This window comes from Triticum urartu, chromosome 5A (genome assembly GCF_056163025.1).
Source record: "Triticum urartu cultivar PI428250 chromosome 5A, HENAU_Tu73, whole genome shotgun sequence".
In the NCBI taxonomy this organism is placed as follows: domain Eukaryota; kingdom Viridiplantae; phylum Streptophyta; class Magnoliopsida; order Poales; family Poaceae; genus Triticum; species Triticum urartu.
The window spans coordinates 567,716,581-567,788,669 of record NC_141877.1 but is presented as its reverse complement, the minus strand read 5'-3'; the positions used below and the strand labels follow the sequence as shown (position 1 = coordinate 567,788,669).

The window sequence follows — 72,089 nt, the reverse complement described above, 5'->3', positions numbered from 1 at the left end:
CGCTATTGGTTATTGACCAGAGACATGTCGCGGTCATGTCTACATTGTTCTCGAACCCATAGGGTCCGCACGCTTAACATTACAATGACAGTTTCATTATGAGTTTATATATTTTGATGTACCGAAAGTTGTTCGGAGTCCCGGATATGATCACGGACATGTAGAGGAGTCTCGAAATGGTCGATACATGAAGATTGATATATTGGAAGCCTATGTTTGGACATCGGAAGTGTTCCGGGTGAATTCGGCATTTTACCAGAGTACCGGGAGGTTACCGCAACCCCCCGGTAACCTAATGGGCCTTAATGGGCCTAGTGGAGGAAGTGGAGAGGAGGCCAAGGGGCAGCCGCGTGCCCCTTCCCCCCAGTCTGAATTGGATAAGGATGGGGGTCGGCGCCCCCCTTTCCTTTTCCCTCTCTCACCTCCCCCCAAGTCCTAGTCCAACATGGAAAGGGGGGAGTCCTACTCCCAGGAGGAGTAGGACTCCTCCTGGCGCGCCCCTTACCTGGCCGCACCTCCTCCCCCTTGCTCCTTTATATACAGGGGTAGGGGGCACCCCAGACACAACAGTTGATCATTGATCTCTTAGCCGTGTGCGGTGCCCCCCTCCACCATAGTCCTCGATAATATTATAGTGGTGCTTAGACGAAGCCCTACGACAGTAGAACATCAAGATCGTCACCACGCCGTCGTGCTGACGGAACTCTTCCTCGATATTCTGCTGGATCGGAGTCCGGGGATCGTCATCGAGCTGAATGTGTGCTAGAACTCGGAGGTGCGTAGTTTCGGTGCTTGATCGGTCGGGCCGTGAAGACGTACGAATACATCAACCGCGTTGTGCTAACGCTTCCGCTTTCGGTCTACGAGGGTACATGGACAACACTCTCCTCTCTCGTTGCTATGCATCACCGTGACCTTATGTGTGCGTAGGAAATTTTTTGAAATTACTACGTTCCCCAACAGTCTCGTCGCCATTGCCTTCTTTGGGTGTGTCCACCATGTATATATCATATGATGAGGTGGCTGTCCAGTGCCCTGTGGGCAGTGGTTCTTCTTCGTCTCCCGCATCGTCATCCATACCGTCGATGTCTTCGGAGTCGAAGTCGAGCATGTCGGTCAAATTGTCGACAGTGGCTACTAAGTGGGTGGTGGGTGGGCGGCGAATTTCTTCGTCATCCGCATCCCAATCCCGCCGAACATAGTTCGGCCAGGACTCTCCTGACAGGGAGAAAGACCTTGATGAGTTCAGTATGTCGCCAAAGGGCGAGTGCTGAAAGATATCCATGGATGTGAACTCCATGATCGGTGCCTAGTCGGATTCGATAGGCAAGGGCGCATGCGGTTCGGAGTCCGTGGCCGCGGAGGAATCCGGTAGTTCGGCGTCACGGCTCCCGTGAAGGGTAAGGTCGATATTCGGCTCGATCGCCGCTAAGAATACGGCCTCCGTGGAGGGGTCTATCCACCCATCCATGGATCGCGCTATTGGCTCCAAATTGAGGGTCGGAGCGGTTACCGGCGCGGTCTCCTTAAGACTGTCCGATGGCAGAGCTAGATCATGCTCATCGTGACCGTGCAGCGCACTCGGCAGGGGCTCGACTCCGTCGAAGATCAAGTCTCCGCGGATGTCGGTCGTGTACTTTGAACTTCCAAACCTGACCTGGTGGCCAGGGGCGTAACTCTCGATCTGCTCCAGATGGCCAAGTGAGTTGGCCCACAGTGTGAAGTCGACGAATACAAAGATCTGTCCGAGGAGAAAAGTCTCACCCTGGACCGCATCGCTATCGATGATCGAAGGAGCCATCAAGCCTAACGGCGACGACACAGAGGAACTCTCAATGAAAGCACCAATGTCGGTGTCAAAACCGGCGGATCTCGGGTAGGGGGTCCCGAATTGTGCGTCTAAGGCGGATGGTAACAGGAGGCAGGGGACACGATGTTTTACCCAGGTTTGGGCCCTCTTGATGGAGGTAAAACCCTACGTCCTGCTTGATTATTCTTGATAATATGAGTAGTAAAAGAGTTGATCTACCACGAGATCGGAGAGGCTAAACCCTAGAAGCTAGCCTATGGTATGATTGTATGTTGTCCTACGGACTAAAACCCTCCGGTTTATATAGACACCGGAAGGGGCTAGGGTTACACAAGGTCGGTTACAAAGGAGGAGATATACATATCCATATTGCCTAGCTTGCCTTCCATGCCAAGTAGAGTCCCATCCGGACACGGGACGAAGTCTTCAATCTCATATCTTCATAGTCCAACTGTCCGGCCAAAGGATATAGTCCGGCTGTCCGGAGACCCCCTAATCCAGGACTCCCTCAATTGGCAAAGGGCTCGACAATAACAAACTCATTTTTCTATTCATTTGTATTTGTATTCGGGACAAGTTTTGTATTGCATTATTTGGTTTGCTTCGGTGATTTGAATAATTATTTGTAATGTGGGTGATTGTTGTATTATGTTGGTATTGAATAATTATTTAATTTGCTTCTGTGATTTGAATAATTATTTTATAGTGTGGATGTTTGTTTTATGTTTGTGCTGTGGATTTGATATTTGCGGGCCGGTGTGATGCGGGATGCAGCGGCGCAAGAGCAGACCCCGCAAAGCAACCCGTAAAAAAGTATATTCCGTGAATATCCTTTTATACGGGTCCGTTTGGGGGGTCTGCCTCCGCGCTGGCCCGCAAAGCCCTTTTTCCGCAAACTGCAAACGTGTTTTGCGGGTCGGCGAGATGCGGGATCTGCTAGAGATGTTCTTAGGTTCGCAACTTAGAGCATCTCCAGCCGTTGCGCCCCCCAGGCGGCATTTTTTCGCCGCTTGGGGGGTTGTCGGCGAAAATTTTGGGAGGAGGTGGTGGAGGAGGTCTTGGGCGTGGTCGGGCTGCGCTGGAAGCCCATGGCCGCCTTGACTCTGCCAGCCACCATTGTAGCGGCCGTGGAAGAATACGGCATGAGATAAAAGAGAGAGAGAGAACGTGGGAGAGAGAGGACGTGCTGGGTGAGAGAAGGACATGGTGGGGCCGGTCTGGTGTGGGAAAGTCACCGACAGTGGGCCAGAAAGGCAAAGAAAATAGCTCCAGTGCCCCCAGCTGCCTCCCGGATCTTGGGTTTCGCCTGGGCTCGCCGGCTGTATTTTTTTACTAAACCGACGAAAAGTGAGGTCGTGGGTGTTGGGGAACGTAGTAATTTCAAAAAAATTCCTACACACACGCAAGATCATGGTGATGCATAGCAACGAGAGGGGAGAGTGTTGTCCACATACCCTCATAGACCGAAAGCGGAAGCGTTAGCACAACGCGGTTGATGAAGTCGTACGTTTTCACGATCCGACCGATCAAGTACCGAACGCACGACACCTTCGAGTTCTGCACACGTTCAACTCGATGATGTCCCTCGAACTACGATCCAGCCGAGTGTTGAGGGAGAGTTTCGTCAGCACGACGGCGTGGTGACGATGATGATGTTCTACCGACGCAGGGCTTCGCCTAAGCACCGCTACGATATGATTGAGGTAGATTATGGTGGAGGGGGGCACCGCACACGGCTAAGAGATCAAGAGATCAATTGTTCGTCTTTGGGGTGCCCCCTACCCCTGTATATAAAGGAGTGGAGAAGGGGGAGGGCCGGCCCTCTCTATGGTGCGCCCTAGGGGAGTCCAACTCCCACCGGGAGTAGGATTCCCCTTTTCCTAGTAGAACTAGGAACCCTTCCAAGTAGTAGGAGTAGGAGGGAAGGAAAGGGAAGGGAAAAGGAGAAGGAAGGAAGGGAAAAGTCGAGAACTATGTAGACATGACCGTGACATGTCTCCGGTCAATAACCAATAGCGGAACCTGGATGCTCATATTGGCTCCTACATATTCTACGAAGATCTTTGTCGGTCAAACCGCATAACAACATACGTTGTTCCCTTTGTCATCGATATGTTACTTGCCCGAGATTCGATCGTCGGTATCTCAATACCTAGTTCAATCTCATTACCGACAAGTCTCTTTAGTCGTTCCGTAATAAATCATCCCGCAACTAACTCATTAGTTGCAATGCTTGCAAGGCTTATAGTGATGTGCATTACCGAGTGGGCCCAGAGATACCTCTCCGACAATCGGAGTGACAAATCCTAATATCGAAATACGCCAACCCAACATGTACCTTTGGAGACACCTGTAGAGCTCCTTTATAATCACCCAGTTACGTTGTGACGTTTGGTAGCACACAAAGTGTTCCTCCGGTAAACGGGAGTTGCATAATCTCATAGTCATAGGAACATGTATAAGTCATGAAGAAAGCAATAGCAAAAAACTAAATGATCAAGTGCTATGCTAACGGAATGGGTCAAGTCAATCACATCATTCTCCTAATGATGTGATCCCATTAATCAAATGACAACTCATGTCTATGGCTAGGAAACATAACCATCTTTGATCAACAAGCTAGTCAAGTAGAGGCATACTAGTGACACTTTGTTTGTCTATGTATTCACACATGTATTATGTTTCCGGTTAATACAATTCTAGCATGAATAATAAACATTTATCATGATATAAGGAAATAAATAATAACTCTATTATTGCCTCTAGGGCATATTTCCTTCAGTCTTTCACTTACACTAGAGTCAATAATCTAGTTCACATCGCTATGTGATTAATACCCAAAGAGTACTAAGGTGTGATCATGTTTTGCTTGTGAGGGAAGTTTAGTCAACGGGTCTGCTACATTCAGATCCATATGTATTTTGCAAATTTCTATGTCAACAATGCTCTGCACGGAGCTACTCTAGCTAATTGCTCCCACTTTCAATATGCATCCAGATTGAGACTTTGAGTCATCTGGATCAGTGTCAAAACTTGCATCGATGTAATCCTTTACGACGAACCTTTTCTCACCTCCATAATCGAGGAACATATCCTTATTCCACTAAGGATAATTTTGACCAATGTCCAGTGATCTACTCCTAGATCACTATTGTACTCCCTTGCCAAACTCAGGGCAGGGTATACAATAGGTCTGGTACACAGCATGGCATACTTTATAGAACCTATGGCTGAGGCATAGGGAATGACTTTCATTCTCTCTCTATCTTCTGCTGTGGTCGGGTTTTGAGTCTTACTCAACTTCACACCTTGTAACACAGGAAGAACTCCTTCTTTGACTGTTCCATTTTGAACAACTTCAAAATCTTGTCAAGTTATGTACTCATTGAAAAACTTATCAAGCGTCTTCATCTATCTCTATAGATCTTGATGCTCAATATGTAAGCAGCTTCACCGAGGTCTTTCTTTGAAAAACTCCTTTCAAACATTCCTTTATGCTTTGCAGAATAATTCTACATTATCTTGATTCAACAATATGTCATTCACATATACTTATCAGAAATGCTGTAGTGCTCCCACTCACTTTCTTGTAAATACAGGCTTCACCGCAAGTCTGTATAAAATATATGCTTTGATCAACTTATCAAAGCGTATATTCCAACTCCGAGATGCTTGCACCAGTCCATTGATGGATCGCTGGAGCTTGCATATTTTGTTAGTACCTTTAGGATTGACAAAACCTTCTGGTTGCATCATATACAACTCTTCTTTAATAAATCCATTAAGGAATGCCGTTTTGTTTATCCATTTGCCAGATTTCATAAAATGCGGCAATTGCTAACATGATTCGGACAGACTTAAGCATAGATACGAGTGAGAAACTCTCATTATAGTCAACACCTTGAACTTGTCGAAAACCTTTTTGCGACAATTCTAGCTTTGTAGATAGTAACACTACTATTAGCGTCCGTCTTCCTCTTGAAGATCCATTTAATCTCAATGGCTTGCCGATCAATGGGCAAGTCAATCAAAGTCCATACTTATTTCTCATACATGGATCTCATCTCAGATTTCATGGCCTCAAGCCATTTCGCGGAATCTGGGCTCATCATCGCTTCCTCATAGTTCGTAGGCTCGTCATGGTCAAGTAACATGACCTCCAGAACAGGATTGCCGTACCATTCTGGTGCGGATCTCACTCTGGTTTACCTACGAGGTTCGGTAGCAACTTGATCTGAAGTTACATGATCATCATCATTAGCTTCCTCACTAATTGGTGTAGTAGTCACAGGAACATATTTCTGTGATGAACTACTTTCCAATAAGGGAGCAGGTACAGTTACCTCATCAAGTTCTACTTTCCTCCCACTCACTTCTTTTGAGAGAAACTCTGTCGGTGTCAAAACCGGCGGATCTCGGGTAGTGGGTCCCGAATTGTGCGTCTAGGCCGGATGGTAATAGGAGGCAGGGAACACGATGTTTTACCCAGGTTCGGGCCCTCTTGATGGAGGTAAAACCCTACGTCCTTCTTGATTAATATTGATGATATGGGTAGTACAAGAGTAGATCTACCACGAGATCAAGGAGGCTAAACCCTAGAAGCTAGCCTATGGTATGATTGTTGTATATGGAGTTGATTGCCTATGGACTACAACCCTCCGGTTTATATAGACACCGGATAGGGTTAGGGTTACATAGAGTCGGTTACAATGGTAGGAGATCTTGAATATCCGCATCGCCAAGCTTGCCTTCCATGCCAAGGAAAGTCCCATCCGGACACGGGACGAAGTCTTCAATCTTGTATCTTCATAGTCCAGGAGTCCGGCTGAAGGTATAGTCTGATTACCCGAACACCCCCTAATCTAGGACTCCCTCAGTAGCCCCTGAACCAGGCTTCAATGATGACGAGTCCGGCACGCAAATTGTCTTCGGCATTGCAAGGCGGGTTCCTCCTCCAAGTCCTTCGTAGAAGATTTTAAACACCAAGAGTAGTGTCCGGTTCTGCAAAATAAGCTTCCACATATTGCCATAGAGAGAATAATATTAACACAAATCAAATCTGCTGACGTATTCCGCAGTGCGTCATCACACTATAGTCAAGTCCTTCACTCGAATCGTTTTCACTTTTCCACCTCAGCGTGTTTTGTGAGGTGGTTTCCTTGGCACGTCTTGTCAAAGCAGAGATCGTGTACCCCCCTTTTACGGGATTCTCATCAATACGGACGTGGGTAACCCAACCATGCCCGTTAGTATGTTTTCTCGATTAAAGGCGAGTCCCAAACGGTTACGGGGAGGGCTCCTGGTATTCAACCTCTTATAAAGAGACCAGGGCCTTACTCCTTTTCTCCAATCCCAAAACAAGTTCGCCCGTCGCCTCGAGTTCCAACACCCTAGGCTCCAGATTCCGGGCGCCTCAGACCTTTGACAATGTCCGGTTCCGACCTTCAAGGCCGATGGATGCCCTCCTCCGTCACGGAGGAGGACGTGCTAAAGTTGAGAGAGGCTAAGTTCTTGACCGCCGAAATTTTGCACAGGTTGCCTGCTCAAGGGCAGGATATCCCCAGTCCCCAGCCCGGTGAGAGTGTAGTGTTCGTGTCTCACTTCCTTCGGGGGTTAGGCTTCCCGATGGATCCCTTGGTGAGGGGACTACTGTTTTATTACGGGCTGGAATTTCACGACTTAGCTCCGGAGTCCATCCTCCATATCTCCTTGTTTATCGTTGTATGCGAAGCGTTCCTCCGTGTTACCCCTCACTTCGGATTATGGCTCAAGACTTTCAAAGTGGAGCCGAAGATGATCAAGGGACGGCACGCAGAGTGCGGAGGCGCTGTTATAAGCAAAAATGCTGATGCTCCATGGCCCGAGGGCTCTTTTAAAGAGGAGCTAGGCTTGTGGCAACGAGAGTGGTTTTATATCACCACTCCCCGGAGCACCAAGTGGGTGGCGCTTCCTGCCTTTCGCTCGGGTCCCCCACCACGGCTAGCGTCATGGGTCAACAGAGGGTTAGATTGGGGTTTGCCCAAAGACGTGCCCTTGTTACAGGGCCGCATTAAGGATCTCTTGGAAGGAGACCTCAGCCTGGTCAAGGTGACGCAGGTCATGCTGATTCACCGAATATTACCCGGCAAACGTCGCTCCCTTCGCCTGTGGGAGTTTAATCCAGAGGGACCACGAGCTCTCCAGAATTTCATGGGCGCAACGCCCGCGGAGATGTATAAACTGTTCTTCAGATCACGAGAGATGTGTCCGGATTTAACCGAGGACGCAGGCCTAAGCTGCAATCGCCCGGATACTCAAGTAAGCAACCTTGTGCCCGGACCTTCTATCCGTATAATTGTCATAAACTTGCCCCTAAAAGAGTCGTCCTTTTAAACAGGAGTGGATAGCGACGGCAAAGCTGATCAGGTGTCCGGCTCCCCTTCCCGAAACCAGGCCGGATCCCGTGCTAGTCAGGATGCTGGAGATAATGCCTTTGGAGGGAAGCAAGGGGGAGGACAAGGAAACTATGGCCTCCTCGAAGGAGGCTGCTCCGAAGGGAGGAACCGACAATTCCTCTACTAAGGGGAAGAAGAGAGACGCCTCTGACGACCCAGAAACCATGGCCTCGAAGCGGGGGAAAAAATCCTCGTCAGAGGGTCCGACGCCGGGGAGTTCCTCGGCCAGACTACGCCCTCAAGGGGATCAGCCCTCCAGTGAGCCATAAGTAGAGAAAGATTTTCCTTTTGAGGGATGAGGGAAATCCTTGATTTAGATCTGAGAAGATTAACCGAATTTTTACCTTGTAGCTCGGACCTCAGCCCTTCTCAGCAGAGCTCGTCTTCGGGGGATCTCCTTCCGGAGATGATGGAGAGCGGGACGCCTCCCCCTGCCGTGCCGCCTAGCGAGGCGGGTGACCCTGAGGTGTCGTCGCGGAGGGTTTCTCCGAATCCGGCAGGGGCGGAAGATAGCTATGTGGCCCCCCGAGGTTCTCCGCGTCCGGCCTTCGAAAGAGGTCGTGGGACAAGTCCGGCACCGTCTGGTGCTCGGTCGGAGGAGCTAAAGATTCTGCTGGGGCGAGCTTCTATCTCGGAGGAGCACCGTGCATTGATGGGCACGGTGATTGAAAGGATCTCATCCACAGAGAGCGGATTGCATGAGGCCGTCAAAAGTTTACTAACGGGTTTTGAGGTACATTAGATAATGTACACTTTTGTCAGTTGCGCATGAATAAGATGCGCCTTGTGTAGATAGTAGCCCCTGAGACTCTGCGCGTCGTCAAGAAATGACGGCACGCGGAGGATCATAATCCCAGGTCTAAGATGTCGCCTTTGAATGTAGGCGGCGGGATGTCCGGAATCGAGCCGAACTGATGATTTTGCCGAACTAAAGCGGCAACTGGGCGTGGCAAATGCCGACATTGCGCTTGTCAACAAGCGGCTTGATGAGGCTCAAGGTATGTAATTCCTCGGGCGGCATCAGGTAAGAAGAGTTTTATGCCAGTGTCTTACGATGTGTGTGCTTGACGTAGATGGTGCGTCCGCCGTTGAGAGTCTTAGGGCAGAACTTGCCCGAGCTAAAGAACAAGCCAGAGAAAGTGATGCGGCTGCCAAGAAAGCCCTTGAAGAGCTGAGAGCCGAACAGGCTGCTCATTGCCGAAGCAAGGAAGAGATGGCCGAGATGGCCGAAAAGTTAAAGAGTGCTGCAGACCGTTGCAGACTTCTTGAGAAAGAAGACCAGGCGAAACAGACGGACTTAGAGAAGGCCGTTGCCAATGCCAAGGATGCGCGCTCTACGATGAGAGCTGCAAAGGAGGAGCTGCGTCAGGCCGAACAGATTGCGGCTGGAAAGCCCATTATGCTGCGAAGGAAATTTTGCGATCCGAAGTTTGCTCCGTTGGACCGGATGTGGAGCGTGGAGGATACCTATCTGGATTTGGCAGCGAGTGCTGCTAATGCGACCGAACACTTTCGAGATCAGAAAGATCGCGAAGTGGAAAAGCTTTTCTGGTCGTAGTTTCACAATCCAGAGCGTCCGCTGGCAGTGGACGATCGTTTGGCTCAATGGGCCGAACTGAATAGGTTGTCCGGACTCGCCATGAAGTACGTCATGGGTCATCTGTGGCCGGGGAGATCGGAGCCGAAGAGTTATTTCAGCTTGGTGCAGCAATTCCTTGACGCGGTGCCGCGTATTAATGCAATGAAGAGGTCAGCATGCATAGAGGGCGCAAGGATGGCTCTTGCCCGTGTCAAGACATACTGGGCAGAGATGGAGACCACCATTGTTGCGTCCCGAGATTCAGACAAAAGCCGAGTACCCTCCGAGCACTATTTTTAGGAAGTCCTTGAAGGCGCTCGTGTAATAGAGACGCAGTGCTCGAAAGATGCTATGTTATGATAGCATATGTAATTATAAAGTAATATTTTGATAAACTGTAGTGGCCTTTTTATACTTGTGCCTTCAAGTATTGGGAACACCTCCTGTGCGGCCGTTTTAAGATATATATATACAAAATCTGAAAGATGGCAGTCGTTGGCTTCAGCCCCCACGCACATAGTGCGGGGGTGCTCGCAGAAGACGCATTTTCACACTTAACCCAACGTCTTGGTCCTACAAAGGAGGTGATAGCGCAGCGGGCCAGGCAACCGGACTATAATGCTTTAACACTTTCACTTAGCCATAGGAGCTTGACAGTGAGACTATTTAGGTAGCCCCTTGGTGGCGACTGCGCTCGCCCGAGTTCGGGGCGCGTATGTGCCTGACCGGGAAGCGGCCCTTCGTTAAAGCGGAGGAATCCGATAGATTCCGATAGGTCATCGAGTGGCTGACCAGTCTCACGCTACATCATGACAGTCAGTTTTCGGCTTTCTCTACTGAGGTGCTCGCCCGGCCGAACCGGGGCACAATCACAGTAGTTCTCCTGGTGCTACCTTAGCCGATAGAGTGGAACGTAAGGTAGCCTAACTCAGGAGCCGGGCAACCCAACATTTGACCAAAGACATGATTCGGAGCCGATGCAAATAATGCCAAAACTCGCGACGCCGAACACTCCCTAAGGTGTTCGGTCTTTATGAGTGCGGGTGAAATAACACTCTTTATTAAAAAAGCCCCTAGTGTCCAGGTACGTGCAAAAATTCTGACGTGGCCACATGCCAAGACGCCAGCCTCCTCCTTGGTTATATCAGAAAAAACCAGGGGATGTGTAGCAACAAGAGACAGTAAAAAGGGTTTACGCAGGGTCTTAATCTAAAAAGAATCCTTTAGGATGGGTCCCTACTACATGTCTGCGCCTGTGTCTCCGTTGTGCCGTATCCTGGACGGGCGCCGCACGACGTTCATCTTTACGGGCGCCGCACGTTTCGTTATGTGAAGTGAGTTCACTATTTTTACTTCTTGTGGGAAGTTCTTTTGTTTCCTGGTGCTCTGCTTTTGGGGTTCGTCCTCGTCTTCGCTTGGTGTGTCGAGCCCCTTGTGTTCGGCATTGAGTCTGCCGGATTATTTGAAAACCCAACAGTCTCTGTGGGTATGGTTAGCAGGTTTCCCGGGAGTACTGTGTATCTGACATATCCTGTCCAGGATTTTATTTAGGTTGGATGGATCGTCCCTGTTATCCTGTGGGGGCGATTTTGCCTGATTTTGTCGTGAGCCTTTGAATCCGGCATTGACTGCTGTGCTCTTCGGACTTTTGTCCTTGGTCCAGCGACAGTCCTTGTTGCGTTGCGGTTTTCCGTTTCCATCCCTAGTTTCGGATGTACTTGGGTCGCTGGGGCTGCACCTTGCCAACCAGCTGTCCTCCCCTGCACAAAAGCGGGTCATGAGGCTTGTTAGTGCGGCCATTGTTCTTGGCTTTTCTTGGCCGAGGTGTCTGGCGAGCCATTCGTCTCGGACGTTATGCCTGAAAGCTGCTAAGGCTTCGGCGTCCGGACAGTCGACTATCTGATTCTTTTTAGTGAGGAATCTATTCCAGAACTGCCGAGCTGATTCTCCGGGTTGTTGAGTTCTGTGACTAAGATCGTCTGCATCCGGAGGGCGGACATAGGTCCCTTGAAAGTTTGCCCGGAAAGCATCCTCGAGCTCTTCCCAGCTTCCAATTGTGTTTTCGGGATGGCTTTTAAGCCAATGCCGGGCTGGCCCTTTAAGCTTAAGGGGTAAATATTTTATGGCGTGGAGATCGTCTCCTCTAGCCATGTGTATGTGGAGGATATAATCCTCGATCCAGACTCTAGGGTCTGTTGTTCCATCATATGCCTCTATGTTTACGGTTTTGAATCCCTCTGGAAATTCATAGTCCAGGACCTCATCGGTGAAACATAGGGGGTGTGCGGCGCCCCTGTATTTGGGTGTGCCGAATTCTGATGATGGCTTCATAGAGTTGCTTACGAGAGCTTGCTTTCTTGGCCCATAAATGGACCTGACTGGGCCATGATGCGAATCATTAAGTGGGTCGCATGCCGATTTAGGTGCGGTGCCGCTTGCCGCTTTATGGGGTCGTCTATCCGACCGTGTGGCTTTCTCATTTTTTGAATGCGAGGGCTCTAGGGCCTCTTCGTCGAATTCAGGCAGTAGCTTTCTTTTCGGATAGCTTTTAGTGCGGCGACTGTCGCCGTATTTATCTGCGGTACTGATTACTTTGCTCCATCTAATCTGGAGTGCATCTTCCGCTATTTTTAGCTTCCGCTTTTGCATTTTTAGGCTGCGTGCAGTTGCAACGAGCCTCTCGTGGAGATTCTTCTGCTCCATAGGTTTATCCGGCGTGAGGTCGTCCGGAATGCCGTTTTTGCCGGAGGAGGGGTGTTCGGTTTCTCTATCCGTGTTGCCCTGTTCGGACGGTTGCTCTAAGGCCTGCTCGTCGTCTACCGGCTCGTCCTGCTCTATGGCTGGGTTTTTGTCGAGGTGGGGCTTGGATCGGCGTTTACGCCGACGCTTTGATTGCTTTTCGGGGGGTTGATCTCCCGTCCCATCCCTTTTTCCTCGTTGTCGCTTCCTTTAGGGGTATCCACCATGTACACATCGTGGGATGAGGTGGCTGTCCAATGCCCTATGGGCGTTGGTTCGTCGGTATCTCCTGCATCGTCATCCATGCTGTCGATGTCTCCGGAGTCGAAGTTGAGCACGTCGTTTAAATTGTCGATAGTGGCTACCAAGTGGGTGGTGGGTGGGCTTTGAATTTCCTCATCGTCCGCATCCCACCCTCGCTGATCGTAGTCCGGCCAGGGCTCTCCTGATAAAGAGAGAGACTTAAGGGAATTCAGGATGTCGCCAAAAGGCGAATGTTGAAAGATGTCTGCGGAGGTGAACTCCATTATCGGCACGCAATCGGATTCGATCGGCAGGGGCGCGGGGGGTTCGGAGTTTGGAAAGGAGTCTGGATCCTCGGAGTCACGGATCATGCAGAGTGCGGGGCTAGCGTTCGGCTCGATCACCTTTGAGATCGAAGCTCCCGAGGTGACGTCCAACCGCTCATCCTCGATTGACGCAATAGGCTCCGAGTTAGGGGTCAGAACCGATGCGTGTGCGGCCTCCAGGACACTGTCCGGAGGCAGAGCTAGATCATGCCCCTCGAAATAGTGCGGCGCGCTTGGCCGTGGCTCGAACCCGTCGAAGATCAAGTCTCCGCGGATGTCAGCCGTGTAGTTTAAGCTTCCAAACCTGACTTGATGGCTAGGGGCGTAGCTTTCGATCTGCTCCAGGTGGCCGAGCGAATTGGCCCGTAGAGCGAATCCACCGAAGACGAAGATCTGTCCAGGGAGAAAAGTCTCGCTCTGGACCGTATCGTTGTTGATGATCAAAGGAGCCATCGGGCCTAAAGGCGACGACACAGAGGAACTCTCAATGAAAGCACCAATGTCGGTGTCAAAACCGGCGGATCTCGGGTAGTGGGTCCCGAACTGTGCGTCTAGGCCGGATGGTAACAGGAGGCAGGGAACACGATGTTTTACCCAGGTTCGGGCCCTCTTGATGGAGGTAAAACCCTACGTCCTGCTTGATTAATATTGATGATATGGGTAGTACAAGAGTAGATCTACCACGAGATCAAGGAGGCTAAACCCTAGAAGCTAGCCTATGGTATGATTGTTGTATATGGAGTTGATTGCCTACGGACTACAACCCTCCGGTTTATATAGACACCGGATAGGGTTAGGGTTACATAGAGTCGGTTACAATGGTAGGAGATCTTGAATATCCGCATCGCCAAGCTTGCCTTCCACGCCAAGTCCCATCCGGACACAGGACGAAGTCTTCAATCTTGTATCTTCATAGTCCAGGAGTCCGGCTGAAGGTATAGTCCGGTTACCCGAACACCCCCTAATCCAGGACTCCCTCAAACTCCTTCTCTAGAAAGGATCCATTCTTAGCAACGAATATCTTGCCTTCGGATCTGTGATAGAACGTGTACCCAATATTTTCTTTTGGGTATCCTATGAAGATGCACTTCTCCGATTTGGGTTTGAGCTTACCAGGTTGAAACTTTTTCGCATAAGCATTGCAACCTCAAACTTTAAGAAACGACAGCTTAGGTTTCTTTCCAAACCATAGTTCATACGGTGTCGTCTCAACGGACTTAGATGGTGCCCTATTTAACGTGAATGCAGCTGTCTCTAATGCATAACCCCAAAACGATAGTGGTAGATCGGTAAGAGACATCATAGATCGCACCATATCTAATAAAGTACGGTTATGACGTTCGGACACACTATTACACTATGGTGTTCCAAGTGGCGTGAGTAGTGAAACTATTTCACATTGTTTTAACTGAAGGCCAAACTCTTAACTCAAATATTTTACCTCTGCGATCATATCGTAGAAACTTTTATTTTCTTGTTACGATGATTCACCACTTCACTCTGAAATTCTTTGAACTTTTCAAATGTTTCAGACTTGTGTTTCATTAAGTAGATATACCCATATCTGATCAAATCATCTGTCAAGGTCAGAAAATAACGATACTTGCCGTGAGCCTTAACACTCATCGGACCGCATACATCAGTATGTATTATTTCCAATAAGTCAGTTGCTTGCTCCATTGTTCCGGAGAATGGAGTCTTAGTCATCTTGCCCATGAGGCATGCTTCGCAAGCATCAAGTGATTCATAATCAAGTGATTCCAAAAGTCCATCAGCATGGAGTTTCTTCATGCGCTTTACACCAATATGACCTAAACGGCAGTGCCACAAATAAGTTGCACTATCATTATTAACTTTGCATCTTTTGGTTTCAATATTATGAATATGTGTATCACTACGATCGAGATCCAGTGAACCATTTTCATTGGGTGTGTAACCATATACAGTTTTATTCATGTAAACAGAACAACAATTTATTCTCTTACTTAAATGAATAACCGTATTGCAATAAACATGATCAAATCATATTCATGCTCAACGCAAACACCAAATAACACTTATTTAGGTTCAACACTAATCCCGAATGTATAGGGAGTGTGCGATGATGATCATATCAATCTTGGAACCACTTCCAACACACATCGTCACTTCACCCTTAACTAGTCTCTGTTCATTCTGCAACTCCCGTTTCGAGTTATTACTCTTAGCAACTGAACCAGTATCAAATACTGAGGGGTTGCTACGAACACTAGTAAAATACACATCAATAATCTGTATATCAAATATACCTTTGTTCACTTTGCCATCCTTCTTATCCGCCAAATACTTGGGGCAGTTCCGCTTCTAGTGACCAGTCCCTTTGCAGTAGAAGCACTCAGTCTTAGACTTAGGTCCAGACTTGGGCTTCTTCACTTGAGCAGCAACTTGCTTGTCGTTCTTCTTGAAGTTCCCTTTCTTCCCTTTGCCCTTTTTGAAACTAGTGGTCTTTGTCAACCATCAACACTTGATGCTTTTCTTGATTTCTACCTTCGTCGATTTCAGCATCACAAAGAGCTTGGGAATTACTTTTGTCATCCCTTGCATATTATAGTTCATCAATAAGTTCTAGTAACTTGGTGATAGTGACTAGAGAACTTTGTCAATTACTCTCTTATCTGGAAGATTAACTCCCACTTGATTCAAGCAATTGTAGTACTCAGACAATCTGAGCACATGCTCACTGGTTGAGCTATTCTCCTCCATCTTGTAGGCAAAGTACTGTCAGAGGTCTCATACCTCTCGACACGGGCATGAGTATGAAATACCAATTTCAACTCTTGGAACATCTTATATGCTCCATGGCATTCAAAACGTCTTTGAAGCCCTGATTCTAAGCCGTTAAGCATGGTGCACTAAACTATCAAGTAGTCATCATATTGAGTTAGCCAAACGTTCATAACGTCTGCATCTGCTCTTGCAATAGGTCAGTCACCTAGCGGTGCATCAAGGACATAATTCTTCTGTGCAGCAATGAGGATAAACCTCAGATCACGGACCCAGTCCACATCATTGCTACTATCATCTTTCAACTTAGTTTTCTCTAGGAACATATCTAAAATAAAACAGTGGAGCTAAACGCGAGCTATTGATCTACAACATAGATATGCTAATACTACCAGGACTAAGTTCATGATAAATTTAAGTTCAATTAATCATATTACTTAAGAACTTCCACTTAGAAAGACATCCCTCTAATCTTCTAAGTGATCGCGTGATCCAAATCAACTAAACCATAACCGATCATCACGTGAAATGGAGTGGTTTTCAATGGTGAACATCACTATGTTGATCATATCTACTATATGATTCACGCTCGACCTTTTGGTCTCAGTGTTCCGAGGCCATATCTGCATATGCTAGGCTCGTCAAGTTTAACCTGAGTATTCTGCGTGTGCAAAACTGGCTTGCACCCGTTGTAGATGGACGTAGAGCTTATCACACCCGATCATCACGTGGTGTCTGGGCACGACGAACTTTGGCAACGGTGCATACTCAGGGAGAACACTTTTTATCTTGAAATTTACTGAGAGATCATCTTATAAAGCTACTGTCGAACTAAGCAAAATAAGATGCATAAAAGATAAACATCACATGCAATCAAAATATGTGACATGATATGGTCACTCTTGTGCCTTTGATCTCCATCTCCAAAGCATCGTCATGATTTCCATCGTCACCGGCATGACACCATGATCTCCATCATCTTGATCTATATCAATGTATCGTCACATGGTCGTCTCGCCAACTATTGCTTTTGCAACTATTGCTATCGCATAGCGATAAAGTAAAGCAATTATTTGGCGCTTGCATCTTATGCAATAGAGAGATAACCATAAGGCTTTTGCCAGTTGCCGATAACTTCAACAAAACATGATCATCTCATACAACAACTTATATCTCATCACGGCTTAACCATATCACATCACAACATGCCCTGCAAAAACAAGTTAGACGTCCTCTACTTTGTTGTTGCAAGTTTTACGTGGCTGCTACGGGCTGAGCAAGAACCGTTCTTACCTACGCATCAAAACCACAATGATAGTTTGTCAAGTTGGTGCTGTTTTAACCTTTGCAAGGACCGGGTATAGCCACACTCGGTTCAACTAAAGTTGGAGAAACTGACACCCGCCAGCCACCTGTGTGCAAAGCACGTCGGTAGAACCAGTCTCGCGTAAGCGTACGCGTAATATCGGTCTGGGCCGCTTCATCCAACAATACCGCTGAACCAAAGTATGACATGCTGGTAAGCAGTATGACTTATATCGCCCACAACTCACTTGTGTTCTACTCGTGCATATGACATCTACGCATAAAACCTGGCTCGGATGCCACGGTTGGGGAACGTAGTAATTTCAAAAAAATTCCTACGCACACGCAAGATCATGGTGATGCATAGCAACGAGAGGGGAGAGTGTTGTCCACGTACCCTCGTAGACCGAAAGCGGAAGCGTTAGCACAACGCGGTTGATGTAGTCGTACGTCTTCACGATCCAACCGATCAAGTACCGAACGCACGGCACCTCCGAGTTCTGCACACGTTCAACTCGATGACGTCCCTCGAACTCTGATTCAGCCGAGTGTTGAGGGAGAGTTTCGTCAGCATGACGGCATGGTGACGATGATGATGTTCTACCGACGCAGGGCTTCGCCTAAGCACCGCTACGATATGATTGAGGTAGATTATGGTGGAGGGAGGCACCGCACACGGCTAAGAGATCAAGAGATCAATTGTTCGTCTTTGGGGTGCCCCCTGCCCCCGTATATAAAGGAGTGGAGGAGGGGGAGGGCCGACCCTCTCTATGGCGCGCCCTAGGGGAGTCCTACTCCCACCGGGAGTAGGATTCCCCTTTTCCTAGTAGAACTAGGAACCCTTCCAAGTAGTAGGAGTAGGAGGGAAGGAAAGGGAAGGGAAAAGGAGAAGGAAGGAAGGGGGTGTCCCCCCTCCCTAGTTCAATTCGGACCAGCCCATGGGGACGGGTGCGGCCACCCTTTGAGGCCTTTCTCTCCTTTCCCGTATGGCCCATTAAGGCCCAATACGAATTCCCGTAACTCCCCGGTACTCCCGAAAATACCCGAATCACTCGGAACCTTTCCGATGTCCGAATATAGTCGTCCAATATATCGATCTTTACGTCTCGACCATTTCGAGACTCCTCATCATGTACCGATCTTATCCAGGACTCCGAACTCCTTCGGTACATCAAAACACATAAACTCATAATATAACCATCATCGAACTTTAAGCGTGCGGACCCTACGGGTTCGAGAACTATGTAGATATGACCGTGACACGTCTCCGGTCAATAACCAATAGCGGAACCTGGATGCTCATATTGGCTCCTACATATTCTACGAAGATCTTTATCGGTCAAACCGCATAACAACATACGTTGTTTCCTTTGTCATCGATATGTTACTTGCCCGAGATTCGATCGTCGGTATCTCAATACCTAGTTCAATCTCGTTACTGGCAAGTCTCTTTACTCGTTCCGTAATACATCATCCCGTAACTAACTCATTAGTTGCAATGCTTGCAAGGCTTATAGTGATGTGCATTACCGAGTGGGCCCAGAGATACCTCTCCGACAATCGGAGTGACAAATCCTAATCTCGAAATACGCCAACCCAACATGTACCTTTGGAGACACCTGTAGAGCTCCTTTATAATCACCCAGTTACGTTGTGACGTTTGGTAGCACACAAAGTGTTCCTCCGGTAAATGGGAGTTGCATAATCTCATAGTCATAGGAACATGTATAAGTCATGAAGAAAGCAATAGCAACAAACTAAACAATCAAGTGATATGCTAACGGAATGGGTCAAGTCAATCACATCATTGTCCTAATGATGTGATCCCGTTAATCAAATGACAACTCATGTCTATGGTTAGGAAACATAACCATCTTTGATCAACAAGCTAGTCAAGTAGAGGCATACTAGTGACACTTTGTTTGTCTATGTATTCACACATGTATTATGTTTCGGTTAATACAATTCTAGCATGAATAACAAACATTTATCATGATATAAGGAAATAAACAATAACTTTATTATTGCCTCTAGGGCATATTTCCTTCAGTGGGGGCGTGGCTGGGACTTTTTTTGTCCGCTGGCGCTGAAAAAGTGCTCCTGGGGGGCTTCTTGGAGGGACGGCTGGAGATGCTTTGATATGGCATGACGACCCGCCGTGCGAGGTAAAGGGCGTGGGAGGCTGCAGAAGCGCTCACGGAAGACGCGGTGAGGCAGAGTCACACTCGCCGGTGCCGCTACAGGTGACTGACAACCCTTGGCACCGTAATCGTGTTGGGGTCCGACCACGCCGGATCCAACGTCAACCTCACATCGACCGGCGACGTGTAGGCCATGGACTCCGACTAGGAAGAGTATGGCATGGGAGACGGCAGCGCCTCGAGTTCCATGAGCATGCGTATCTCATGTCCTACTCTATCTCACTGGCGACCGGACCTTCACTCCGAAGGGCTCATCCGGACGAAGTCGGAGTCACCTGCTCAGAGAGAGGCGATGATGATGACATGGCCGACAACCTCGATGGGTTCCTCTTCTCAGCGGTGTGTGCGATCTTGTTGGTGCCAGGTCGACCGGGGTGCCCATTGATTATGCTTGTTGTAACGGTTTTCATCCGAATTTTCTTTGATTAACCGTGCAACTCTATTCTACCATTTTTAATAAATATGGCCTTAAAGGACCGTGTTTCAAAAAAAAACTTGAAGAAATTCGCTATGTCATTTGGTCCAACACTTATCGGATGTGGTGTCCATCATAGGCATTAATGTGCTGGGGCAGAGGGTACTTGGACGGTGGTTGGATCAAGGGTGAAAGGGAGGCGTAGGCAAAGTGGGGCCACGCCCGGGTGGAGTGACGTCCGGTGCTTCCGATGTTTGCTAGTCTACACCAATAGCTACTGAATTTGTTACAAGATTCATGTCAGAGACAAGCTGATAATTTATAAAATCAGGACATATGAATCTCCCGTTGTAGTAGTTACAGAGATAAAAAGCTTTTCTTAACACAGTACAGACGTAGCGCTCATATATACGCACATACATTTTTTAATTTTTAATTGTTTATTTTTTTAAACATCAGTACAAACACAAGTGCTCATATACACGCGCATACACTCATCTCATATACACGCACATACACTTATCCCTGTGAACGTAGACACGCACATCCTACTAGTATAAGCACCTCTCAGAGACTGAGCCGACATATTATCTTAAGATTTACGAAGTCACCAAAAACGCCTCGTAGTCTATGAGGAAAGAATATATGTAGCTTCTGATTGCAAGATTGTCATCGATGACATCAAACAGACATCTTATGGCGCGGTCATTAATGAAATCATAGATCATTTTAGTTTCTTTGATAGTTGCTTCTTTAGTCATGAGTTTAGGAGATCGAATATCGAGGCTTACGATTTTGCGAAGTATACTCTATCATTTGGGGTTGGCCGTCATGTTTGGTTGGGCAATCCGGACGATCTTACTTTGGTCCCTGTAAACATTATGACGAGTTAAATAAAAGCTTTACGAGATTGTCTCAAAAAAGTACGGAGGATGGCTATAAAACGAGACCTAGCTCAACAATGCAATGCATACTTTTCTCGATACTTTGGCTAAGATCAAGTATGATATCTGTTTTTATTAGTTTAATATCTAATATGTGGACCATGTGTCTCCAACAATATTAAATTTATTTTGTATGGTAGAGGGTCCATCACGGTAGCTTGCTGCCGGGGCTCTAACGTGTTGCCCCGGCGTTGCACTATTGTCTGGGCCTGGCGCACCCCAACCAAATCAATAATTATTACTTTTGGAAATTTGACGAGTTCAATATGGTTTGCAATGCAAGTCGCTCAAACATCGAAGAAAGCTAAGCTGTAGTTCATCAGTCATGCTTTGAAACCGGCAGTAATATTCAGTCTCTGGTGAAATATATGTATGCTTCTGTTCTGCAGAGTATATATTTCTAGTGTACTTCGTGCATTATTGACAGTCGTCAGATTTTCTTCTAAGGCCTCCTTTGATTCATAGGGTAAGAAAATCGTAGGAATAGGAAAGTCATAGAAAGTAAGATGACATGCATCTCAAATCCTATGAGTAGGAATAGGAAAAGAGATACCCTTTGATTCACATCATAGATTTTTTTTTCATTGAGTCCAGGCTAATGTTTATTTTCCTATAAAATATGGAGGATAGGAAGAATTTCTCCATAGAAATAGGATTTCATTCCTACAAACCAAAGGGCTCTAAAGGAATTTTTCCTAGAGAAATCCTATCCTATGAAATTCCTACAATATTCCTCTAAACTAAAGAAGGCCTAAAACTTGGTGAACAATATAGCGCTGCCACATAGTGGTATAACCAGCAAAGGTTACCAACAACAAGAAGCATCAAATTTTATTTCCTCCAATACGAATCGTGAGGCAATTCAAACTAGGATATCCTGAAAGTCGACTGCAGCAAGACAAATATAGCGGGGTACAAGCGTTCACTATTCAATCATTGGTGTGTTTTAAACCGGAGGGAACGCCACCAGCATCTTCACTTCTTCAGGCTTCAGCCTGGTGTAACGCTGGGAAATTTACACGATCCATGACCTGAAAAAGGAATATGAGAATTCTTATTAGATGGTGGATAGTTGGATGGCCGCGGTTCCTAAGTTAGTTTTATCATGTTTCTACAACATATAGGCAATAAGTAGAACATACGTATATTCAAATATGCAATGTCATTGGCACATTTCGAGTGTATTTCTAGTGAACTTCTGAAAATAATTTCCGGAGCAACATGTAAACAAGGATGTAAGGCGAAAGAATGGCTCACTGGGATCGACGGTCGTCTCCACGGCGAGGCCAGCGAAGTAGCACCACCCGCCGTACTGCTTGCTGAACCTGTTCCAGTGCGCGCTGAACACGTAGCTCGCGTGCGCGGCCACCGTGTCCGGGAGGTGGCACCCGCCGCCGGGCCGCACGGGGTCGCACAGCCCGGCCTCGTCCGCGCACGCCGTCGCCACCTGCTCCCTCACCGCCGTCTCGTTGGTCAATGCCCCGTGGCGGTCAGTCCTCGCCACGCACCACAGCTTCCCAGGGTACGGCAGGTCGTTCGTGGCCGGCGGCAGCGGAGGGTACGGCGCCACCGGCTGGCGCCCCGTCAGGTCGACCTCGTACACCGCACTGCCGTTGGGGTAGAAGAGGCCCCAGTGCCGCTCTGTGCCGGGGCCGCCCTTGACGTTCTCGTTGAAGAGCGCGAACACGAGCGCCGGCATGCGCATCCCCGGCCGCCGCGGCGTGCCGGCGCCGGACGCCAGGTGCCGCGCCACGTTGCGGTTGTACGTGGCCGCGTTCCGCACGTTGGCGCCGAACTCGTTGAGGTCGCCGGCGTTGGGCCAGCCGGTCTCGGCCAGCGCCAGCCTGACGCCGCAGTAGCCCGCGCGGCACATGGCGGCGACCACGGCGTCGAGCATGTGGTCGAGGAGGTTGGTGTACGACAGCCCCGTTCCGGGGTCGTGGTACCGGAACCCCGGCGCCGGCGACGGCTCGAGCAGCGCGTAGGTGAGCGGCACGACGGTGTGATTCGCCGACCAGGTGAAGTAGGTGTACGCGTCAAAGAAAAGGTACGAGTCCGTGCGCTCGAGGAAGGCGAGGAGCGGGCGCACGGCGACGTCGATGATGTCCGGGCGGAACACCCCGGCGGACGGCGGGAACACGTTCTGGCCGACGAGAGCGTCCATCCCGAGGGTGGTGCTGACCTTGACACGGCTGAGGCCATATCGTCGGAGCGCGCGGCGGAGGTTAGTTATCGCGGGGACGAGCCGGGACCAGCGGGACTTGGTGGTGGGGTCGGAGAGCACCTCGTTGCCGACGAAGAGGTAGCGGAGGCGGCGGTTGCGACGGAAGGGGAGGAGCGTGGAGGCGACCCACGCGTCGGCGGCGCGCTGGGAGGCGGCCAGGGAGACGATGAGCTCGTTAGGGACGGCCGGGACAAAGCCGAGGCCGGAGGACGCGGCCGCGGCCAGGAAGGTGGCGTTGGCGTCGTAGAACCTGACCGCGGCGGCGCCGGCCGAGCGGGCGAGCTCAAGCGCGATGTGCGGGGGCGGGAGGTCGTCGCCAAGCCTGCCGTAATTGACTCCCAGAAAGTGCTGCGCTGTCCCCGAGGCCGGCTCCACGGCGGCAATGGCGAGGAAGAGGAAGCTGAGCAGGACGGTGAGGGACGATGATGCCATTGCCATGGCGGAGGTGAACCCTAATGGTATGGCATGGCATAGCATAGCGGGAGACTTCTGTTTATAACGTGGATGTAGCGTAACGCAAGCACGACTTGCAGGATTCCAGCGATAAAAGAAGAGAAATTTGGTATAGTAAGATTAAATTTTGAGGAATACGATAGAGGCAGCAGGTGAAGACATCGATCTCAAGACGCCAGCGGCCATTGTCATTGTCCCACTACACACAAGCAACGACTCATGGTCGTAAAGAAAAATCAGATAAAACCCATGCGCGTTTGGATCAACAACAATGGCATTCTTTTTAATGTGACTCGTGTTTCGATGAGTTTCGATCACTGCTCGCAGTCACCGATAGTCGACTTATGGACTCTAGTGAGGGATGCAAGCGGGCATCCCGCATAAGCCCGCAAAAACAGGATTTTAGTTTAAACTAAACTAAAGCTGAACCGGGTTATATCTTGATGTAGTTTGACTACGAAGCGAGGCGGATCCAACGCCGCTCTGCATCCCTACTCTAGAGTACGCAACCATACATATGACTGCATAGTGATAGATGTAAGCTAGTGATTCCGGTGAACCTACCTTCTCCTTTGGCTCACGAGCTCGAGCGAGAGGCCATCATGATGAGATGGTCACGACGGTGACGAGAGAGAGATGACGGCGGTGGTGTGCTTCCCATAAGCACCACGCTAACCTTAGATCGGTAGGGAGTGTTAGTGAGAACTGTGGCAGCGATGAACTTTGTCAGTTGTGCCCCGGCCCCTACCTCTGTTTATGTATGCGCGGGTCACAGGGGCCCACCAACCAGAAGAGGGTTGGGCGCCATCGATCAGGGCGCGAATCTAAGGGCCTGGTGGGTCGTTGGGCCCACACAAAGGAGATCAACCTAACATTCTTCCCCCTTGATCTCAACTTTACTTTTAACCTTGTACTTTCTAGTTTATTTGTTTCATTACATATTGGTACATAAAGCATGTTTCATCGTCACAGCTTAATTGCTAATAGAATCATACAGCTACAACATACATTTTGTTCAGAAACAAATTATATTTCTTTTGAGCCTATTCAGGAATCATAAGGCTTTCCCTTAAACCCATGCCGGCTAAGTGTTCCTTGAACACATTGGGTGGTAAGCCTTTCGTTAGCGCATCCGCAAACATATCTTTTGTCCCTTATATGCTCGAGACTTATAGCTTGATCCTGGATTTTATCTTTCACAACATAATACCTTATCTCTATTGTTTTGTCAGCACTCAACTTGTTGTTGTGAGCATAGAATACTGCGGGCTAGTTGTCACAATACATCTTTAGTGGTTTGTGAATACAATCTACCACTTTCAAGTCGGTACAAATTTCTTTAGCCATATCGTCTGCCCCGTGGCTTCGAAGCATACTATAAATTCTGCAACTATCGACTGTTTGGAGCTTTTCCACGAAATAGCTCCCCCGGCGAGGGTGAATACGTATCCTGACGTGGATTTTCTATCATCTTTGTCCCCCGCAAAATCTGTGTCTGAATACCCTTTTATCTCTAAGGAATCACTTCTCCTGTATATTAGCATGTAGTCCTTCGTGCCTTGCGCATAACGCAATGCTTTATTTACCATCTTCCAGTGCTCTATGCCTAGATTCTCTTGATATCTACCGAGTACCCAGGTGATAAAAGCTAAGTCAGAGCAAGTGCACACTTGTGCATACTGTAAGCTACCAACTGCCAAAGCATATGGTACTGCTTCATTTGATCGATCTCGTATTGGTTCTTGGGACATTGAAATTTCCCAAAACTATCGCCCTTGACTATAGGAGCAGGTGTGGCTTTACTCGCATGCATATTTATACCTTTTAAGAACCTTTTCCAAATATGCTTTTTGTGATAGTCCTAAGACTCCATTGTTCCTATCTCTGTGAATTTCTATGCCCAAAACATATAATGTTTCACCAAGATCTGTTATGTCAAAATTTGAGGATAAAAACTTCTTTGTTTCTTGTAGTAGACTAACATCATTGCTAGCAAGCAGAATATCATCCGCATACAAGATTAGGAAAATATATTTCCCATTTTTAAATTTTGCATAAATGCAGTTATCCTTAATATTTTCTTTAAATCCAAAACTTTTAATCGTTTGATTAAACTTTAGATACCACTGTCTAGAGGCTTGCTTTAATCCATAAATGGATTTCTTCAGGCGGCATCCCATATTTTCCTTGCCTTCCACGATAAAACCCTTAGGTTGTTTCATGTAGACATTTTCTTTTAAATCCCCGTTGAGAAATGTCATCTTTACATCCATTTGATGTAACTCTAAATCAAAATGAGCAACTAATGCCATTATGATTCTGCAGGAATCCTTACATGAGACTGGAGAAAATGTCTCATTGTAATCTATCCCTTCTCTTTGTGTAAATTCTTTTGCCACAAGTCTTGCTTTATACTTTTTTACATTCCCTTTGGAGTCATACTTAGTTTTGTAGACCCGTTTGCACCCTACTGTTTTGGCTCCTTTAGGAATTTCCTCTAAGTCCCAAACATCTTTGGAACTCATCGATTTCATCTCGTCTTCCATTGCCTTCATCCACTTCGATGAATGAGGGCTTATCATGGCTTCTTCATATGAGGTGGGATCTTTTTCTGTATGAACTATTTCCGTGTTATAAACTTTATAATCAGTAGAAATAGCTGAGGTTTTTGTGTCTTGTAGACCTTCTAAGGGCCCGAGTTTCTGGCACATTCAGTGCCTCAACTTCTGGCACTTCTTCTAAAATTTGTTGTTGCACCTCCCTTTCATGCTCAACAACGGGTTCAGTCGGCTCCTGATGGACAGGTTCCGGGTCTACCCCTGAAAATGCGTTATATCGACTAGAGGGGGGGGTGAATAGGTGATTTTTATGAATTCTTCACTGAGGAATTTGCAGGTGAGGAAATTCCTTAGTGAAGAACTACTAGCAGCGGAATAAGTACTCAAAAGTAAACATAACAGAACACAAGCATAGTCATCATGATGAGATGAAGACAGACACAGAGTACAGAAAGCGTAAGCACATGATAACACATGATGAAGACAAACAGACTGAAGAAAATGAACTGAGGAAATTGAGAAAATCTTCAGTTAAAGTCTTCAAGCACAGATTTGAACAAGCACACAACACAGTTATGAGGAAATGAAAGAGTTGAGGAAATAGAACCAGTAAGCTTGGTGAAGACAATGATTTGGTAGACCAGTTCCAACTGATGTCTCAGTTGTACGTCTGGTTAGGGCGGCTAGGTATTTAAATCTGAGGACACACAGTCCCGGACACCCAGTCCTGAACACGCAGCTCATGACACTCAGTCATCACCGTATTCCCCTTGAGCTAAGGTCACACAGACCTCGCCTAATCACTCGTGGTAAGTCTTCAGGTGACTTCTGAACCTTCACAAACTTGGTCACTCGGCGATCCACAATTCCTCTTGGATACTCTAGACCATGACGCCTAACCGTCTGGAAGAAGCACAGTCTTCAAAGGTAACAAGTGTCGGATCCACGCAGGATCAATCTCTTCAGTGATGCTCAATCACTTGGGGTTTGTAGGTGTTTGGGTTTGGGTTTGGGTTTTCCTCACTTGATGATTTTTGCTCAAAGTCCTCGAAGGATGGGTTGCTCTCAAATGACAAGTGTCAGTTTCTCTCAGAGCAGCCAACCTGCTAGTGGTTGTAGGGGACGGCTATTTATGGCCTAGGGAGCAGCCCGGCATGATAGGACATAAATGCCCTTCAATGATAAGACCGTTAGGTGGATAGATATTTTGGGACAGCTGGCGCATGGCACAGCAACGGTCGGAATTTTGAGTGGCGAAATCCTCAGGGCTATCATGTTCCTCACTGTATAGGCAATCCACACTGGCGAATTCCTAACTCCTCAGTCAGAACAAATTCCTCAGAGACCAGAAGAACTTTGTCTCTGTCACTGAAGAATATGACTGAACTGTATGAGATTTCCAATGGCTTCACTCGAAGGGATTGGTAGGTGTAGGATTTGAGTTGAGCATCACATGGAAATTTTTTCCTTAGTATTTCCTCGACCCCCTTTAACAGTACGGTGTTTCCTATGACTGAAGAAAGAGAAAATGAAACTACGAAAACAAAAGTCTTCACGCTTCATGTTCCTCGAATGAATACCAAGCCTTCAAGGTCACACCAATTTCTTCACTTTCAAAGTCTTCAGAAATCCAAAGTCTTCAGTCGAAGAACTTCATTTTTAGGGGTCGACTTTCTCTGTAAATATCAAACTCCTCATAGACTTATAGACCCGTGTACACTCACAAACGCATTAGTCCCTTAACATATAAGTCTTCAATACACCAAAATCACTAAGGGGCACTAGATGCACTTACAATCTCCCCTTTTTGGTGATTGATGACAATATAGGTTAAGTTTTCAACGAGGATAAACATATGAAGTGTAAATACCGATATTGAGGAATTTGATTGCAAGATATAGAAGAACTCCCCCTGAATATGTGCATGGTGAGGTATTTGCTTTTGAAGCATTGCACACTTGAAGAGTAGAATCATGGAGATCTCCCCCTATATCTTGTAATTCATACACGCATTTGACATATCACAATGAAGAATTTGAAATGCATGATGAAATATGGTGACTGATGTAATTCAGCATGCGTGCATTAACATATATGAGGAATAAGCATGCAGAAAAATATATCAAAAGTATCAGAGCACCATCGGGTTTAAGTTTACAACTCGATCCAATAAAGTCTCAGAAGAACGAGAGTTGTAACTTAACAAAAAAACGCCCATATAGAAAGACCCGCTTGAAGACTAACTCAAAATTCTCCCCCTTTGTCATCAAATGACCAAAAGGATCGAATATGAGGACTAACGCCCCTGAAGAATATCAAGTTGATGAAGGAGCACCAACGTTGTTGGGGTCGTTTGTCGTGGAAGGGCCTGCCGCAGTGTCGTCCAAGTCTTCGTACTCGTCGGTATCGCGTGATGAAGAATATGAGCTGGACACCAAAGAAGGAACCTTGACCTTCTTGAATTTCTTCGGTGGAGGTGCAGACCAGTCAAAATCTTCCTTGAGACCCATTTTCTTGAGATCTTCTTCACCATACAGATGTGATAGAATGGCCCAGGTGCGACCGAAAACTGCATGGAGGTAGTAATGGTTTTTCTTCACTGCATTGTGCGTAGCAGTCATGTTGTGAAGAAATGAACCAAACTGACGCTTAACCCATTTATGATTTCGATCCACCTTCTGGTGAAGACTAAGCAGAAGCTCACGATCAGTCATCACACGAGGAGCAGTGGCTTGAGGAGTAGACTTGGGTGCATTGGCAGAGTCATGTGTGGCAGAGTCATCATTGGTGGAATAAGATGGAGCTTTGCGAAACTGTCCATCCAATGGACGAATGCCTTCATCTACAACAGCTGGTGCCTTGCCCTTTTCATCAACTGAGGAATAGGTCCGCTTGAGGACTTCAATCAGGGGCAAGTAGCTGAGGTGATTCTGAAAATCAGCTTTGTAGTTGAGTGAAGACCTTATCCTGAGGAATCTCATAATCCAAGGTGCATAAGGCTTCAGCTCAAACAGAGAAAGTGCAACATTTGCCAGAGTCCTCATGAAGAAATCGTGATAATTGACAGGAATGCCATGAACGATATTGAATACCAGATTCTTCATGATGCCAACAATTTCCTCATCAGATGAGTCGTGGCCTTTGATGGGACTCATTGTCCTCGTTAGAATGCGATAGACAGTTCTGGGCACATATAGTAATTCCTTCACGAGGAATTTGGTTCGTGGGGCCTGACCTGGCTTCAAAGGTTTCATCAGAACTTGCATGTAGTGATTTGTAAGCTCAGGTTCACTGTAAATGCAACGAGCTTCTTCAAGGGGAGGACTGAGTGGTAAGGCACGAAGCAATTCAGTAGCTGGTGCTGTGTAGTGAGTGTTCTCAGACATCCAGTCCAGCACCCATGAATTGACATCTTCAGAGTCTCCTGTGATGTGCATCGTTGCATAAAATTGAAGAATCAGTTCTTCATTCCAATCACAGATGTCAGAGCAGAAATTTAACAGTCCAGCATCGTGAAGAACACTGAGGACTGGCATGAAGCACGGCAGAGATTCCATATCCACGTGAGGAATGTGCTCATGGTGGAAGATTTTTTTTGTTGAACAGCACTGAGGAATAGAAATTGGCTTGGCTGGCTGTCCAGAAACGCCTCTTCCTAATGCGAGCAGAGTCATAAGGGTTGTAGTTTGTGAAGAATACGTGCTCGCCGAAGAAATCATCAGCCTTGAATTTTTGCTTCCTTGAGAATGGATCCTTTGGCTTGGGTAGAGGAGTGTCAGTGAGTTGCATCACGACCTCAGGAATCTCAATCACAGGTTCTTCAGGCTGAGGAGTTTCTGGTTCCTCTTCAGTGGCAGTCTGCGTCTTCAAATGTTCAGCAGCAGCAGTTTCTTCAGCACTAGTGGCTGGAATTTCTTCACGTACAGATGAAGTGGGGTGACTTTCTTCAGAGCCCATTTGAATAGTTTGTGCAGGGGACTGAGGTATTTGCTGCAATGGTGTGAACATTGGAGAGTTTGGATGCTGACTTTCCCAGAATTCATCACTCATCACTGGTGTGGAGCAGCCAACGTCCACATATTCATCTTCCATTTCTTCAACGCCAGCCTCTTCAGCAGTGAACTGAGGCAGAGGCGAGGAAATGACAGGTGTTGAAGGGATCTCATCCATTTCAATTTCTTCATCCAACTGCTCTGACGAAACAACAGAAGGAGTTTCTTCATCAGATCCGTTGGGGATCACATATTCTTCATCGAAAGGAACAAGGTCCTTTGATGGCATGGTAGAGAGAGGAACATCATCAATGGGATTTTCAAACGAGCTGGTCAAAGGCTTCATCTTCTTCGGAGCTGAAGAATCTGAAGTAGCTGATGCTTTCCTTTTCTTCACTGCTGCACGCTCTGCAGCCTTGGTTTTCTTCACATTTGATGCAGATGGAAGGATCGGAGTTGGTGTTGGCGCAGGAGGAGCAGAGGAATCTGGTTGATTTTCTTTAGGCACAACTGATGCAGTTGCCCTGATTTCTTCATATTCTTCAGGCGCACCACTAGTGGATGCCCTGGCAACTTCTTCAGCCCTAAAACTCACATTTTCTTCAGCAGCCTGATTTTCATCAGTGGTGCTTGCATGTTCTTCAGTCGGCTGAGCAGATGCTTCAGCCTGAGGACTTCTTGTTGCGTTGGGGCTGCAACATTTGAGGTGAAGTTATCCGCAAGTTTCACAAAGCGCACCTTGGCTTCAAGCCAATCAGCGCGGTATGCATCAAATTCATCACTGAGTTTCTTGATCTCAGTTTGAACAATGACAAGTTCTTCAGTTGTCATAGAGACAATGTTTTTCTTCAGATAGCGCTCTTTCTTGTACTGCGCTTTCTTGATCTGCCTGGCCTTCTCATATTTCCATTTTTCTTCTTGTATGAAGTGGGCCAGCATGTGACTTTGGCCAGGAGTCAGCTTGAAGTCAGGCATGGGAGTATTGGGGTCCTTGTGCCAAACATCAATGTATTCAAGGATCAACTTTGGATCCAAAAGTAGTGGCACATCTGTTCCCTTTGCTCTAGCGGCCCTGACTTGCCTATCTCTGATGATTTCAGCAAGTTCATCATCATCAGCTTCATCTTCTTCAGACAACACTTGGAAGGTGACCTGCTTCTTCTGAGGACTAGGGCGAGGACCTTGTCCAGCAGTGGCCTTTGTCTTCAGTAGAGAGGGTCCCGTTGAAGAAGTTGGTACAGCTGAGGAACTAGCTGAAGCTCCTGAGGCAATTGAGACACATGTGGTCCTTTGACATGTGGCGAGATGCACAGGTGCAGAGGACATTGTCGGAGCAGCTGAGGACTTGTGAGGAGCTGAGGATTTGGGAGGAACGGGAGCAACATGAGAAGTTGGCCTTGAGGGCTTTGAAGATTCTGGCCGTGAGTGCATTGCTGAGGAACTTGGCCTTGAAACCACTGAAGGTGAAGCACTTGGTTTGTGCGCAGGCTTCTTTGACATGGCCTTCTTAGGCTTGACAGAGGCCTCAGCGGCAGCAGCAGCAGCAGAGTCTTCGTTGAATTTCCTCACAGCTTCTTTGGCTTGTTTAGCCAACTTGGCTTGGCGTTTGGCCCATTCATTAGGATAATCCTCACCGCGCTTGAGGCTGGTGGGATCAGCTATTTGGCCAGGTGCCAATGGAGGTCTTGGGCTTGGAGGATTGAGTGCGAATTTCTTCATGTATTTGGGAGTGACATATCTGTACTCCCTCCACTCTCTAGCCCATCACCTCTCTATCTTTTGAATGCGCACCTTACGCTGATTTTTGTCTTCCTCAGGAGGCGTGCAGTACCCAGCATATATATCATCAGGGATCTCAAACGCTGTGTTGACCTCAGTCCTCTTTCCTCCTTTCCGTGGCTTCTTACCGTCAGCCATTTTCTTCAGTTGAGAAATTTGAACAATTGAATTCTCTAAAGAAGTATGCAACTTTTCTTCGAGGAACGCTGCAAATGAGTTAAGTTGATGAGAACCTAGTGATTCAGTAGCTGACATGAGTACCTGTGAACAGAGTATAGTTGCGAGGAATTTGGAGAGGTCATATGCGTTCTCAGAAGGTTTTATAAAGAACAAGTTTGAGGAATTTGACCAGATAAGTCTTGAAGAATTTCACTAAGCGTTCTTATTCCTAGATTCCAGAGTTGTACATATCAGAAATCCGCACAATTGAGGAATCTTGAAGAGAAATTCACAGCTTAGAGAAATGAATCAAGAACAAATGATATGATAGGTGTTTGAGTGTGTGAAGATATGAATAAAAACACCTTTGAAGATTTTGTAGATAATCATTTGAATCAACGAGGGCAGTAAAAGTAACTTTTAATTACCCTAAACGAAGAACACGACGAACTGGAGTGAGGAGATGTGAAGTTCGTCAGTGCGGATCTTCCATGCCCTAACTTGGCAGAGGAAGACAGCTATGGCGGCGGCGGAGTGAAGATTTCCGCGGTCGGCACGAGTATGGCGGTGACGAGGTCGAGGCAGTGAAGCTCTTCCTCACCGGCGACGATGAAGTAGCGGTGGCGCTAGGGTTTGAGAAGCTCGAGCTGGAGAGAGGTCGAGCGGAGTAAAAGAAGTGAGGAAGGGGAGAGGGGTATTTATAGCCATGGTAAAAACCGTTCGCCCGAAGAATTTGGACGAACGTGCCCCTAACCCTTCTCATTCGCATGACATGTGTCACCCATGTACTGAGAAGTGGAGATCGTGTTAGATCATGGGTGAGTGGGTAAGTATGTCCTGGGATGCGGAACGGTTTGAGCGGCAACGCCAAAAATTTGGATAAGATAAGTTAAAAGTTCCGTTCGCAATTTCTTCAGCTGACAAGGACACAGTGAAGATTTTGAACGAGTTTCAAATAGAACGCACATGAAGAATTTGTGAACAGATTGGGTTGTAAAGAAAAACAACGGAAACAGTGAAGACAATGCAAAGTTGAAGAATTTGAACAACTGAGGAATTTCAACTTTTGGTGGTGGCGTGACCCACCGTATAAGAATGATGATTTTAGACACCGCATACAATTATCGTAGGGTTCTGAGAATCAAATTCTTCGTTAATTTCTTCACACTTAGAGTGTTATTCTTCATTGATTGAAGAAAAAAAGTTTCTTCATGTGTTGCACATCTAAGTCATCAATTTTGTATAAGTGTTAGGATGAGTGTCCTTTTCAAAGAACATTCGAAGATTCTAGGATATTTAGCTCACACCGCAACTTGCTAAATCTCTTCTCATCTAAGGGCTTTGTGAAGATATCTGCTAGCTATTCTTCAGTCTTCACATGCTCAATAGAAATGTCGCCCTTCAACACATGATCACGAAGAAAATGATGACGAATCTGAATGTGCTTAGTCTTCGAGTGCTGAACTGAGTTGTGAGCAATTTTGATGGCACTCTCATTGTCATAAAAGAGAGGCACATTCTTCATGTTGACGCCGTAGTCCTTGAGAGTTTGCTTCATCCATAGCAATTGAGCACAGCAAGAACCAGCAGCAATATACTCAGCTTCAGCAGTAGATAGTGATACACAGTTCTGTTTCTTCGAGGACCAACAGACCAAAGATTGTCCGAGGAAATGACATGTACCAGATGTTGACTTGTGGTGCACACGATCACCAGCATAGTCAGAGTCAGAATATCCAATGAGATCAAAAGCAGAGCCCTTGGGGTACCATAATCCAAGTGTTGGTGTGTGAGCTAGATATCGAAGAATATGGTTCACAGCCTTATGGTGTGATTCCTTCGGTGTAGCTTGAAATCAGGCACACATGCAAACACTAAGCATTATATCTGGCCTAGATGCACATAAGTACAATAAAGAACCAATCATGGAGCGGTATGCCTTATGATCGAAGTCAATACCATTTTCATCAGTGCACAGATGGCCATTTGTGGGCATAGGAATTTTGACGCCTTTGCAATCTTGCATGCCGAATTTTCTCAGTACATCCTTGAGGTATTTCTCCTGAGATATGAATATGCCATTGCGTTGTTGATGAATTTGAAGACCTAAGAAGAATTTTAATTCTCTCATCATAGACATTTCATATTCTTCACTCATCATGTAGGCAAATTCATTACTATAACGTTGGTCAGTACAGCCAAAGATAATATCATCAACATATACTTGGCACACAAACAATTCACCATCATAAGATTTAGTGAAAAGAGTAGGGTCGAGTGAACCGGGTTTGAAGCCTTTCTTCATGAATAATTCCTTCAAGGTATCATACCATGCCCGTGGGGCCTGCTTGAGGCTATAGAGGGCCTTGTTGAGTCTGAAGACTTTGTCAGGATTCTTTGGATCTTCAAAACCTGGGGGTTGAGAAACATATACTTCTTCCTCAAGCTTACCATTGAGGAATGCACTTTTCACATCCATTTGATATAAAGTGATATCATGATGGTTAGCATAAGCAAGTAATATGCGAATAGCCTCAAGTCTAGCAACAGGTGCAAAAGTTTCATCAAAATCAATTCCTTCAACCTGTGTGTAGCCTTGAGCTACGAGCCGTGCCTTATTCCTCACCACAAGGCCATTTTCATCTTGCTTGTTGCGGTAGATCCACTTTGTGCCAATGATATTGTGCTTGCGAGGATCTGGACGTTTGACCAGTTCCCAGACATTGTTGAGCTCAAACTGATGTAATTCTTTTTGCATGGTCTGAATCCACTCAGGTTCCAGAAATGCTTCATCTACCTTAGTGGGCTCTGTGATAGAGACAAAAGCATAGTGCCCATAAAAGTTAGATAAATGTGAAGCTTTTGAGCGTGTGAGAGGACCTGGCGCTTTGATGTCATTGATGATCTTTTCAACTTGCACTTCTTTTGCAATGCGAGGATGAGCTGGTTGTCGTTGAGGAATTTGATCAGCATTCTCTTCAGCACCATTTTCTTCAGGTGCATTAGCTCGACGTTCTTCATGTTCTGGAATGAATTCTTCAGCAGATTCTTTAGTAGGAATGACATCCTCAGTAGCCTTGAACTTGATAGTTTCCTTAGGTGCTGGTTCATCTATCACAGTAGGTAGGTGCTCTCTTTGTGAGCCATTAGTTTCATTGAACCACACATCTAACCGATCAAGTACCGAAGGCACGGCACCTCCGAGTTCTGCACACGTTCAACTCGATGACGTCCCTTGAACTCTGATTCAGCCGAGTGTTGAGGGAGAGTTTCGTCAGCATGACGGCGTGATGACGATGATGATGTTCTACCGACGCAGGGCTTCGCCTAAGCACCGCTACGATATGATTGAGGTAGATTATGGTGGAGGGAGGCACCGCACACGGCTAAGAGATCAAGAGATCAATTGTTCGTCTTTGGGGTGCCCCCTGCCCCCGTATATAAAGGAGTGGAGGAGGGGGAGGGCCGACCCTCTCTATGGCGCGCCCTAGGGGAGTCCTACTCCCACCGGGAGTAGGATTCCCCTTTTCCTAGTAGAACTAGGAACCCTTCCAAGTAGTAGGAGTAGGAGGGAAGGAAAGGGAAGGGAAAAGGAGAAGGAAGGAAGGGGGTGTCCCCCCTCCCTAGTCCAATTCGGACCAGCCCATGGGGACGGGTGCGGCCACCCTTTGAGGCCTTTCTCTCCTTTCCCGTATGGCCCATTAAGGCCCAATACGAATTCCCGTAACTCCCCGGTACTCCCGAAAATACCCGAATCACTCGGAACCTTTCCGATGTCCGAATATAGTCGTCCAATATATCGATCTTTACGTCTCGACCATTTCGAGACTCCTCATCATGTACCGATCTTATCCAGGACTCCGAACTCCTTCGGTACATCAAAACACATAAACTCATAATATAACCATCATCGAACTTTAAGCGTGCGGACCCTACGGGTTCGAGAACTATGTAGATATGACCGTGACACGTCTCCGGTCAATAACCAATAGCGGAACCTGGATGCTCATATTGGCTCCTACATATTCTACGAAGATTTTTATCGGTCAAACCGCATAACAACATACGTTGTTTCCTTTGTCATCGATATGTTACTTGCCCGAGATTCGATCGTCGGTATCTCAATACCTAGTTCAATCTCGTTACCGGCAAGTCTCTTTACTCGTTCCGTAATACATCATCCCGTAACTAACTCATTAGTTGCAATGCTTGCAAGGCTTATAGTGATGTGCATTACCGAGTGGGCCCAGAGATACCTCTCCGACAATCGGAGTGACAAATCCTAATCTCGAAATACGCCAACCCAACATGTACCTTTGGAGACACCTGTAGAGCTCCTTTATAATCACCCAGTTACGTTGTGACGTTTGGTAGCACACAAAGTGTTCCTCCGGTAAATGGGAGTTGCATAATCTCATAGTCATAGGAACATGTATAAGTCATGAAGAAAGCAATAGCAACAAACTAAACAATCAAGTGATATGCTAACGGAATGGGTCAAGTCAATCACATCATTGTCCTAATGATGTGATCCCGTTAATCAAATGACAACTCATGTCTATGGTTAGGAAACATAACCATCTTTGATCAACAAGCTAGTCAAGTAGAGGCATACTAGTGACACTTTGTTTGTCTATGTATTCACACATGTATTATGTTTCGGTTAATACAATTCTAGCATGAATAACAAACATTTATCATGATATAAGGAAATAAACAATAACTTTATTATTGCCTCTAGGGCATATTTCCTTCAGTGGGGGCGTGGCTGGGACTTTTTTTGTCCGCTGGCGCTGAAAAAGTGCTCCTGGGGGGCTTCTTGGAGGGACGGCTGGAGATGCTTTGATATGGCATGACGACCCGCCGTGCGAGGTAAAGGGCGTGGGAGGCTGCAGAAGCGCTCACGGAAGACGCGGTGAGGCAGAGTCACACTCGCCGGTGCCGCTACAGGTGACTGACAACCCTTGGCACCGTAATCGTGTTGGGGTCCGACCACGCCGGATCCAACGTCAACCTCACATCGACCGGCGACGTGTAGGCCATGGACTCCGACTAGGAAGAGTATGGCATGGGAGACGGCAGCGCCTCGAGTTCCATGAGCATGCGTATCTCATGTCCTACTCTATCTCACTGGCGACCGGACCTTCACTCCGAAGGGCTCATCCGGACGAAGTCGGAGTCACCTGCTCAGAGAGAGGCGATGATGATGACATGGCCGACAACCTCGATGGGTTCCTCTTCTCAGCGGTGTGTGCGATCTTGTTGGTGCCAGGTCGACCGGGGTGCCCATTGATTATGCTTGTTGTAACGGTTTTCATCCGAATTTTCTTTGATTAACCGTGCAACTCTATTCTACCATTTTTAATAAATATGGCCTTAAAGGGCCGTGTTTCAAAAAAAAACTTGAAGAAATTCGCTATGTCATTTGGTCCAACACTTATCGGATGTGGTGTCCATCATAGGCATTAATGTGCTGGGGCAGAGGGTACTTGGACGGTGGTTGGATCAAGGGTGAAAGGGAGGCGTAGGCAAAGTGGGGCCACGCCCGGGTGGAGTGACGTCCGGTGCTTCCGATGTTTGCTAGTCTACACCAATAGCTACTGAATTTGTTACAAGATTCATGTCAGAGACAAGCTGATAATTTATAAAATCAGGACATATGAATCTCCCGTTGTAGTAGTTACAGAGATAAAAAGCTTTTCTTAACACAGTACAGACGTAGCGCTCATATATACGCACATACATTTTTTAATTTTTAATTGTTTATTTTTTTAAACATCAGTACAAACACAAGTGCTCATATACACGCGCATACACTCATCTCATATACACGCACATACACTTATCCCTGTGAACGTAGACACGCACATCCTACTAGTATAAGCACCTCTCAGAGACTGAGCCGACATATTATCTTAAGATTTACGAAGTCACCAAAAACGCCTCGTAGTCTATGAGGAAAGAATATATGTAGCTTCTGATTGCAAGATTGTCATCGATGACATCAAACAGACATCTTATGGCGCGGTCATTAATGAAATCATAGATCATTTTAGTTTCTTTGATAGTTGCTTCTTTAGTCATGAGTTTAGGAGATCGAATATCGAGGCTTACGATTTTGCGAAGTATACTCTATCATTTGGGGTTGGCCGTCATGTTTGGTTGGGCAATCCGGACGATCTTACTTTGGTCCCTGTAAACATTATGACGAGTTAAATAAAAGCTTTACGAGATTGTCTCAAAAAAGTACGGAGGATGGCTATAAAACGAGACCTAGCTCAACAATGCAATGCATACTTTTCTCGATACTTTGGCTAAGATCAAGTATGATATCTGTTTTTATTAGTTTAATATCTAATATGTGGACCATGTGTCTCCAACAATATTAAATTTATTTTGTATGGTAGAGGGTCCATCACGGTAGCTTGCTGCCGGGGCTCTAACGTGTTGCCCCGGCGTTGCACTATTGTCTGGGCCTGGCGCACCCCAACCAAATCAATAATTATTACTTTTGGAAATTTGACGAGTTCAATATGGTTTGCAATGCAAGTCGCTCAAACATCGAAGAAAGCTAAGCTGTAGTTCATCAGTCATGCTTTGAAACCGGCAGTAATATTCAGTCTCTGGTGAAATATATGTATGCTTCTGTTCTGCAGAGTATATATTTCTAGTGTACTTCGTGCATTATTGACAGTCGTCAGATTTTCTTCTAAGGCCTCCTTTGATTCATAGGGTAGGAAAATCGTAGGAATAGGAAAGTCATAGAAAGTAAGATGACATGCATCTCAAATCCTATGAGTAGGAATAGGAAAAGAGATACCCTTTGATTCACATCATAGATTTTTTTTTCATTGAGTCCAGGCTAATGTTTATTTTCCTATAAAATATGGAGGATAGGAAGAATTTCTCCATAGAAATAGGATTTCATTCCTACAAACCAAAGGGCTCTAAAGGAATTTTTCCTAGAGAAATCCTATCCTATGAAATTCCTACAATATTTCTCTAAACTAAAGAAGGCCTAAAACTTGGTGAACAATATAGCGCTGCCACATAGTGGTATAACCAGCAAAGGTTACCAACAACAAGAAGCATCAAATTTTATTTCCTCCAATACGAATCGTGAGGCAATTCAAACTAGGATATCCTGAAAGTCGACTGCAGCAAGACAAATATAGCGGGGTACAAGCGTTCACTATTCAATCATTGGTGTGTTTTAAACCGGAGGGAACGCCACCAGCATCTTCACTTCTTCAGGCTTCAGCCTGGTGTAACGCTGGGAAATTTACACGATCCATGACCTGAAAAAGGAATATGAGAATTCTTATTAGATGGTGGATAGTTGGATGGCCGCGGTTCCTAAGTTAGTTTTATCATGTTTCTACAACATATAGGCAATAAGTAGAACATACGTATATTCAAATATGCAATGTCATTGGCACATTTCGAGTGTATTTCTAGTGAACTTCTGAAAATAATTTCCGGAGCAACATGTAAACAAGGATGTAAGGCGAAAGAATGGCTCACTGGGATCGACGGTCGTCTCCACGGCGAGGCCAGCGAAGTAGCACCACCCGCCGTACTGCTTGCTGAACCTGTTCCAGTGCGCGCTGAACACGTAGCTCGCGTGCGCGGCCACCGTGTCCGGGAGGTGGCACCCGCCGCCGGGCCGCACGGGGTCGCACAGCCCGGCCTCGTCCGCGCACGCCGTCGCCACCTGCTCCCTCACCGCCGTCTCGTTGGTCAATGCCCCGTGGCGGTCAGTCCTCGCCACGCACCACAGCTTCCCAGGGTACGGCAGGTCGTTCGTGGCCGGCGGCAGCGGAGGGTACGGCGCCACCGGCTGGCGCCCCGTCAGGTCGACCTCGTACACCGCACTGCCGTTGGGGTAGAAGAGGCCCCAGTGCCGCTCTGTGCCGGGGCCGCCCTTGACGTTCTCGTTGAAGAGCGCGAACACGAGCGCCGGCATGCGCATCCCCGGCCGCCGCGGCGTGCCGGCGCCGGACGCCAGGTGCCGCGCCACGTTGCGGTTGTACGTGGCCGCGTTCCGCACGTTGGCGCCGAACTCGTTGAGGTCGCCGGCGTTGGGCCAGCCGGTCTCGGCCAGCGCCAGCCTGACGCCGCAGTAGCCCGCGCGGCACATGGCGGCGACCACGGCGTCGAGCATGTGGTCGAGGAGGTTGGTGTACGACAGCCCCGTTCCGGGGTCGTGGTACCGGAACCCCGGCGCCGGCGACGGCTCGAGCAGCGCGTAGGTGAGCGGCACGACGGTGTGATTCGCCGACCAGGTGAAGTAGGTGTACGCGTCAAAGAAAAGGTACGAGTCCGTGCGCTCGAGGAAGGCGAGGAGCGGGCGCACGGCGACGTCGATGATGTCCGGGCGGAACACCCCGGCGGACGGCGGGAACACGTTCTGGCCGACGAGAGCGTCCATCCCGAGGGTGGTGCTGACCTTGACACGGCTGAGGCCATATCGTCGGAGCGCGCGGCGGAGGTTAGTTATCGCGGGGACGAGCCGGGACCAGCGGGACTTGGTGGTGGGGTCGGAGAGCACCTCGTTGCCGACGAAGAGGTAGCGGAGGCGGCGGTTGCGACGGAAGGGGAGGAGCGTGGAGGCGACCCACGCGTCGGCGGCGCGCTGGGAGGCGGCCAGGGAGACGATGAGCTCGTTAGGGACGGCCGGGACAAAGCCGAGGCCGGAGGACGCGGCCGCGGCCAGGAAGGTGGCGTTGGCGTCGTAGAACCTGACCGCGGCGGCGCCGGCCGAGCGGGCGAGCTCAAGCGCGATGTGCGGGGGCGGGAGGTCGTCGCCAAGCCTGCCGTAATTGACTCCCAGAAAGTGCTGCGCTGTCCCCGAGGCCGGCTCCACGGCGGCAATGGCGAGGAAGAGGAAGCTGAGCAGGACGGTGAGGGACGATGATGCCATTGCCATGGCGGAGGTGAACCCTAATGGTATGGCATGGCATAGCATAGCGGGAGACTTCTGTTTATAACGTGGATGTAGCGTAACGCAAGCACGACTTGCAGGATTCCAGCGATAAAAGAAGAGAAATTTGGTATAGTAAGATTAAATTTTGAGGAATACGATAGAGGCAGCAGGTGAAGACATCGATCTCAAGACGCCAGCGGCCATTGTCATTGTCCCACTACACACAAGCAACGACTCATGGTCGTAAAGAAAAATCAGATAAAACCCATGCGCGTTTGGATCAACAACAATGGCATTCTTTTTAATGTGACTCGTGTTTCGATGAGTTTCGATCACTGCTCGCAGTCACCGATAGTCGACTTATGGACTCTAGTGAGGGATGCAAGCGGGCATCCCGCATAAGCCCGCAAAAACAGGATTTTAGTTTAAACTAAACTAAAGCTGAACCGGGTTATATCTTGATGTAGTTTGACTACGAAGCGAGGCGGATCCAACGCCGCTCTGCATCCCTACTCTAGAGTACGCAACCATACATATGACTGCATAGTGATAGATGTAAGCTAGTGATTCCGGTGAACCTACCTTCTCCTTTGGCTCACGAGCTCGAGCGAGAGGCCATCATGATGAGATGGTCACGACGGTGACGAGAGAGAGATGACGGCGGTGGTGTGCTTCCCATAAGCACCACGCTAACCTTAGATCGGTAGGGAGTGTTAGTGAGAACTGTGGCAGCGATGAACTTTGTCAGTTGTGCCCCGGCCCCTACCTCTGTTTATGTATGCGCGGGTCACAGGGGCCCACCAACCAGAAGAGGGTTGGGCGCCATCGATCAGGGCGCGAATCTAAGGGCCTGGTGGGTCGTTGGGCCCACACAAAGGAGATCAACCTAACATTCTTCCCCCTTGATCTCAACTTTACTTTTAACCTTGTACTTTCTAGTTTATTTGTTTCATTACATATTGGTACATAAAGCATGTTTCATCGTCACAGCTTAATTGCTAATAGAATCATACAGCTACAACATACATTTTGTTCAGAAACAAATTATATTTCTTTTGAGCCTATTCAGGAATCATAAGGCTTTCCCTTAAACCCATGCCGGCTAAGTGTTCCTTGAACACATTGGGTGGTAAGCCTTTCGTTAGCGCATCCGCAAACATATCTTTTGTCCCTTATATGCTCGAGACTTATAGCTTGATCCTGGATTTTATCTTTCACAACATAATACCTTATCTCTATTGTTTTGTCAGCACTCAACTTGTTGTTGTGAGCATAGAATACTGCGGGCTAGTTGTCACAATACATCTTTAGTGGTTTGTGAATACAATCTACCACTTTCAAGTCGGTACAAATTTCTTTAGCCATATCGTCTGCCCCGTGGCTTCGAAGCATACTATAAATTCTGCAACTATCGACTGTTTGGAGCTTTTCCACGAAATAGCTCCCCCGGCGAGGGTGAATACGTATCCTGACGTGGATTTTCTATCATCTTTGTCCCCCGCAAAATCTGTGTCTGAATACCCTTTTATCTCTAAGGAATCACTTCTCCTGTATATTAGCATGTAGTCCTTCGTGCCTTGCGCATAACGCAATGCTTTATTTACCATCTTCCAGTGCTCTATGCCTAGATTCTCTTGATATCTACCGAGTACCCAGGTGATAAAAGCTAAGTCAGAGCAAGTGCACACTTGTGCATACTGTAAGCTACCAACTGCCAAAGCATATGGTACTGCTTCATTTGATCGATCTCGTATTGGTTCTTGGGACATTGAAATTTCCCAAAACTATCGCCCTTGACTATAGGAGCAGGTGTGGCTTTACTCGCATGCATATTTATACCTTTTAAGAACCTTTTCCAAATATGCTTTTTGTGATAGTCCTAAGACTCCATTGTTCCTATCTCTGTGAATTTCTATGCCCAAAACATATAATGTTTCACCAAGATCTGTTATGTCAAAATTTGAGGATAAAAACTTCTTTGTTTCTTGTAGTAGACTAACATCATTGCTAGCAAGCAGAATATCATCCGCATACAAGATTAGGAAAATATATTTCCCATTTTTAAATTTTGCATAAATGCAGTTATCCTTAATATTTTCTTTAAATCCAAAACTTTTAATCGTTTGATTAAACTTTAGATACCACTGTCTAGAGGCTTGCTTTAATCCATAAATGGATTTCTTCAGGCGGCATCCCATATTTTCCTTGCCTTCCACGATAAAACCCTTAGGTTGTTTCATGTAGACATTTTCTTTTAAATCCCCGTTGAGAAATGTCATCTTTACATCCATTTGATGTAACTCTAAATCAAAATGAGCAACTAATGCCATTATGATTCTGCAGGAATCCTTACATGAGACTGGAGAAAATGTCTCATTGTAATCTATCCCTTCTCTTTGTGTAAATTCTTTTGCCACAAGTCTTGCTTTATACTTTTTTACATTCCCTTTGGAGTCATACTTAGTTTTGTAGACCCGTTTGCACCCTACTGTTTTGGCTCCTTTAGGAATTTCCTCTAAGTCCCAAACATCTTTGGAACTCATCGATTTCATCTCGTCTTCCATTGCCTTCATCCACTTCGATGAATGAGGGCTTATCATGGCTTCTTCATATGAGGTGGGATCTTTTTCTGTATGAACTATTTCCGTGTTATAAACTTTATAATCAGTAGAAATAGCTGAGGTTTTTGTGTCTTGTAGACCTTCTAAGGGCCCGAGTTTCTGGCACATTCAGTGCCTCAACTTCTGGCACTTCTTCTAAAATTTGTTGTTGCACCTCCCTTTCATGCTCAACAACGGGTTCAGTCGGCTCCTGATGGACAGGTTCCGGGTCTACCCCTGAAAATGCGTTATATCGACTAGAGGGGGGGGTGAATAGGTGATTTTTATGAATTCTTCACTGAGGAATTTGCAGGTGAGGAAATTCCTTAGTGAAGAACTACTAGCAGCGGAATAAGTACTCAAAAGTAAACATAACAGAACACAAGCATAGTCATCATGATGAGATGAAGACAGACACAGAGTACAGAAAGCGTAAGCACATGATAACACATGATGAAGACAAACAGACTGAAGAAAATGAACTGAGGAAATTGAGAAAATCTTCAGTCAAAGTCTTCAAGCACAGATATGAACAAGCACACAACACAGTTATGAGGAAATGAAAGAGTTGAGGAAATAGAACCAGTAAGCTTGGTGAAGACAATGATTTGGTAGACCAGTTCCAACTGATGTCTCAGTTGTACGTCTGGTTAGGGCGGCTAGGTATTTAAATCTGAGGACACACAGTCCCGGACACCCAGTCCTGAACACGCAGCTCATGACACTCAGTCATCACCGTATTCCCCTTGAGCTAAGGTCACACAGACCTCGCCTAATCACTCGTGGTAAGTCTTCAGGTGACTTCTGAACCTTCACAAACTTGGTCACTCGGCGATCCACAATTCCTCTTGGATACTCTAGACCATGACGCCTAACCGTCTGGAAGAAGCACAGTCTTCAAAGGTAACAAGCGTCGGATCCACGCAGGATCAATCTCTTCAGTGATGCTCAATCACTTGGGGTTTGTAGGTGTTTGGGTTTGGGTTTGGGTTTTCCTCACTTGATGATTTTCGCTCAAAGTCCTCGGAGGATGGGTTGCTCTCAAATGACAAGTGTCAGTTTCTCTCAGAGCAGCCAACCTGCTAGTGGTTGTAGGGGACGGCTATTTATGGCCTAGGGAGCAGCCCGGCATGATAGGACATAAATGCCTTTCAATGATAAGACCGTTAGGTGGATAGATATTTTGGGACAGCTGGCGCATGGCACAGCAACGGTCGGAATTTTGAGTGGCGAAATCCTCAGGGCTATCATGTTCCTCACTGTATAGGCAATCCACACTGGCGAATTCCTAACTCCTCAGTCAGAACAGATTCCTCAGAGACCAGAAGAACTTTGTCTCTGTCACTGAAGAATATGACTGAACTGTATGAGATTTCCAATGGCTTCACTCGAAGGGATTGGTAGGTGTAGGATTTGAGTTGAGCATCACATGGAAATTTTTTCCTTAGTATTTCCTCGACCCCCTTTAACAGTACGGTGTTTCCTATGACTGAAGAAAGAGAAAATGAAACTACGAAAACAAAAGTCTTCACGCTTCATGTTCCTCGAATGAATACCAAGCCTTCAAGGTCACACCAATTTCTTCACTTTCAAAGTCTTCAGAAATCCAAAGTCTTCAGTCGAAGAACTTCATTTTTAGGGGTCGACTTTCTCTGTAAATATCAAACTCCTCATAGACTTATAGACCCGTGTACACTCACAAACGCATTAGTCCCTTAACATATAAGTCTTCAATACACCAAAATCACTAAGGGGCACTAGATGCACTTACAATCTCCCCTTTTTGGTGATTGATGACAATATAGGTTAAGTTTTCAACGAGGATAAACATATGAAGTGTAAATACCGATATTGAGGAATTTGATTGCAAGATATAGAAGAACTCCCCCTGAATATGTGCATGGTGAGGTATTTGCTTTTGAAGCATTGCACACTTGAAGAGTAGAATCATGGAGATCTCCCCCTATATCTTGTAATTCATACACGCATTTGACATATCACAATGAAGAATTTGAAATGCATGATGAAATATGATGACTGATGTAATTCAGCATGCGTGCATTAGCATATATGAGGAATAAGCATGCAGAAAAATATATCAAAAGTATCAGAGCACCATCGGGTTTAAGTTTACAACTCGATCCAATAAAGTCTCAGAAGAACGAGAGTTGTAACTTAACAAAAAAACGCCCATATAGAAAGACCCGCTTGAAGACTAACTCAAAATTCTCCCCCTTTGTCATCAAATGACCAAAAGGATCGAATATGAGGACTAACGCCCCTGAAGAATATCAAGTTGATGAAAGAGCACCAACATTGTTGGGGTCGTTTGTCGTGGAAGGGCCTGCCGCAGTGTCGTCCAAGTCTTCGTACTCGTCGGTATCGCGTGATGAAGAATATGAGCTGGACACCAAAGAAGGAACCTTGACCTTCTTGAATTTCTTCGGTGGAGGTGCAGACCAGTCAAAATCTTCCTTGAGACCCATTTTCTTGAGATCTTCTTCACCATACAGATGTGATAGAATGGCCCAGGTGCGACCGAAAACTGCATGGAGGTAGTAATGGTTTTTCTTCACTGCATTGTGCGTAGCAGTCATGTTGTGAAGAAATGAACCAAACTGACGCTTAACCCATTTATGATTTCGATCCACCTTCTGGTGAAGACTAAGCAGAAGCTCACGATCAGTCATCACACGAGGAGCAGTGGCTTGAGGAGTAGACTTGGGTGCATTGGCAGAGTCATGTGTGGCAGAGTCATCATTGGTGGAATAAGATGGAGCTTTGCGAAACTGTCCATCCAATGGACGAATGCCTTCATCTACAACAGCTGGTGCCTTGCCCTTTTCATCAACTGAGGAATAGGTCCGCTTGAGGACTTCAATCAGGGGCAAGTAGCTGAGGTGATTCTGAAAATCAGCTTTGTAGTTGAGTGAAGACCTTATCCTGAGGAATCTCATAATCCAAGGTGCATAAGGCTTCAGCTCAAACAGAGAAAGTGCAACATTTGCCAGAGTCCTCATGAAGAAATCGTGATAATTGACAGGAATGCCATGAACGATATTGAATACCAGATTCTTCATGATGCCAACAATTTCCTCATCAGATGAGTCGTGGCCTTTGATGGGACTCATTGTCCTCGTTAGAATGCGATAGACAGTTCTGGGCACATATAGTAATTCCTTCACGAGGAATTTGGTTCGTGGGGCCTGACCTGGCTTCAAAGGTTTCATCAGAACTTGCATGTAGTGATTTGTAAGCTCAGGTTCACTGTAAATGCAACGAGCTTCTTCAAGGGGAGGACTGAGTGGTAAGGCACGAAGCAATTCAGTAGCTGGTGCTGTGTAGTGAGTGTTCTCAGACATCCAGTCCAGCACCCATGAATTGACATCTTCAGAGTCTCCTGTGATGTGCATCGTTGCATAAAATTGAAGAATCAGTTCTTCATTCCAATCACAGATGTCAGAGCAGAAATTTAACAGTCCAGCATCGTGAAGAACACTGAGGACTGGCATGAAGCACGGCAGAGATTCCATATCCACGTGAGGAATGTGCTCATGGTGGAAGATTTTTTTTGTTGAACAGCACTGAGGAATAGAAATTGGCTTGGCTGGCTGTCCAGAAACGCCTCTTCCTAATGCGAGCAGAGTCATAAGGGTTGTAGTTTGTGAAGAATACGTGCTCGCCGAAGAAATCATCAGCCTTGAATTTTTGCTTCCTTGAGAATGGATCCTTTGGCTTGGGTAGAGGAGTGTCAGTGAGTTGCATCACGACCTCAGGAATCTCAATCACAGGTTCTTCAGGCTGAGGAGTTTCTGGTTCCTCTTCAGTGGCAGTCTGCGTCTTCAAATGTTCAGCAGCAGCAGTTTCTTCAGCACTAGTGGCTGGAATTTCTTCACGTACAGATGAAGTGGGGTGACTTTCTTCAGAGCCCATTTGAATAGTTTGTGCAGGGGACTGAGGTATTTGCTGCAATGGTGTGAACATTGGAGAGTTTGGATGCTGACTTTCCCAGAATTCATCACTCATCACTGGTGTGGAGCAGCCAACATCCACATATTCATCTTCCATTTCTTCAACGCCAGCCTCTTCAGCAGTGAACTGAGGCAGAGGCGAGGAAATGACAGGTGTTGAAGGGATCTCATCCATTTCAATTTCTTCATCCAACTGCTCTGACGAAACAACAGAAGGAGTTTCTTCATCAGATCCGTTGGGGATCACATATTCTTCATCGAAAGGAACAAGGTCCTTTGATGGCATGGTAGAGAGAGGAACATCATCAATGGGATTTTCAAACGAGCTGGTCAAAGGCTTCATCTTCTTCGGAGCTGAAGAATCTGAAGTAGCTGATGCTTTCCTTTTCTTCACTGCTGCACGCTCTGCAGCCTTGGTTTTCTTCACATTTGATGCAGATGGAAGGATCGGAGTTGGTGTTGGCGCAGGAGGAGCAGAGGAATCTGGTTGATTTTCTTTAGGCACAACTGATGCAGTTGCCCTGATTTCTTCATATTCTTCAGGCGCACCACTAGTGGATGCCCTGGCAACTTCTTCAGCCCTAAAACTCACATTTTCTTCAGCAGCCTGATTTTCATCAGTGGTGCTTGCATGTTCTTCAGTCGGCTGAGCAGATGCTTCAGCCTGAGGAACTTCCTGTTGCGTTGGGGCTGCAACATTTGAGGTGAAGTTATCCGCAAGTTTCACAAAGCGCACCTTGGCTTCAAGCTAATCAGCGCGGTATGCATCAAATTCATCACTGAGTTTCTTGATCTCAGTTTGAACAATGACAAGTTCTTCAGTTGTCATAGAGACAATGTTTTTCTTCAGATAGCGCTCTTTCTTGTACTGCGCTTTCTTGATCTGCCTGGCCTTCTCATATTTCCATTTTTCTTCTTGTATGAAGTGGGCCAGCATGTGACTTTGGCCAGGAGTCAGCTTGAAGTCAGGCATGGGAGTGTTGGGGTCCTTGTGCCAAACATCAATGTATTCAAGGATCAACTTTGGATCCAAAAGTAGTGGCACATCTGTTCCCTTGGCTCTAGCGGCCCTGACTTGCCTATCTTTGATGATTTCAGCAAGTTCATCATCATCAGCTTCATCTTCTTCAGACAACACTTGGAAGGTGACCTGCTTCTTCTGAGGACTAGGGCGAGGACCTTGTCCAGCAGTGGCCTTTGTCTTCAGTAGAGAGGGTCCCGTTGAAGAAGTTGGTACAGCTGAGGAACTAGCTGAAGCTCCTGAGGCAATTGAGACACATGTGGTCCTTTGACATGTGGCGAGATGCACAGGTGCAGAGGACATTGTCGGAGCAGCTGAGGACTTGTGAGGAGCTGAGGATTTGGGAGGAACGGGAGCAACATGAGAAGTTGGCCTTGAGGGCTTTGAAGATTCTGGCCGTGAGTGCATTGCTGAGGAACTTGGCCTTGAAACCACTGAAGGTGAAGCACTTGGTTTGTGCGCAGGCTTCTTTGACATGGCCTTCTTAGGCTTGACAGAGGCCTCAGCGGCAGCAGCAGCAGCAGCAGAGTCTTCGTTGAATTTCCTCACAGCTTCTTTGGCTTGTTTAGCCAACTTGGCTTGGCGCTTGGCCCATTCATTAGGATAATCCTCACCGCGCTTGAGGCTGGTGGGATCAGCTATTTGGCCAGGTGCCAATGGAGGTCTTGGGCTTGGAGGATTGAGTGCGAATTTCTTCATGTATTTGGGAGTGACATATCTGTACTCCCTCCACTCTCTAGCCCATCACCTCTCTATCTTCTGAATGCGCACCTTACGCTGATTTTTGTCTTCCTCAGGAGGCGTGCAGTACCCAGCATATATATCATCAGGGATCTCAAACGCTGTGTTGACCTCAGTCCTCTTTCCTCCTTTCCGTGGCTTCTTACCGCCAGCCATTTTCTTCAGTTGAGAAATTTGAACAATTGAATTCTCTAAAGAAGTATGCAACTTTTCTTCGAGGAACGCTGCAAATGAGTTAAGTTGATGAGAACCTAGTGATTCAGTAGCTGACATGAGTACCTGTGAACAGAGTATAGTTGCGAGGAATTTGGAGAGGTCATATGCGTTCTCAGAAGGTTTTATAAAGAACAAGTTTGAGGAATTTGACCAGATAAGTCTTGAAGAATTTCACTAAGCGTTCTTATTCCTAGATTCCAGAGTTGTACATATCAGAAATCCGCACAATTGAGGAATCTTGAAGAGAAATTCGCAGCTTAGAGAAATGAATCAAGAACAAATGATATGATAGGTGTTTGAGTGTGTGAAGATATGAATAAAAACACCTTTGAAGATTTTGTAGATAATCATTTGAATCAACGAGGGCAGTAAAAGTAACTTTTAATTACCCTAAACGAAGAACACGACGAACTGGAGTGAGGAGATGTGAAGTTCGTCAGTGCGGATCTTCCATGCCCTAACTTGGCAGAGGAAGACAGCTATGGCGGCGGCGGAGTGAAGATTTCCGTGGCCGGCACGAGTATGGCGGTGACGAGGTCGAGGCAGTGAAGCTCTTCCTCACCGGCGATGATGAAGTAGCGGTGGCGCTAGGGTTTGAGAAGCTCGAGCTGGAGAGAGGTCGAGCGGAGTAAAAGAAGTGAGGAAGGGGAGAGGGGTATTTATAGCCATGGTAAAAACCGTTCGCCCGAAGAATTTGGACGAACGTGCCCCTGACCCTTCTCATTCGCATGACATGTGTCACCCATGTACTGAGAAGTGGAGATCGTGTTAGATCATGGGTGAGTGGATAAGTATGTCCTGGGATGCGGAACGGTTTGAGCGGCAACGCCAAAAATTTGGATAAGATAAGTTAAAAGTTCCGTTCGCAATTTCTTCAGCTGACAAGGACACAGTGAAGATTTTGAACGAGTTTCAAATAGAACGCACATGAAGAATTTGTGAACAGATTGGGTTGTAAAGAAAAACAACGGAAACAGTGAAGACAATGCAAAGTTGAAGAATTTGAACAACTGAGGAATTTCAACTTTTGGTGGTGGCGTGACCCACCGTATAAGAATGATGATTTTAGACACCGCATACAATTATCGTAGGGTTCTGAGAATCAAATTCTTCGTTAATTTCTTCACACTTAGAGTGTTATTCTTCATTGATTGAAGAAAAAAAGTTTCTTCATGTGTTGCACATCTAAGTCATCAATTTTGTATAAGTGTTAGGATGAGTGTCCTTTTCAAAGAACATTCGAAGATTCTAGGATATTTAGCTCACACCGCAACTTGCTAAATCTCTTCTCATCTAAGGGCTTTGTGAAGATATCTGCTAGCTATTCTTCAGTCTTCACATGCTCAATAGAAATGTCGCCCTTCAACACATGATCACGAAGAAAATGATGACGAATCTGAATGTGCTTAGTCTTCGAGTGCTGAACTGAATTGTGAGCAATTTTGATGGCACTCTCATTGTCATAAAAGAGAGGCACATTCTTCATGTTGACGCCGTAGTCCTTGAGAGTTTGCTTCATCCATAGAAATTGAGCACAGCAAGAACCAGCAGCAATATACTCAGCTTCAGCAGTAGATAGTGATACACAGTTCTGTTTCTTCGAGGACCAACAGACCAAAGATTGTCCGAGGAAATGACATGTACCAGATGTTGACTTGTGGTGCACACGATCACCAGCATAGTCAAAGTCAGAATATCCAATGAGATCAAAAGCAGAGCCCTTGGGGTACCATAATCCAAGTGTTGGTGTGTGAGCTAGATATCGAAGAATATGGTTCACAGCCTTATGGTGTGATTCCTTCGGTGTAGCTTGAAATCAGGCACACATGCAAACACTAAGCATTATATCTGGCCTAGATGCACATAAGTACAATAAAGAACCAATAATGGAGCGGTATGCCTTATGATCGAAGTCAATACCATTTTCATCAGTGCACAGATGGCCATTTGTGGGCATAGGAATTTTGACGCCTTTGCAATCTTGCATGCCGAATTTTCTCAGTACATCCTTGAGGTATTTCTCCTGAGATATGAATATGCCATTGCGTTGTTGATGAATTTGAAGACCTAAGAAGAATTTTAATTCTCTCATCATAGACATTTCATATTCTTCACTCATCATGTAGGCAAATTCATTACTATAACATTGGTCAGTACAACCAAAGATAATATCATCAACATATACTTGGCACACAAACAATTCACCATCATAAGATTTAGTGAAAAGAGTAGGGTCGAGTGAACCGGGTTTGAAGCCTTTCTTCATGAATAATTCCTTCAAGGTATCATACCATGCCCATGGGGCCTGCTTGAGGCTATAGAGGGCCTTGTTGAGTCTGAAGACTTTGTCAGGATTCTTTGGATCTTCAAAACCTGGGGGTTGAGAAACATATACTTCTTCCTCAAGCTTACCATTGAGGAATGCACTTTTCACATCCATTTGATATAAAGTGATATCATGATGGTTAGCATAAGCAAGTAATATGCGAATAGCCTCAAGTCTAGCAACAGGTGCAAAAGTTTCATCAAAATCAATTCCTTCAACCTGTGTGTAGCCTTGAGCTACGAGCCGTGCCTTATTCCTCACCACAAGGCCATTTTCATCTTGCTTGTTGCGGTAGATCCACTTTGTGCCAATGATATTGTGCTTGCGAGGATCTGGACGTTTGACCAGTTCCCAGACATTGTTGAGCTCAAACTGATGTAATTCTTTTTACATGGTCTGAATCCACTCAGGTTCCAGAAATGCTTCATCTACCTTAGTGGGCTCTGTGATAGAGACAAAAGCATAGTGCCCACAAAAGTTAGATAAATGTGAAGCTTTTGAGCGTGTGAGAGGACCTGGCGCTTTGATGTCATTGATGATCTTTTCAACTTGCACTTCTTTTGCAATGCGAGGATGAGCTGGTTGTCGTTGAGGAATTTGATCAGCATTCTCTTCAGCACCATTTTCTTCAGGTGCATTAGCTCGACGTTCTTCATGTTCTGGAATGAATTCTTCAGCAGATTCTTTAGTAGGAATGGCATCCTCAGTAGCCTTGAACTTGATAGTTTCCTTAGGTGCTGGTTCATCTATCACAGTAGGTAGGTGCTCTCTTTGTGAGCCATTAGTTTCATTGAACCGCACATCTACAGTTTCAACAACCTTGTGAAGAACGTTGTTGAAGACTCTGTAGGTGTGCGAGTCCTTTCCGTAACCAAGCATAAAACCTTCATGTGCTTTCGGTGCAAATTTTGAGTTGTGATGAGGATCTCTAATCCAACATTTAGCACCGAAGACTTTGAAATAACTTACATTGGGTTTCTTATCAGTGAGGAGTTCATAGGCAGTCTTTTGAAGAATTTGTGAAGATATACTCTGTTGATGATGTGGCACACAGTATCAATTGCCTCAATCCAGAAACGATGAGGCGTTTTGTATTCATCAAGCATAGTGCGAGCCATCTTAGCAAGAGTCCTGTTCTTGCGCTCCACGACGTCGTTCTGCTGAGGAGTATAAGGAGGAGATAACTCATGAGTAATACCAAGTTCATCAAGATAGTCATCTAGACCAGAATTCTTGAACTCAGTTCCATTGTCACTTCTGATGTGCTTGATCTTCACACAAAGTTGGTGGAAGCCCTCGAGGAAAATCGTTTGAAGACTTCCTGCACTTCATGTTTGTAAGTAACAATGTGTACCCATGTGTATCGAGAGTAATCATCAACAATAACAAAGCCATATAGAGATGCATAATTTGTAACAGCAGAATAATGATTAGGACCAAAGAGATCCATGTGAAGCAATTCAAATGGACGAGTAGTGGTCATGATAGTCTTCGTTGGATGCTTAGCCTTTGTCATCTTCCCAGCTTCACAGGCTCCGCATAGGTGATCCTTGAGGAATTTGACATTCTCGATGCCAATGACATGCTTCTTCTTTGCAAGCGTGTGCAAATTCCTCATGCCTGCATGACCAAGTCGTCGATGCCAGAGCCAGCCTTCTGAAGCTTTTGCAAGTAGGCACACGGCTGGTTGTGGTCTTGTAGAGAAATCAACAATATACAGGTCTCCTCTCCTAAAGCCTTCGAAGACTTTGGAATTGTCAGCTTCCATAACCACAACACACCGGTACTTGCCAAAGATAACAACCATATCAAGATCGCAAAGCATTGAGACAGACATGAGGTTGTATCCTAAGGACTCGACAAGCATGACTTTGTCCATGTGTCGATCCTTTGTGATCGCAACCTTACCTAGACCCAATATCCGACTTTTGCCTTTGTCGGCAAAGATGATATGCTTCAGATGCGACAGAGATAATGGAGCATCCATCAATAGATTCTTGTCACCAGTCATGTGATTTGTACATCCACTATCGAGGACCCACTCAGTGGCTTTGGGTTGATCATCCCGCAGATGAATTAGTGCAACTTACGAACTCATATACTTCATCAGTGAAGAATATAACATCAATTCATCAGATCAATTTCATCAAGCAAAAGAACAGATAAATCAGTATGAGGACATGAGAAATGAAAGTTCATTTCTTCATGATTAGCCTGCGTCCTTTCAGGCATACTCAGGTCTCCAGCAGATTCTTCAGACGATTACGTACGTCTGGAGACCTGAACCTGCAGAAGAGATTAGTTCTTTTTCTTCACCACCCACATCTGAAGGGGTGGCAAAGAGTTCATCACTCTGCGAGCTCCATACGAGAAAGGTGGCATAGAAGCCAGTCCATTTCGTTTCACATAAGAGGAGTTAGGATAAGCATATGAATTAGCAGAGAAATTCTTCGAGGACTTATGAACATGATGATTAGAAGAATAATGCTCATATTCATAGCCCTTAGCTCTTCCCTGCGAAACAGAGTTGTTAGCACGATGATATTCATATGAGGACTTGGATCCATATGAAGAATTTGGTCTATATGAAGAATTTGCTCTGGGGTTCCTATTCTTCACAGGTGGTGTCCTGAGGACATTCACCTGAAGACTTTCAAGGCACCTTTTGGGAACCCAGCTTTTTTTCATAGGGGAACCATTCCTATAGTTAGTGCCAACATATCTAGCAAATACTTCACCATTCTGATTTTTGAACAGTTTATAGTTGGAGTCAAATGACTCATCATCAGAACGAGGAGATTCACATGCAAATCTAGATAAGTTAGATGGATCAACTGGAGGTCCCTTTGCAGCAACCCATGTAGTTTTGGGGTACTACTCAGGCTTCCAATATGTACCATCAACATTGAGTTTCCTCTCAAATGCAATACCCTCTTTCCTAGGGTTCCTGTTGAGGATTTGCTTTTTCAGCACATCACAAAGAGTTTGATGCCCTTTGAGGCTTTTGTACATGCCTATCATGTACAATTCCTTCAGCCCTGCATCGTCAGTGATACTAGCAGTGTCCTCAGATGAGGAATTAGTGATAGCAGAGGCAGGTGAAGAATTTGTAGCATTAGAAGAATTTGAACATTCAGGTGAAGAATTATCAGATTCACGTTCAATGCATTTCAAACAAGGAGGAACAAATTCTTCCTGAGAAGCGCTGATTTGTTGAGCAAGTAATGAATCGCGCTCCTTCTGAAGATCTTCATAACTCACTCTTAGCTTCTCAAGGTCTTGCTGTCTTTGAGGAAATTCATAAGAAAGCTTCTCATGATCAAATAAGATAGTGTTATGATGACCTTGAAGGTTGTCAAACCTAGTCTGAAGTCTCTAAAGATTTTCAGTCAAGGCTTTAGTGCGATCCATTTCTTCACCCAACATATCATCACTTTTGTCTAGCATGTTTTGAACCTTTTCAAAAACCCTTTGTTGTTTTACAGTAATCTTAGCAAGTTTAGAATAGCTGGGCTTAAGGTTTTCATCAGATTCATTCTCACTTGATTCAGAGGAGGTATATTTGAGTACCTTGGCACCCTTTGCCATGAAGCAATAGGTGGGAGCGTAGTCATCATTGCCTTCATCAGCCTTGTTGGTGAGGTCATTTTCTTCAGTGTTGAAGATAGACTTGCTGACGAATGCAGTAGCGAGGGCTAGGCTCGCCACTCCGGATTCGGACTCCTCAGATGCCTCCTCTTCCTCATTTTCTTTAGATTCAGCCTTAGAGTCCATTTCCTTGCCAATGAATGCCCTAGCCTTCTTGGAGCTGCTCTTCTTGTGAGATGAGGATTTTGAGGATTTTGATGATGAAGATTTTGAGGATCTCTTCTTTTTCTTCGCATCATCAGAACTGTAATCCTTGTATATCTTTTTCTTCGATTCCTTTTCCCACTGAGGACAATCTTGAATGTAATGTCCAGGTTTCTTGCATTTGTGACAGAGCCTCCTCTTGTAGTCACTGGATGAGGAATCATTGCTCCTTGAGGGTCTTCCAAAGCGACCACGTCTTGAGAACTTTTGGAACTTCTTCACGAGCAGTGCTAGCTCATGGCTTAGTTCTTCAGGATCACCAAGGCTGCTACCAAAGTCTTCATCTTCGGACTCAGATACTGCCTTGGCCTTTAGTGCACGTGATCTGCCATAGCTCGAACCATAGAGATCTCTTTTTTCAGCAAGTTGGAACTCATGAGTATTTAGCCTCTCGAGAATATTAGCGGGATCAAGTGACTTGTAATCAACACGTTCTTGTATAATCAATGCCAGAGTGTAAAATGAGGAATCAAGCGATCTCAGCAATTTCTTCACCACCTCATGGTCGGTGATGTCAGTGGTACCAAGTGCTTGAAGCTCATTTGAGATGTCAGTGAGGCGATCGAAGGTTTGTTGAACATTTTCATTGTCGAGTCTTTTGAAGCGGTTGAAGAGATTGCGAAGAACATCAACTCGAGAGTCACGCTGTGTTGAGACTCCTTCATTCACTTTGGACAGTCTATCCCAGATAAGCTTAGCAGTTTCCAAAGCACTCACTCTTCCATACTGTCCTTTGCTCAGATGGCCACATATGATATTATTCGCTTGAGAATCGAGTTGCTTGAATCTCTTCACATCAGCAACATTCAGAGAAGGTGTGACTAAGGGAACACCATTTTCCACAACATACCAGAGATCGTTATCAATTGCCTCAAGATGCATTAACATCTTATTCTTCCAGTAGGGGTAATCCGTCCCATCGAAGGTAGGACACCCAGCAGAGACCTTGATCATACCTGCGGTCGACATAACTAAAACTCCAGGCGGTTAAACCAAAATCACACAGAACAAGGGAGTACCTTGCTCTGGTACCAATTGAAAGTGCGTTATATCGACTAGAGGGGGGTGAATAGGCGATTTTTATGAATTCTTCACTAAGGAATTTGCAGGTGAGGAAATTCCTTAGTGAAGAACTACTAGCAGCGGAATAAGTACACAAAAGTAAACATAACAGAACACAAGCATAATCATCATGATGAAATGAAGACATGCACAGAGTACAGAAAGCGTAAGCACAGGATGAAGACAAACAGACTGAAGAAAATGAACTGAGGAAATTGAGAAAATCTTCAGTCAAAGTCTTCAAGCACAGATATGAACAAGCACACAACATAGTTATGAGGAAATGAAAGAGTTGAGGAAATAGAACCAGTAAGCTTGGTGAAGACAATGATTTGGTAGACCATTTCCAACCGCTGTCTCAGTTGTACGTATGGTTAGGGCGGCTAGGTATTTAAACCTGAGGACACACAGTCCTAGACACCCAGTCCTGAACACACAGCTCAAGACACTCAGTCCTCACCGTATTCCCCTTGAGCTAAGGTCACACAGACCTCGCCCAATCACTCGTGGTAAGTCTTCAGGTGACTTCCGAACCTTCACAAACTTGGTCACTCGGTGATCCACAATTCCTCTTGGATGCTCTAGACCATGACGCCTAAACGTCTGGAAGAAGCACAATCTTCAAAGGTAACAAGTGTTGGATCCACGCAGGATCAATCTCTTCAGTGATGCTCAATCACTTGGGGTTTGTAGGTGTTTGGGTTTAGGTTTTCCTCACTTGATGATTTTCGCTCAAAGTCCTCGGAGGATGGGTTGCTCTCAAATGACAAGTGTCAGTTTCTCTCGGAGCAGCCAACCAGCTAGTGGTTGTAGGGGGCGGCTATTTATAGCCTAGGGAGCAGCCCGACATGATAAGACATAAGTGCCCTTCAATGATAAGACCGTTAGGTGGATAGATATTTTGGGACTGCTGGCGCATGGCACAACAACGATCGGAATTTTGAGTGGTGAAATCCTCAGGGCTATCATGTTTCTCACTGTGTAGGCAATCCGCACTAGCGAATTCCTAACTCCTCAGTCAGAACAAATTCCTCAGAGACCAGAAGAACTTGCTCTTTGTCACTGAAGAATATGACTGAACTCTATGAGATTTCCAATGGCTTCACTCGAAGGGATTGGTAGGTGTAGGATTTGAGTTGAGCATCACATGGAAATTTTTCCTTAGTATTTCCTCGACTCCCTTTAACAGTACAGTGTTTCCTATGACTTAAGAAAGAGAAAATGAAACTACTAAAACAAAAGTCTTCACGCTTCATGTTCCTCGAATGAATACCAAGTCTTCAAGGTCCCACCAATTTCTTCACTTTCAAAGTCTTCAGAAAGTCTTCAGAAATCCAAAGTATTCAGTCGAAGAACTTCATTTTTAGGGGTCGACTTTCTATGTAAATATCAAACTCCTCATAGACTTATAGACCTGTTTACACTCACAAACGCATTAGTCCCTTAACCTATAAGTCTTCAATACAGCAAGATCACTAAGGGGCACTAGATGCACTTACAAGCCCCATAGTTGTCATGGGTGGAGTTGCAACTGCTAGTGAGAAAAATGGCTCCTGAATCATCGGATTTGGTGCATGCACCCTCTTCTCCTCAAGATCAATTTTCTGAGCTACCAAGCTCCCCCTCATCATTTCGTCCTCTAAGAAGACTGCATGTCTTGTTTCTACAAACTTCGTATATCTGTCTGGGCAGTAGAAATGAAACCCTTTGATATGTTTGGATAGCCAATGAAATGGCAGCTCACTGTTTTGGGATCTAACTTTGCAATGTTTGGATTAAACATTTTCGCCTCAGCAGGGCACCCCCACACCCTGAAGTGTTGTAGGGAGGGCACTCTTCCTGTCCACAGCTCGTACGGTGTTTTGGGCACCGACTTGCTTGGTGCTCTATTGAGAATGTGAACAACGGTTTTAAGCGCCTCCATCCATAATCCCAATGGCAAAGTGGAGTAACTCATCATGCTGCGCACCATATCCGTAAGTGTACGGTTGCGCCTTTCAGCTACTCCATTTTGCTGAGGCTCGCCCGACATTGAATACTGGGCTACTATGCCAGTCTCCTGCAAGAACTTTGCAAAAGGTCCAGGGACTTGGCCATATGGAGTGTGCTGACCGTAGTACTCTCCCCCACGGTCGGACCTTGCTATCTTTATTCTTTTATCATGCTGATTTTCAACTTCAGCTTTGAATATTTTAAATTTATCCAACGCTTCCGATCTTTCTTTGATTGGATAAATATAACCATAGCGAGAGTAATCATCTGTGAATGTTATGAATGAGTCATATCCATCCACACTTTCATCGGAAGTGGTCCACAAATATCAGTGTGAATGATTTCTATAGTGTGCCCGTGCTATGGATTGCACCCTTTTTGATTTGTTTTATATACTTTCCTTTAATGCAATCTATGCATTGTTCTAAGTCTGAGAATTCTAACAGAGGAAGAATTTCACTTTTGACTAATCTTTCTATTCTCCCCTTGGAAATATGGCCCAAGCGACAGTGCCATAATTTCGATGAGTCAAATGTTCTATTTCTTTTCTTTTGTTCTTTATTCGACGCGGAAACATGTTCTTTCTCATTTCATATAGAATAAACTTTTTCATGAAGTGATAACAAATAAAGCTCATTGTGTAGTAAAGCATCACGCACATAAGCATTATTTAACCATATGGCACACTTACCATGTCCAAAATAACATTCATAATTATCTTTGTCCAAACAAGAAACACTAATTAAGTTTCTATGACATGATGGAACAAATAAAACATCTCTAAGTAGAAGATTGAATCCATCAGCTAACTCCAAGGAGATGTCACCGACAGCTTCAACTCCGTCTGGCACTTCAGTGCGTATTTCGCTTCTTTGCGTAGTCCGCGTCGAATGGAATCCCTGTAAAGAATTTGCAACATGAACAGTTGCTCCTGAGTCAATCCACCAAGTGGATTTTGAAAACCGTGTGTACAGGGATTCATTTACAAATGAAACTATATTGTTAACTCTTTTTTCCATGATTGACTTTAGCCAATCAGGGCAGTCTATCTTGTAATTCCCGGTCTTCTTACAGTGGAGACATGTGTCTTTGTCCACTGAGAAAGGCTTCTGTTGATGTTGATAGGGAGCTTTACCATGTGGCTTTGAGGGGGGACTTTTGCTATTTTGCTTGTAATTATCTTTCTTCTGATCCTTCACATAGTTGAGTGGACCACCATGTGAGGCTGAGTCTGTCCTCTTCTTGGACACACATTGCTATTGTCTTTTCAATGTCCCATGTTCCAGGTGACATATTGTAGTTTACAACAAAAGTTTCAAACTCCTTTGGCAGTGAAGCCATGACCAGATGAACCATGAGCTTTGGTTTGATCTCCAGATCCTCATCCATGGGCTTGAGCTTTGCTGCCATATTGCTCATCCTGAGGATGTGCTCTCTTATTCCATGACTACCACCTGTGTAGTGTTCTGTCACCAGTTGCTTTAACACCTGTGTGGAATATATCTTTGAAGAGCCAGTGAACTAGCTCTTTATCTTTGTTAGCAACTCCCCTACGGAAGTGCACTCTGCAATGGAGCCCACAATGGTGCTCTCAATTGTATTATTTATAAATGCCATGCACTTTTTGTTTGCATTAACCCACTTTTGATTTTCTATGGAGTATGACATCTCGAAAGGAGCATAATCCCCCCTCTTTTTATCCCACACATCATCATCATCAGTGGCCGCTCTTACTGGCTTTGTATGTCTGACCGGCTGTGGAGTGTCCACAACCCAGTCCAGCTCAACACAGACAAATGCTAGTTTTACTTTCTTCCTCCACTTAGTGTAATTGTCACCTCTGAGTGTCGGAACATCTTTTAGGCAACTCATCAAGTGAAAGCCTCCTGAAATCACAATTTAAGTGAGATCAGTATAACAATCATATGCATTAGTCTAATGTTGGTCAAATTAAACATATAATTGTCTATGCAATTAAATCTATATTACCGTTGGGCAAAATATTAGAAATAAATGCACCTTTAATTTCAATAATAAAACATGATCATGTTATTAACAACGTTGGTCATAAAAAATAATGTAATCATATTCATTTTAATAATCACTTTAACATGCTCTTAAAACCTTAATTATATCTAAAATTTTATGTTCTTTGTAAAAGAGCACTATTAGTTATTTACGCAACGGAAAAACATGAATAAAAATTCATGAACTTTTTAATTCTTTACAGAAACTTTTCTTTGATCAAATAAAAATTCATGAACTTTATTATTTTCTTTATAAAATTCATGAACATTTCCTTTTCTGAAAATTTTCTATTTTCATTTTCAGAAACTTTTTCTATTTACTTTTCTATTTTCTTAAACAATATTTTCGTTGGAAAAAATTGCATAGAAAAACTATATTAAATAAATTGTGTGACTTTTGTCTGAAAAAATAAACTGGACAGAACTATTGTGCAGCCCAGCCTTGGCCTAGCGCCCGCGGCTGCGGCCTCGGCCTGGGCCGCTAGCCTCAGCTGGCCCAGAAGCGCGCGAGCACCAGCAGCCCAGCATACGGGGAGCCGGCCTCTTCCCTTTCGGCCCAGTGGCCCGCGCTGAGCTAGGGTTTGCATCTTGGCCGTCGGATTCAATCTGACGGTCCAGCGTGGATCTAGCCCGATCAAAATCGAGGGCTCCAGCCATCGGGGGAAAACCCTAGTAACTTTTCCTCCCGTTCGCCGCTCCCTTCCTCTTGCTCTTCGCCTCCTCGTCTCCCGAACTGCGCCGTGGCGTGACCACGCCGGCCGCCGGAGACGGGGCTGATAGTCACCGCTCCCCCACGAGCTCTTATCCCTCCCCACTTTTTTACTCTTTGCGTGCTCCTATGGCAGAGAGAGAGTAGGCCCGTCCTCCGATCTGTCTCCGTGGCCGAGGCCCGAGGCCACCGGCGAGCTAGGTCTGGTCGTCGGCGACCTGAAGCCACCGCACCGCGCGCGGCCCTCTGTTCCATCTTCCACCTTTGTTTTCTTTATCCATCTCTACTACAATAGAGAGAGAGAGAGACACGAGAGGTCTGGCGCCATCAGACGCAGCGCCCCCGCTGTCACCTTTGTCGGCGTGTGCGAGCACCATGAGGGTGAACGCACCATCATCGAACGGCTTGGTGGTGGTGCTCTTTGCCCCGAAGGGTTGTTCTTCATCCCCGCACCTCGGCTTGCCGATGCGTGTGGGGATCGAGAGGAACAGGCGCGGCCGGAGTGGCGGCGCACTTTGCCGGCGAGGCACGAGGCCCTCTACTGGTAATCTTTTCCTTTGCCATTTGATTAGGGTTCTTGGGAGGGGATCTTTTTTATTTCTCTATTTATTCTTTGTACGGAAAAACTTAGCCTAGTATGGCCTGATACCATTGATAGATCCTCTGGATCGATGTAGGCTAGTGATTCTGGCGAACCTACCTTCTCCTTTGGCTAACGAGCTCGAGTCAGAGGCCATTGTGGTGAGATGGTCACGACGGTGGCGAGAGGGAGATGGCGACGGTGGTGTGCTTCCTGTGAGCACTAATACGTCCATTTTGCATCATGCTTTTATATCGATATTTATTGCATTATGGGCTGTTATTACACATTATGTCACAATACTTATGCATATTCTCTCTTATTTTACAAGGTTTACATGAAGAGGGAGAATGCCGACAGCTGGAAAAGGAGCAAATATTAGAGACCTATTCTGCAGAACTCCAAAAGTCTTGAAACTTCACGGGAGCACGTTTTGGAATATATAAAAAATACTGGCGAAAGAGTTTACTAGAGGGGGCCCACACCCTGGCCACGAGGGTGGGAGGCACGCCCCCCTGTCTCGTGGGCCCCCTGGAAGGCCTCCGATGCCCACCTTCTGCTATATGAGGTCTTCCGTCCGAGAAAAAATCATAAGCAAGCTTACGGGAGGAAACTCCGCCGCCACGAGGCGGAACCTTGGCGGAACCAATCTAGGGCTCTGGTGGAGCTGTTATGCCGGGGAAACATCCCTCCGGGAGGGGGAAATCATCACCATCGTCATCACCATTGATCCTCTCATCGGGAGGGGGTCAATCTCCATCAACATCTTCACCAGCACCATCTCATCTCAAACCCTAGTTCATATTTTGTATCCAATCTTTGTCTCAAAACCTCAGATTGGTACCTGTGGGTTGCTAGTAGTGTTGATTACTCCTTGTAGTTGATGCTAGTTGGTTTACTTGGTGGAAGATCATATGTTCAGATCCTTTATGCATATTAATACCCCTCTGATTTTAAACATGAATATGATTTGTGAGTAGTTACGTTTGTTCCTGAGGACACGGGAGAAGTCTTGCTATAAGTAGTCATGTGAATTTGGTATTCGTTCGATATTTAGATTAGATGTATGTTGTCTTTCCTCTAGTGGTGTCATGTGAACATCGACTACATGACACTTCACCATTGTTTGGGCCGAGGGGAAGGCATTGGGAAGTAATAAGTAGATGATGGGTTGCTAGAGTGACAGAAGCTTAAACCCTAGTTTATGAGTTGCTTCGTAAGGGGCTGATTTGGATCCATATGTTTCATGCTATGGTTAGGTTTACCTTAATACTTCTTTTGTAGTTGTGGATGCTTGCGAGAGGGGTTAATCATAAGTGTGATGCTTGTCCAAGGAGGGGCAATACCCAAGTACCGGTCCATCCACATATCAAATTATTAAAGTACCGAACGTGAATCATATGAACGTGATGAAAACTAGCTTGACGATAATTCCCATGTGTCCTCGGCAGCGCTTTCCTTTATATAAGAGTTTTTCCAGGCTTGTCCTTTGCTACAAAAAGGATTGGGCCATCTTGTTGCACCTTATTTACTTTTATTACTTGTTACCCGTTACAAATTATCTTATCACAAAACTATCTGTTACCGATAATTTCAGTGCTTGCGGAGAATACCTAACTGAAAACTGCTTATCATTTCCTTGTGCTCCTTGTTGGGTTCGACACTCTTACTTATCGAAAGGAATACGATAGACCACCTATACTTGTGGGTCATCAAGACTCTTTTCTGGCGCCGTTGCCGGGGAGTGAAGCGCCTTTGGTAAGGAAAAATTTATATAGTGTGCTGAAATTTACTGTCACTTGTTACTATGGAACATAATCCTTTGAGGGGCTTGTTCGGGGTATCTTCACCCCCACCAGTAGAGCAAAGAGTTGCTCCTCAACCTACTGAACCTACTGAAAATGTTTACTTTGAAATTCCTTCGGGTATGATAGAGAAACTGCTAGCTAATCCTTTTAAAGGAGATGGAACATTGCATCCTGACTTGCACTTAATCTATGTGGATGAAATTTGTGGATTATTTAAGCTTGCAGGTATGCCCGAGGATGTTATCAAGAAGAAGGTCTTCCCTTTATCTTTGAAAGGAAAGGCATTGACATGGTGTAGGCTATGTGATGATATGGGATCATGGAACTACAACCGATTGAAATTGGAATTTCATCAGAAGTTTTATCCTATGCATCTGGTTCATCGTGATCGTAATTATATATATAATTTTTGGCCTCGCGAAGGAGAAAGCATCGCTCAATCTTGGGTGAGGCTTAAGTCAGTGCTATATTCATGCCCCAATCATGAGCTCTCAAGAGAAATTATTATTCAAAAATTTTATGCTCGGCTTTCTCTTAATAATCGCTCCATGCTTGATACTTCTTGTACCGGTTCTTTTATGATGAAGACTATTGAATTCAAATGGGATTTATTGGAAAGAATTAAAAGCAACTCTGATGATTGGGATCTTGATGAAGGTAAGGAGTCAGGTATAACACCCAAGTTTGATTGTGTTAAATCTTATGGATACCGATGCTTTTTGTGAATTTAGCACTAAATATGGACTTGACTCTGAGATAGTAGCCACTTTCTGTGAATCCTTTGCTACTCATGTTGATTTCCCTAAGGATAAGTGGTTTAAATATAATCGTCCCATTGAAGTAAAAGTAGTTGCACCTATAAAGTTGAAGAAAAGACTATCACTTATAATGTTGATCCTGTTGTTCCTACTGCTTATATTGAGAAACCACCTTTCCCTGTTATAATAAAGTATCATGCTAAAGCTTCAACTGTGGTTCGTAAGAGTAATACTAGAACACCTACACCCCCTGAGAAAATCAAAGTTGAACCTAGTATTGCTATGGTTAAAGATCTCTTGGCCGATAATATTGATGGGCATGTTATTTACTTCTGTGATGAAGCTGCTAGAATTGCTAGACCTGATACTAAAAATAAACATAGACCTGTTGTAGGCATGCCTGTTATTTCTGTTAAAATAGGAGATCATTGCTATCATGGCTTATGTGATATGGGTGCTAGCACAAGTGCAATACCTCATTCCTTATACAAAGAAATTATGCATGATATTGCACCTGCTGAGATAGAGGAAATTGATGTTACAATTAAGCTTGCCAATAGAGACACTATTTCACCAGTTGGGATTGTTAGAGATGTTGAAGTCTTGTGTGGGAAAGTTAAATAACCCGCTGATTTTCTTGTTCTTGGTTCCCCACAAGATGACTTTTGTCCCATTATATTTGGTAGACCCTTCTTGAATACTGTTAATGCTAGGATAGATTGCAAAAAGGATGTTGTTACTATTTGTTTGGGGGATATGTGAAAGTGCAATCATTCCCTTAATCTTATTTTGATGTTGATGACAACATGCATGTATGGCACTAATCATGTTTATCAAGTATATCTCAGGATTATGTCTCAAATGCCGTGTGTGGACCATGACTAGGGACAAATGCATATTACTCAAGATCAGAGATACAGGACAATAGCGTTGGCTTTGTTTACGGTTTGTTCTTGAGTATAGGGATCCCATACTATTAAGAGGGGATCGTTGGATCTAGTGAAAGACTTGCTCAAAACCCACAAACTCCAGATTTTCACTGGACGTCCAGTACTCTATGGACGTCCGATCCCTCTCTGCTGTCCAGACGTCCGGCTCTCCACGGTTGACCGGTGTTTCTTCAACAAAACGATATTCACGGATGTATGTGCTTCTCCGGACGTCCGGTCGTCGGATGTCCGTTTTTCATCCGGAGGTCCGACACTTCCTCTACAGAACACTTTTTATGGATTTCCGGTCTTCTACGGACGACCGGTCACCGGATGACCGAAACTTCTCGGACATCCATTGGATGTGTGCTGGTTCATGGCTTGTGGTTCTCCAGCGTCCGGACGACCGATGTCTGTCAGACGTCCGGACCTATCTGTGCCACCGGACGTTCGGTCCTGTCCGGATGTCCGACGTCTCCTGTGCACTTAAGTTGCTCAAATGGTTACTTTTCACTCCCACTATATATAGCCTTCTCCTCCCCATGGGATGGGGTTGACCATTCACTTTGAGCTTGCCAAGAACACTTTTCATTCTCTTTCTCAATCCTCTACACCAAATCCTAGATCCCCAAGTGATTTGGGAACATTTGAGAGAAGTTCCACAATCAAGTGATAGATCCACTCCTTCCCCTTCTTCCCACCAAAGGAATTCGTGATTTGAGAAAGTCTTGAGCTTTTCCCATCGTTCTTGTCCCTCTTGGAGGTTGGAGACTCCTAGGCGGTAGGAGTCTTTCGGAGAGGAATCAACATTTGTGATTACCCCCGGAAAAGTTTGTGAGGGTTTGGAGACCACCCCAAGGTCTACCACTAGTGGTTGAGAAACGCCTTCGTGGTGTTGTCTCAAAGGGAGAATAGGGTGAGGCTTAGTGGCGTTGGTGTGCCTTCGTGGTAACATCCACCTCTCTAACGGTGACGTAGCTTCCCTCCAAGGAAGTGAACATCGGCATACATCCTCGTCTCCCGGAGTTGCGGTTATTCCTAACCTAACTCTCTACTTGTGGTTACTTGTCTCTTAGCACTTACTTATATCATATTGTGCTTGCTTACTTACATAATTGTGTCACTTGTTTATCTTGCTTAGCTCTTAGCTTCACACTTGCAATTGTTAGGCTCACCTTCATATTCTGCATTATTACCTAAAATTGCTAAGTAATAATTAAAATTTGTAATTGTACCTATTCACCCCCTCTAGGTCCATCTCAATCTTTTCAATTGGTATCAGAGCCTCATGCTCTATTCTTGTGGCTTAACCGCCCTAGAGCGAGATGAACCCCGATGGGACCCCCCCTGTTGCAGATCCGAAGAATGCGGGCGCGGCTTCCACGGAAGCCAAGACCTTCACTTCAGAGGATCTAGAATGAGCTCTCACTAAGCAAAAGGAGGATCATGATGCTTCTCTTGAGGCCTTGGTCCAAATGAGGATAGCCTCACTAACCTTGACGCTTGCACCATCCTCTGATGATGCGGCCTCGAGGCCAGCTGTGCCTATTCCTTCACTTCGCCAACAACCTCCCAGCAATGAACACTCTAGTGTTCCTTGGCTTTATGCAAGACCTCATATAGAGAAACCTAAGTATAATCCTCAAGGCAAACCTCCTTTACTTGATGAAACTACCAATTTTGCTTTGTCGAGAGTTGCTATGCAGGACCATCTTCGATATGGAAATGATGAGATGTTGGAGATCTTGGAGTATGGCTACCAAGCTGTTGGCCCGAAGAATCTCACACCGAGAGGTGTATGACAAGAATCTCAACGACACAGCAACCATGTGCATAAGAAGAGGTATGACCGACAAGCAAAGGAGACCATACATACATATCACAAGTGCTAAGGAATTATGGGATACCATTGTGAGAACCAAGACCAGTACCTCCACTCTCCGGCTTGCTCAATATGAAATTGCCAAGGAGCAATTGCAAAACTTTTGTATGGATAAAGGTGAAACTCCCAAGCAACTTCTTGAACGTCTCATGACTCTCACCACCGACATCGAGTCATGTGAATGTGACAAGACACAAGATGGATTCAACTTGACTAAGAGATTTCTCGTGGATAAGTTGCTTCACACTCTTGCTCCGTATCATCATCAAATGGTGTGGGACATAAGACAACACCATGGATTCAAGGAAATGACTCCGGATGACATCATATCCACCTTCCAACTATTTGAAGAGTCAAAGGCAAATGCTACAAAACATCTTGCCATGCATGGTACCTCAACATCAAAAATCAATCTTGCATTGAAGGCCAAGCATGTATGTGAAGAAGAGAAAAGTGAAGAAGAAGAAGAAGAAGATGAAGATGGTGATGATATTGAATCTGATGAGGGCCCTTCATATGAAGACATGGCTCTTTTTTCAAGAAGTTTAGTGTAGGTAAATTCAAAGGAAGATTCTAGAAGAAGAAAGTGAGAAAATGCTATAACTGTGAAGAAACCAATCGCTTCTCCAACGAGTGTCCTTATGAGAAGAGAGAAGGTAAACCAAGGTTTCGCAAGACCTTTCCCAAGAAGAAGTTGCCAAATACTTTGAACTCCAAGCTCAAGAAGAGAGATGGGAAAGCAATGGTTGCTCAAGAAGAATCCGATCCGGATGATGTTAGTGGTGTTGCTGGAGTTGCTCAAGATTCTCAAAACACGTTGAGGCTAGTCAACAAGAGTGGTGATGTTGTCACCTACAACTATATGAAGGACTACAAGGGCAACACTCACAAGTGCCTAATGGCAAAGGACGTGGTAGAAGATGGAAAGGACCAAATCTTTCTCGGCAAGGTCAAGGTAACTCCACGATCAAATCCTCCTCTTTTCACTCCTCCTACTCCTGGTGATGAGTATCTTGATGCGGAGGATTGTCATGAGGATGATGATATAGATGATCCCATGCTTGCTAAACTAAATAAGTTCATGTGCTCCCTCAAAGGAAAGAAGCTCACTATGTTTCGTATGCTTATGGAGATGGTGAGTAAGCACACCATCACCATTAAGGAGCTCGAAACCCTCGTCACCGAGGAAAAGGGAAAATACAAAATCCTTGAGCGGAAAGTCCAATATGAGGAAGCACGAAATGATGAACTATGCTTGAAAATTGGTATAAACATTGATGATCATACTAAAGATCTTGCCTCCTTGAAAAAGGCTATTGACTCTTGCGAAGAGTTAATGAATGATAAAAGTAAGCTTGTGAAGTCTAATGCTTCTCTCTCTAAGGATTGTGAGCTCCTATCCATGTCCCTCAAGACTAAGGAAGAAGAGCTCACCCTTCTTACAAAGAGTTTTGAGACTCTCAAGCTTACTCATCTTGAAACTCTAGCCAAGGCTTACTCTTCTCCTATTATCAATGTTGATGTTTGTACTACTAATTCTAGTAGTGATTTAGCATCTATTCTTGAGGAGAATCGCTTTCTTAAGGCTCAAATCGAGAAAGGTCTCATGACAAGTGCTTAAGGGCAAAAGAACCTTAATGAGGTATTGAGCCAACACAATGAGGTGTTTGCTAAAGAGGGATTCGGGTTTGACCCAAGCACAAGCAAGAAGAAGGTGTCCTCTCAAAAGTGCACCACTCCTCTAAAAGAAACATTTGTTCGAGAAGAGCACAAGGAGAAAGGTAAGGTTGTTAATGGGAAGGCCACAAGGGGCATGCTCACTCTCAGCAAGCCAAAATAATTCATGCCTCCATCCTATGTACTTCGTAAGACTAAGGATGGAGAAGTTTATGCTAAGTTTGTTGGTCCTCGAAATGCATTTCGGTTTTATGCTATTTGGGTCCCTAAGACCCTTCTGACTAACTTAAGAGGTCCCATTGCAAAATGGGTGCCTCTAACCAAGTCATAATTGTGTGTAGGTTTGTTTCTCCGGTGGACTAAAATGGGTGATTGACAGTGGATGTACCAATCATATGACCCGGAGATAGCAAATTGCTCTACGATTTCATGGAAGCTATTCAACCATTTATGAGCATTATGTTTGGTGGAGGATCAAAAGGATAGGTACTCGGGTTGGGCAAGGTGGCTATCACAAATGACATGTCTCTTGCAAATGTCATGCTTGTCCAATCCCTTAAATACCATTTGCTTTCTGTTCGTCAATTGGCTTTTGTTGGTTATGATACACTCTTTGGACTAACGGATGTGAAAGTCTTTAAGAGAGATACTCTCGAGGTGGCCTTTGTTGGAGAGTTGGATGGCAACCTTTACACGGTTGATTTCTCGAAAGAGAGCACATTACATGCAACTTGTCTGATGGCCAAGGCCGACAAGGGGTGGCTATGGCATCGCCGGCTAGCCCATGTCGGCATGAGAAATCTTCAAGATCTCTTAAAGGGTAATCACATCCTTGGACCAACCAATGTCTCTTTTGAGAAAGATCGTGTGTGTAGTGCATGCATAGCCGGGAAGCAACATCAATCAAAGCACCCACCCAAGAATATTGTGTCTACTTCAAGGCCTTTGGAGCTCCTTCATGTGGATCTTTTTGGGCCTCCTTAATGGGATAGTCTTGGTGGGAAAAAGTATGGGCTTGTCATTGTTGATGATTACTTGAGATATACATGGGTCTTCTTCCTCAATTCCAAAGACGAGACGAAGATCACCTTCATTGATTTTGCGAAGCAAGCACAATGCAAGTTTGACAAAGAAATCTTGGCAATAAGAAGTGTTAATGGGTCTGAGTTCAAGAACTACACCTTGGAATAATTTATTAGTGATGAAGGGATTGAACATCAATATTCAGCTCCATACACTCCCCAACAAAATGGTGTAGCAGAAAGGAAGAACTGCACACTTGTGGAGATGGCAAGGTCTATGTTGGATGAATACAAGTCGCCACATAGTTTTTGGGCCGAGGCTGACAACACCACATGCCATGCATCAAACCGGCTCTTCCTCCGCACTATATTGGAAAAGACTCCATATGAGCTTCTAACTGGGAACAAGCCGAATGTAAAGTACTTTCATGTATTTGGGTGCAAATGTTTCATCCTCAACAAAAGAGAACGGTTAGGAAAATTTCAATCCAAAACCATTGAGGGCATATTTGTTGGCTATGGATCAAACTCTCATGCCTATAGAGTCTACAAAAAATCAAATGGATGTGTTGTAGAAACTTGTGATGTGGTGTTTGATGAATTTAATGGCTCCCATGGGGAGCAAGTTGATCTAAGTGATGTAGGTGAAGAAGATTCTTCTCAAGATATCTTGACCATGGGTGTTGGTGCACTTCTTCCAATGGAACAAGAACCTCATGATGATGAAGAAGAAGATGGAAGCTTCACGCATCATCAAACTACTTCAACACCCATACCACCACAAGCTCCTAGTGCTCAACCAATGCCCATAGACCAAGTACAAGATGATGATCAAGTTCCTCTTCATAATAATCATCAAGAACAAGATCATCCTCAAGGGCAAGATCAAGAAAGCACAATCATTGACGATGAACCCCAACAAATGCGAAATGAAGAAGAAGATATTCCACCACACATTAATGATCCATATGTCGAGGACGTGGATGATGGACATGAAGTTGAACCTCGTGAAACTATTACCTCCATCATGCCTCGAGTGGCCGGGCGTGTTGATGTTGACAAAATTCTCACCGGCATATCAGAAGGTAGAGTCACTCGTAAACATTTGACAAACTTTTGTGCTCACTTCTCGTTTGTGTCTAGTGTTGAGCCTCTCAAGGTACAGGATGCATTGATGGACAACGATTGGCTCGTTGCTATGCAAGAAGAGTTAAACAATTTTGAATGCAACCAAGTGTGGTCCTTAGTCAAGAGGCCAACTACTGAGCACAACGTCATTGGAACAAAATGGATTTTCAAGAACAAGCAAGATGAGAATGGTGTCATCATCTGTAACAAGGCAAGGTTAGTGGCACAAGGGTTCTCACAAGTTGAAGGTTTGGACTTTGGTGAGACCTTTGCCCTCGTTGCCCGTCTTGAATCCATTTGTATCTTACTTGCTTATGCTGCTTTCAACGGTTTTACATTACATCAAATGGATGTGAAGAGTGCTTTCCTTAACGGTCCTCTACAAGAAGAAGTATATGTATCACAACCACCTGGGTTTGTTGATCCCGATCACAAAGACTATGTGTATAAACTTCATAAGGCTTTGTATGGCCTCAAACAAGCACCTCGTGCTTGGTATGATCATCTTAAGAAGTGTTTACTCAATGATGGTTTTGTGAGAGGGGTGATCGATCCCACTCTTTTTACTAAGAGGGACAAGGGTGATTTGATCTTATGCCAAATCTATGTAGATGATATCATTTTTAGTTATCCTAACATTCATTTGTGCAAGAAGTTTGTGGCTTCAATGACCAAGAACTTTGAAATGTCACTCAATGCAGATTTGAAGTTCTTCCTTGGATTTCAAATTCAACAATTTCAAGAAGGAATCTTCTTGTCCCAAGCAAAATACCTCAAGGATATCCTAGAGAAGTTTGGCATGTCTGATGCTAGTCCATGTAAGACACCCATGCCAACCAAAATTGCACTCACTGAAGACACAAATGGTACTCCTTTCGACCCATCTATTTTACCGCTCTATGATTGGTTCATTGCTTTATCTTTGTGCATCTAGGTCA

At 45.5% G+C, this 72,089-nt stretch overlaps 2 protein-coding genes, 2 non-coding genes and 1 pseudogene across 4 annotated transcripts; 2 read left to right on the top strand and 3 right to left on the bottom strand.

The window, feature by feature from the left end:
• Nucleotides 1-20,785: 20,785 nt before the first annotated feature.
• On the top strand, nucleotides 20,786-20,982 carry LOC147972930 (U2 spliceosomal RNA). Its single transcript, XR_015606842.1, has one exon. It is a non-coding gene; the product is annotated as a U2 spliceosomal RNA (small nuclear RNA).
• A 582-nt stretch (nucleotides 20,983-21,564) lies between these two features.
• On the bottom strand, nucleotides 21,565-23,497 carry LOC147972929 (putative glucan endo-1,3-beta-glucosidase A6). The gene is made up of 2 exons (XM_087521754.1): nucleotides 22,017-23,497; nucleotides 21,565-21,790 (listed from the first exon to the last, which is right to left on the bottom strand). The coding sequence occupies exons 1-2, from the start codon at nucleotides 23,458-23,460 to the stop codon at nucleotides 21,750-21,752; spliced, it is 1,485 nt and encodes a 494-aa protein (XP_087377880.1). The 5' UTR covers nucleotides 23,461-23,497; the 3' UTR covers nucleotides 21,565-21,749.
• A 14,720-nt stretch (nucleotides 23,498-38,217) lies between these two features.
• On the top strand, nucleotides 38,218-38,414 carry LOC147972928 (U2 spliceosomal RNA). The gene has a single exon (XR_015606841.1). It is a non-coding gene; the product is annotated as a U2 spliceosomal RNA (small nuclear RNA).
• Nucleotides 38,415-38,996: 582 nt separating this feature from the next.
• On the bottom strand, nucleotides 38,997-40,929 carry LOC147972927 (putative glucan endo-1,3-beta-glucosidase A6). The gene is made up of 2 exons (XM_087521753.1): nucleotides 39,449-40,929; nucleotides 38,997-39,222 (listed from the first exon to the last, which is right to left on the bottom strand). The coding sequence occupies exons 1-2, from the start codon at nucleotides 40,890-40,892 to the stop codon at nucleotides 39,182-39,184; spliced, it is 1,485 nt and encodes a 494-aa protein (XP_087377879.1). The 5' UTR covers nucleotides 40,893-40,929; the 3' UTR covers nucleotides 38,997-39,181.
• Nucleotides 40,930-59,483: 18,554 nt separating this feature from the next.
• On the bottom strand, nucleotides 59,484-62,086 carry LOC147972926 (uncharacterized; annotated as a pseudogene).
• Between the last annotated feature and the right edge of the window lie 10,003 nt (nucleotides 62,087-72,089).

Excerpts from the sequence above, each read along its gene's own strand:
- LOC147972929 (XM_087521754.1), bottom strand. The coding sequence starts at position 23,460 with ATGCTATGCCATGCCATACCATTAGGGTTCACCTCCGCCATGGCAATG. Across the intron at positions 21,791-22,016 it reads GGAGACGACCGTCGATCCCA|GTCATGGATCGTGTAAATTT; the intron begins GTGAGCCATTCT and ends TTCCTTTTTCAG.
- LOC147972927 (XM_087521753.1), bottom strand. The coding sequence starts at position 40,892 with ATGCTATGCCATGCCATACCATTAGGGTTCACCTCCGCCATGGCAATG. Across the intron at positions 39,223-39,448 it reads GGAGACGACCGTCGATCCCA|GTCATGGATCGTGTAAATTT; the intron begins GTGAGCCATTCT and ends TTCCTTTTTCAG.